This window comes from Xyrauchen texanus, chromosome 4 (genome assembly GCF_025860055.1).
Source record: "Xyrauchen texanus isolate HMW12.3.18 chromosome 4, RBS_HiC_50CHRs, whole genome shotgun sequence".
Classification (NCBI taxonomy): domain Eukaryota; kingdom Metazoa; phylum Chordata; class Actinopteri; order Cypriniformes; family Catostomidae; genus Xyrauchen; species Xyrauchen texanus.
In genome coordinates this window covers 22,247,613-22,319,246 of record NC_068279.1, presented here as the reverse complement: position 1 = coordinate 22,319,246, position 71,634 = coordinate 22,247,613, and the positions used below count along the sequence as shown (strand labels likewise).

Genomic DNA, 71,634 nt, shown 5'->3' with positions numbered 1-71,634 from the left:
TTTCCCTCCTTTATTAAAGTGGGCGGTGGAGTAGGAGGTACACTGTTCAGCGTTGTCCAGATATTTTCCCATTTTAAATTAAAAGTTTATCAGTATCACCAATCACATTAAATAAATAAAAAATTAGTGCTATTGAATTGAAAATGAACAATAAGGCAATAGTCATACAAATGTTTTGAGCTCAACTCCGTTTACATTTCCTAACAAATGTTTTCCGAAGTATGCAGTACTGATAGCTTTTTTGAAAGTTTGGATGAGAGGTGTAAACGTAGCATTATCAATGTGTTTTTAAGACAAGTAAACTTTTAACATCAAACATTTTACCTAATTATTACTTAACGTTCTATGCCATACAAGATTAAAAACGGTAATGCTTACCTGACTTTTTATTAGACTGGCAATGTATTTGAATGAACATAAGAGACAGAAATTCTCTAGATTCCATTTATTTTCAACATGCACTTCTCACTCACTGCTCGCTCTGAACACATGTTTTTTTCTCTATGCTAATTGTATATTGTAGAGCTGCTGTAATTTGTGTCAGGTATGAATATGTCATTATCTTCCCCTATAGTTACATGTTGTTTTGTGGTCCTGGATAATTATTTTGTTTTTGGTTGGAGTGTTTTTAGAAGGGGTCTCAATCCAAAGCCATTGTCACAAGTTGACTTTATTTTAAGCCCGAGGGGTACTGAAGCTGAAAGGAGCTTCTAAGTGACTCAATAGGGAGCTAGGAGTGCTACTCTATTAACCTGACCTCTAGAGGCCCAAGAAGAGTGACAAGTGAGTCATCTGCATCTCCATCACATCTGTTCCTCACACATTTTCAAAGAACATTATTCTATAACAAACATTCAAATTAAAGCATATATTCAGTACACTTTTTGTCATTTGTTTCAATAGTACAAATGTCTTTTAATACTGACTTTAAACTAAAACAGCATTAAACTAAAATGCAATAGGCAAATCATCCATCCATCCATCCATCCATCGTCAACCGCTTATCCTGTGTACAGGGTCGCGGGGGGCTGGAGCCTATCCCAGCTAACATTGGGCGAAAGGCGGGGGACACCCTGGACAGGTCGCCAGTTAGGCAAATCACTACATTTAAAAATAATAAATGAACTATAAATAATTGCTTTTTTTAAGTGCCTTAGGATTTTCCAGTCAGACACTGACATTTAATTTATTTAGTCTGGTTAGTATGGTTGTAATCAAATCTTAATGTAAATAAAGTGATCAAAGGTGCATCAAATTCTAAAGCTTTATATATAGTGGGTTTTTACTGACAGACGGTCTGCATAAGTACAGACATTTAAAAAAAATGGCACTCACAATAATGAAACACACACCTTTTGCCTTTCCAAAAGATACTTTGCTCATAACACTTAAATGATGTCATGTGGAAGACATGGGAGTGCAGATGATTTAGGCATACCTAATATGTCATTCAGTACCATGTTACAAAATATGCCATCACTGTACATTTTTAGTAGGGGAAGATGCTGATAATGACCAATATCTAGATTCTGCATGCCTTCATGAAAAGCTCACTGTTTATGTCACGCTTGGAAGATTGAAATGTCCTTTGCTAATCATTCATGTTGCACTACCTATTATGACCACAAGCTGGCAGTGTTGTTTTAATTGCACATTGTCACAAAGCACTTCATTTGAAACACTTTTTTTTTTTTTAATTAATGACAAATCAATCTGTTTTTATAGGAATGCTATGCTCCTGAGTGGAACCTGGAAGGGAGACGTAAATATTTATCCCGTAATTGTATCTCTTCATTCTTTCCTTACAATTATAAAATTCCAATTATTTCAATTCCATTTAATTTTTATTTTGTTGCCACTTCTTTCAGCGATTTTAGTATTTCCCAGACCTTTAGACCTCTAAGGTAATCAAATAACCCACCTCTGTTTGTTCCCAGGTCCCATTTAAAGTTAAAGGGTCATTGTAACTTCTCAGATGTGGCCCTATGCTTTTGGAACAATTTGCTTCTCCTTGTTAGATCCTCTACCACTACAAATGTTTTAAAATCTAATTTTAAGGGCTATTTTATATCTCCCTAGCATAATGTAAGTGCATCAATTTTACTCTTGTTATTCCTTTTTGTGTTGAAAAGATGTTAAACTGGTAAAACTGGTGTTTTTAAAAAAAAATGTGCTATTGAAACTATAATGAACTGACTTATTTTTATACAAATGATACTTCATTTTGTACTGTACGTGTGGGTTTATGTTTCTTAGCAGTAGTCTTCATTTACTGTATTTTCTTTGCATACTCCATTTGTGATGCCTTGTCTATTGCAGATATGTGACTGTGTGTGACGCCCTCCAGCACAACTGGACCAAGCAGACCAGCAGCTCAAGTTCCCCAGCTGTTCAAAAGACTTATCAAGAAGATAATGCAATTCAAAGAACATACACAGAGCGAATGCTAAACTCAACCAAACAGTAATGGCGTGCTTCACACAAACACAAACCTTTTGCCAGTTCTCTGTCAATTACCTGGCAGGCGACACCCTCCGTCCCTGGTGAGCATTTACACTCCCCATCTATCTACATCACTGTGTCACCATTCTGGCATGGCTGGCATTTACACACACTGTATTCAGCCACGTAGTTATCCAGGGCCCTTCAGAGTTTGTCCCGCTTGGGCTTTGTAGATCGGTTCTGGCTGCCAGCACAATGAAAACACATTTTCTTAAATTATAGACAATACAATGGCATATAAAGTGAAGGGACGTGCATTCTCACATCACTGTGAATGAGAGCAGGCAGAAGAGAGAGGATCTTTGTCCATTCCACATACTGAGTGTAATCTAGTATGCCTTCTTTAGTGATCTGAGACTTCATGGCTACTGCTGAGTCTGGATGGCCCCTGCTCACTGCAATCAGCATCTTATCGATAAGCCTATTCATGGTCTTGTCATCTGGTGGATAAGGTTGTGTTCATTTTATTTATATTTTCAAAATAGTAGTGGACAAATCAATTGTATATAAATATACTGTATACTTTTTATTCAAAATGAATGTTAAAAACTACATATACCGTTGTGGCAGCGGGGGCGTGGTCAAGCGCCCGTCCGGGAGAGAAAAGCGGTAAGGGCGCTCACACCTGGGCTAAATTATGTCTAACACCTGTCTCTAATTGCAGTAGAGCGAGGAGAGCGGATAAAAAGCCAGCAGCCGCAGAGCAGGGGGAGGAGAGATCGACAACGAACTCAGCGTTCGAATACAGAGACATTGTAAATACTGTGTGACTAGAAAGGCAAATTAAAAGGCTTACCGTGTCTCGGAGTCTTGCTTCCTGTCATCCTTACAGTAGCGTTACAACCGTATGTAGATGGGGAAAGTGTATATCTTACGTCCTGTGGCTGTCACCATTTCTAATAACATTTTTGCCTTGCCTTTAAAAGATCATGCAGTGTGACAAATACATTTTTAAAAAGTACAAATATTCCATGTAGTCTCTAAATTGTAAGGTCATAATCACTGCATGTACAGTATAATTATTATATATTTTTTAATAGTTTTAGATTAATTATAGCATGTTATACTGCAGGACACTTTTAAAACTATTTTTAAAAACACGTGTCCATTATATTTGAGAGCATTTGATAAATAATCCCATCACACACACAAAAACACACCTTGATTGAGAGATTGCAGCTAATTCAATACTTCTAAATTCAGTGCTATTGCAGTATTACTCCCCCAGACTGAAATTTGCTTGCTTATTTTCTGTTTGACCTCATCCTCATTCATTATGTAAAATGTTAATATTTTCCACCAGACCTTTCATTCTTGGTAAAGTGTGTTCCGTAGTCCTCCAAGAAAGCGAAATACTGTCCCTTCTCATATTTTAGTGGCAGTGTATCCAGATCATCCACAAACTTTGGAGATATCTCCAACCTTCTTCACTTTGCTTTTACTCTCATAAAAGTATTTAGCTGAAAGAGAATGTGTGCCAAGTAACAGAAGCAACACAGATGGTTGTAAAAACTGCCAGATTCAAGGTGAGAATAAGTCTTTATTATTTATGTTTAGATCCTACATGAAAAAATTAAAACATCTATATTTCAAGATCTGAATTTCAGTCTGTTCCCTGTGCATGCTTCCACATAGCCCAGACACATCTTCCACCTTTGTCTGATGATAAATAGACATTGGTTAGGGTCATTCTTCAGATAGTAGTCTTTGTCAGAATTTTTGTGCATCCATTAACCTATTCGCCTGTTTGTCCATTCGTTTGCCTTTCAAATGATTTTAGTGGATTCAAATGATTTCAGACAGACCCCTCATACTGTAACTAAGAACTCCAACATTCCAGGGTAATCTGTTATATTCCAGTGTTGATGGGTCTCTTAACCAGATACATTGGACATTATAGAATCTGTAATTTAAAGGATTTTTCGTGGGCCAGTTACCAGAATATTTATTCTGTATTTTTAGTAATATTTAGTCAACAATAAAATATCTTCAGAATATTTATAGAATTTTAAGTACATTATAAACAAATTACTTTAATTTCATTTTAATTGTAATCTACACTTTTTGTTCCAGTCTAAAGAGGAAATGTAGTGTTCTCATTATTTTATAGTTAACTTTCTATTTTTACAATTTTTGGCTACCACAATGGCCAATAAAAAACATCGCATGGAAAAAAGTCATTTCCCACACGTTTTCAGCTCTATTTTAAAGTGTTCACTCTATTTTCTTAGAAAGTCTATAGGTGCTGACACATATCCAGCTTGAATGGCTACTTCAGACTCCACTGAAGATGATTTACCACAAGGTGCCCTGATGATGTCACAATCCTCATCAAACGTATCGAACTCACTTTAGTCACAATCCCCGTTACACCTTAAATTTTTGTTTATACATACCCCTGATGTACAAACTTTTGTGATCTTTTTTGTCTCCTGTCCTACCTTTATATACAGAAACAATTATAAGTTAACCATCCATTGATTGATTTCACCAAAATGTGTAAAAGCTGCGGCTCTGTGGCATTTTCAAAATTACATTTTTTGTTTTGAGAGATCGTCCAGCCTGACACAACACCATTAGCTTGAGTTTGGTGCAGGACTGTCTGTTAGTTCAATTAATTGCAGAGAAAGCATGCATTCAGAAATCTGTTTAAAAATATTGTTAATTTGAGCAATTCCATTTGGCAGTGATAGTGTAGAATGAAGGAATACATTTTCATGCTATTAATTTGAAATATTATTCGTTAATACTTTCTTATTCGTTTTGCTTTTCTTTTTCCTTTTTATTTTCCTTTTCTTTCTCCAATTTAAAATCTAGTTAAAAAAAAAATGCCATTGGACTATTGACTCGTGGGAGCAAGCAATTAACTTTTGACTCAGTTATAAGACACACCCACTGTCTCACGTGCCACTTGAAGAGGATGTAAGATGGCCTGTCATTTGGATGATGGTACGAGCAGTTTACGGGTTATTATTGGATCTGCGAATCGCGTGCATAAGAAATGGATGTGAAGCATATCAGAAGTTAATGTTGGCTCATTCACTGTTGTTGTGAAATAAGGAAAAGGGCCCTATATAAGCATGCTCAGTGATACATGTGCAGGATGGGAGCTGGTAATCGTGATGCTGTCAACAGAACCAGCCTCTCGACCCACACCCCGAACTGAAACGCGTGCAGCAACCACCATTTGCCTCACCCTACTTCACTGCTTGAGGTACCGAGCCAATCAATCCTGTGCTAAAGCTATTGATTCTCTGCATTGACTGACCTTACAGCTATTCACCTGTTTCATTGCTGTATGATCACTCTCTCTGACCAAAGCCCATACACCGTAACTTCTGTGCACTGCACTGTGAGATCATCGACCATAAGCACTGGGACATGATGAAACTTTGCTAAACTGTTTCTGTTTATAAAACTTAATAAAGTGTTACCTATCATTTACACAACTAGAAGGTCTTTTTTTTTTCTTCCAGCAAAAGTAATGTTAAGTGACATGGTTTCATTTCACACAATTCTAGCAGTGAAGGGGTACAAATCTTGTTGGTTATTGCTTTTCCCCACTCTGAAAATGTCTGGCCTAAATCTTGAACATTTTACCTCAAACATTTTTGACATGTTATTTGCCATTAACAGGTTTGAGGAATGAGGAAGCGGGAGACTGTGAATCCAACTCAAAAGTACATTTATTCTTCACACAAAACACGTTTGCTTGACTGTGTAATGGTAAAGCTTCACACAAAAACACTCAAATGTTATATATAGTGGGACTGGCAATGGCCAATACACTCAAATCTTCAGCTGGGATCTCTCTACCTCACTCTGAGGTCTGGACCCTTTAATTTTCCACGTCTCTCACTGCGAACTAACCGTAATTACCAGCAATTCATCTCAGGTGAAAACCCTTACTGCTTCCTCTCTACCCAGACACACGCTCGACCATGCCCTCACCTCCATACACCCCACCCCAGGACTCAGGCTGGGGGAAATGTCCAACCTCCCATTCCCCAGTGACAGCCTGACGCAGAGCAGCTGTAGACAATCCAGGCCACGCTTCCCCAGTCAGCTGCAGACAATCCAGGCCACGCTTCCCCAGCCAGACCTTTGCACATTCCACCCAGATTTTCTTTCTCACAGGACCCATCCACACACAACCCCTTCAATAATGATCGAAAAGCCGGCCAATTAGTTCCCAAAATGAGCGTATGAGTGAAGCGAGGGCTGACCTCCACCTTCATATTATGCTTAAGTCCCCGGAAAATTACTGTGATGGTCACTATAGGATAATCATAATTATCCCCGTGTACACACCTCACCTTCACCTGATTATTTGCCTGCAATGCCCTGTTTTGAACCAAGCATTGATGAATGGAGGTTTGATTACAACCTGAATCTACCAAGGCTTGTTATGTACCCCACTTAATACTCATGGGTATTTGGTACGTCCCTACCCAATCGGAAGTGGTCTGTAGGGTGTCGGGGATCCAGATCAAGGCCCCCACATCCATTACCGGGCACTGCTCTTGAACATGACCTGGCTCTTTGCAACACCAGCAGACCGGCCTCCTGCCCACACTCGTGGCAGCGGACTCCTTCACCTGGGATGAAGAGAGGGGAGAGACTGAGTTTGTGGAAGCAGATAACCCCCATGACCGGGGAGCCAGTCTTGGGGGAATGTTCCCCTGTTTCTGGGGAAACAGAACAGCCCCCATATACGCTGCCAGATTGTCTTCAGCCAGCTGGATGGATTTGTTCAGCAACACTGGTCAGTGGCTCTGGACTCACTCAACCATCCCCTTTGGCAACCGGGAGACAAACTGCTCCAGCATCACCAGGTTGATGACATCCTCGGTGTCGCTGTCCTTCTTGGCCAGCACCCACCACCAGTAGGCATCACGGAGCTGCTGGGCAAAGGCAACTGGGAGGCCAAACTTGCTCAGTGTTAAGGAGCAGAAATGCTGGTGATGTTCTTCTGGTGGAGCCACCATTAACTTCTTATATGCTTCATGTTCATTTCCTGTGTGTGGGATTCGCAGATCCAATAATATCACGTAAATTGAAAGTACCGTCTTCCAGTGACAGGCCATCTTACATCCTCTTTGAGTAGCATGTGGGAGAACGGGTGTGTCTCATAACTGAGTCAACTGTCCAGTGGCATTTTCTTTTTACATGATTCTCAACTGGAAAATGAAAAGCCATTGGCAAATGGATGAGGAAAAGCAATTGCCAAATGCTTTTTAATATGCCATTTAATAGGTGCATTTAAAAAATACTTATTAATGTGCTGTTTTATTTCTAAATAAAAATAAATAAGTACATTTTAAAACATGAATTAAATAAACATATTTAAATGTGTCTATTTATTTGTCTATTTATAAACTGGTTTATTTGTTCACATTTTTATTTTCAAATGAATAGATTGATAATTTATTCCTTCATTCTTTTTTAAATGGCACTCCTGGGCTTCCATTACACTTCAGCTTTAACATTGAAAATTGCACACAACTCACAATACAACTAAAAGACCAGCTGTGCACAGACAAATACATAACTAAATACTAATCTGAAGTGCACTTCCACTGAGTACTTTTGCAGACAGGTGGATTGTCCATCTGACATTTGGTAGATGCAATACATCACCTATGATCTCCTGTAGGTTCTATAAACCTAACTGCTTTAAACTATCCAAAGACCTCAATACTTGTAGGGTGATGCTGCATCACACAGACACAATCATAAATTACAAAACATCATTTGAACTTTGTTACAGAATTTGAACTTTGCAATGAAGTTTAGAAGTCTGGCTTAATAATTTAACTGCCATGATGATCTACGCTTTCTGACTGAATTAAAGCTGACAAAACTCTAGAAGGACCATGTTTCTTATGAACACTTGTTCCCTCTGATCACCTTGCATGTTTGTCTGATTTTCTCAGTGACCTTACATCCTAACATGTCCCAACATATGTACATTTTAAGAAGATAAATCAATAATTACATCAAGGAAATTTTCCTTTCATAGTCATGCAGGAATAATGATTTATTCACAATGTAAAAGGAGTCAGAAAATGTAATTTTACCACCCAAAACAGTATTTCTCATCAATGTGGACTATGTTCTTCAAATTTCCCGCACTGAGAGAGAATGCTAATGTACATGTGCTAACTGATGATGACAATTCAAACTTACATTTGGAGGGAAATATTCACAGTGTTACAACTGTATTCAGTTACATCTTTCCTGGGGCACAGTATAAACATTTGAAGCAGTGAGACACATTCAAAGGTTGTAGGTAAAGTTGGTCATTCACTGGTCATTATCATTTATATGTCTCCTAGACCAAGGACTATTACTTTCATTTACACAGATGAGTGATATGTAAATTTTTACAGTTATATGTTTTCAAATAAAATACTTTAGGGTTATTTCTGAGGAGTTCTTAATGGGTGGCATTATTTAAAAGGCCAATTATCTTAAATATTCCAATAGACTATTTTAGAGTCTCTTTCAACAAGTATATATTTGCGTGCTTTAGTATCTCTTTGCTGTGAGATTTTGAGATCCAATATACATTTTCACCACAGTTTTTGCTGACCTATAGTGCAAGGTTCTCCAACATACACAATTTACATATCAGAAGTCCAAAAGTTGTATACATGATACAGGCTCTTGAGAATGTGTGTTGTTTGTGAATGTGTGTTGTTTCTACAATATTTATTAAGATAAAGCAAAATCTATTTTGTATTTTATTTTATATCCATAACCACATCCTTGGGGAGAACACAGTAACAAACAAAGTTACATAACTCAGTTTCTGACAGATGCACACCATTTTTTTTTAATGTTTTTTACAATCACACATAGATCACAAGGATATGTGTGTGAGAATTGCCTCTATTCAAATTCTTTCAAGTAAAATATTTGATGTAGCACAGCAATATGCATACACAGAGATACTGTATTCACACCCTATATATCTTTCCCATCAGCAACACACACCTCATCTTTGCCAAGTCAGCTGGCTTCTCCTCTTTAAACAGAAAAAAATCATCAAATTCAAACATGACACAGAACAATAGCTCTGAAGGTCTCTTTGTGCAAGGTTAAATCGGAATGTTGGTCTTGCAAAGTAGAGGTCCATGGACATAGATGCTGTCCTTTTTGCCAGAGATATGTGCTGAGAACACCATTTTTTAATGTTTCAGACACTTCCCCTCAGCCCACTCAGGAAGGTGGAGGGGACATGAACTGCACTGTGTGCCTCTACCAGGCATTTTCCTGTTTTTTTAAGACACTAGCACTGGTAGACTTCACTAACATACAGTGTTCTCTCGATTAGTCAAATATCAATGACAAAACTCTGAAAACTTTACTCACTTCACCTATACCTTTGGTAAAAGATTACTTATTGGACGTGTTTGTCTACTCTTGCACCTTTAAACTCAAAACTGCATTTAAACATCTAGATCAAAAGTCAGATCTGTCCAAATTTTGACACTTTATCAGCTTTATCTGTATTCTTAAACTATTATTACTCAAGCCTTTAAAATAAAGTTATCATTTTATATTAAGAATGTACAAATCTCTAGATGGTAAAAACATAGAAATGTAAACGTAATGTGCCAATAGCCTCTTGACAGAGCATATAACCTAATTTATTCCTGAGGCACATTTTGGGTTTTGATAGCTATCATAATTAGGTAGATAGATTTGACAAAACCTAAGGAAAAGCTGTCCCTTATTTCTCCATGCAGGAAACTGAGTAAGTGAAATCTGAGTAAGACATGTCCCATTTCCGAATACCAAACATTTATTTTGTATACAGTATAGTAATACCCTTAGACTGATTTTGTGTGCCAAAAAGCTTCATGTTCCAGCACAGCTGGAAAACAATCTGGTACAGGTATTGACTGATTAAGGTAAATGCACCAGTTTTTATTCAAACAAAATTTATTTAAAAAACAGTAAATCACAAATGGCATATTTAACATGGAAATGATTCTTGAATACCTCACCAATCAAGAGTGTGGAAACATGTTTTGTTTTTAAGAATATATACACCTTTAAAATAATATTTGTTCCCCTTTAAAAGTGCACAGAAGGTAGATTATGAAATAAATGAATTATGATTTTTAACACAAGACACTTAAAGCTGTAAGCTTATGTGGATGTCTATGTATTACCCTTGATTGATAATGAACCTTAAGTTTCACAAGCAATTTATTGACCCTTTTGTGAATGTCAGCAGGGTTAGCAAGGAAGGAAGGATGAACAAAAGGTTTCTTCACAAATGTTCCAGTGTAAGGAAAAAGCAATCTGCATAATGCACAAGTTTTGTAAATGTATGTAACCATTCTTATTATATTCTTAATTGACAAATGTTGTCAATAATACATTTATGCAGTTCTATCAACAATTAAACATATGCCTTTGGTGTCAGTTACTAAAATGAATTGTCCTTATTAACACAATGTCGATCTTGAATTACATCAGAACAGGTATTCTTACAGTTAGTTAGTTGTAAGGTAACAAGTAGAGGTTATAAAGGACGAGTTAAGGTGGGCTAAACGCGGTACCTGTGGGAGGCGCTGGAGTCTCAGTCAATTTGCTGGCATTCGGCGGCAGGAGCAACTTGAGGAGGCTGTGAACCGCCTGTCTGGAGCAAACTGGTGATTTGGGCTCAACACTCATTCAAACTGTCCATAGTGCTCATCTACTCAATTCTCAGTTTGCTAACAGTGTTCCAGGTATGGAGATCAAGAATGCATAATTGCGGTAAGTGAAGGAGTCCGTGTTAGCTCTGCGTCTCTGGACTGTTGTTTATAAAAAAAAAAAACATGTTGCCTGTAAGATCGCAATAACTTTATACAATACCTGTGATGGAAAAAAGAATGTGATGAATGGAGAAAAATAAATTAAACGTTATGAAACCGCATTTAAATGGCTTGTAAAAATGAAATGACTGCGAGCAGGTGTTGAAATTAATTTGATTTGGACCGCGTGTCCTGCTTAAAGAGCACGCATGTTTTGTTGTCGCGTGCAAATGTTAGTTTGTAAGGGCCAATTTTAGGCACTTTACAAGAGTTATTGGCCCAAGTAAAACGTTAAAAATTTATTTTAAACGTGCCATTAAAGGGAACATGGAATCCGATAAAGTATTTGTTACTGAATACTCCGTTATGGTGTGCTCCTTTATTGGACTGCTTATGCTTTTTTTTTGTTTGTTTGTTTGTTTTTAAAGGGACGTGTTAAATGTATGAGGAAGTGGTGAGAAATATAAGATTTAATGCACAATGTCAGAACAAGCAAACATTATAAATATGATGCCTTGCCATGAACATTGGTGTGTTTATATTATTTTATCATTTTTTATTATTATTCTTTATTGTTCCTGGTTTATTTAATCATACTAGTGTTCATACAGTATTAGAAATGTATTCAACCTTGTATTAAGCTTCTGTTAGGAAGATTACATTTTGTGCATTGATAATGTCGCTTTACTGGTCCTCTATGCTTGTATGACTGCTGATGTAGGATTATTGCCTCTGTTTATGAACACCCTCAACAGTTGCTGAGTCCTCTTGTTTTAATGAGACTTAACAGTTGTGACTTTGGGCTCCATTTAAGTTACTGAACAGCCAGGGCCATGAGACAAGTCCTCATACTTCTAGAATATAAACAAGCCATTACATTGGGTAGTAGTTAACAGAGTTAAAGCAGTTTAGTTTAACAGAAGATCCAAACTTTAGACATATTGACCTCAAAAGTGTTGAACTATCAGAACATTCAGGTAAATAAAACACTACATAGAATTCAACAATACATTTTGCTGTCATTTTAGCCATTTGTGGTCTTCCATACTCCTGGATCAATAATTTTGAAGAATGACTTCAGTTAACTTGAGACTTTATGATTTTGTAAACTTCTTATGAACCTTGTGTGCTTAATCATGCAGGTTGCTCTTGTCATCCTGGTTTTATGGTCCTTTTCACGATGTATGACCCTGGGCTCTGAGCAATAATGAGAATTATCTTTCAGCAATCCTGCCACTGTTTTCCGCTCTTGATAACAAGTCACTATAATCCAAACTCCACTGATAAGCTCTGTTTATATTTCTACTAGTAATGCATCTACTAGTCTTTTGCCTTTTTTTCACTTTGTCAGCTGTTGAGCATCATTTTTTTTTAAACATAACCTCATGCAGGGCTCCAGACTAACAGTTGTGAGCAGTAGCACTGGTGCCGCCAAGTTCTATAGATGGTCTCACCAGCACCTGAGAGGGACGATGGACACCAGTATTGCCTGTAGCACTACAGCGATATTCACACACTAAAAATTATTATAAATTACAAAATAAGCAGATGTTGCAACAATCAGATGGAACAGTCTGTTTATTGAACGCATCTAATTTTCTCACTAGCTGTGTATGGACCTACAATTCCTATGGCAAACATCAAGGGGATAAGTACATGATCACACACCCATAAACAGGGCAAAGTTACTTTATGACTCGCATCAAAATTTAGTCTATTATTAATTGACACACTCACGCAGTACTTTGTTTCATCAATCTCCCTGTGTCTTAATCGGCTCCCTGTGTTCAGAATCGGTATATTGTGAGCACTAATTCGGGCACTGGTAAGGGTTCTGATCCACTGAACATTGGGACACTTATGACTCAATCACCTGCAACACGTTAATGAGCTTGCACATAGAAGCACAGCCATCGCTGAATAAATGGACACTATTGTTCATTTCTGTTGAAGATATTCAAATGTACAGTGTTATTATAACAGATTAATGTCATAAAAAAATATATTGGACTGGATTTTAAAACTTAACAACTCAAATATTTAAAAGATTCACTTTCATATAATTATAAAAGTCATTACAAACATCTCTTTAGAGGAGAAAAGGCTTTTGACTTTATACTTTTACACTTGTGCTTGTCTTCTTAAGAGACTTCAGAAGACATGATGATGTTTCTGGTAATTTAACAAGGTTTTTCTGTGCATTGTGGGATTTATTTTTTTTAGGGAGCACTGGAACGATTTTGCAAATGAGACAGCCCTAAAAATGGCTGACTCTCTGATCAATGCCCTGACTACTGAACTAGGTAACTGATTGATGCGCACCCTGTGTGTGTTTGTCTATGACAGCGTTCCCGTTGAAGAGAGAACCTCAAACACAACATTCCGTAGGTCTGTGAACACTGTGAAAAATAAAGTTGTTTTTGAACCAGCTAGTGTCACCCCAGCTTTAATATATTATGATTTTTTTGGTGGGGCCTGGGTAGCTCAGCGAGTATAGTCAGTGACTACCATCCCTGGAGTTGTGAGTTCGTGACTCCAGCCAGGTCTCCTAAGCAACACAATTTTGCTATGGTTGCTTGGGAGGGTAGAGTCACATGGGGTAACCTCCTCGTGGTCACGATTAGGGGTTCTCGCACTCAATGGGACGCATGGAAAGTTTTGCGTGTCTCGCAGAGAGTAGCATGAGCTTCCAGGTGTTTGGAGTCTCTGCAGTTTCATTGACTGTCTCAGAAGTGGAGGCAACTGCGACGTGTGTGTGTGTGTATATGTATGTATAATATACAGGTATATGCGCGCAAATGCACGTCTCTGTGCTGATCTGTCCATTGAGCCTAGAGCCGCACTAACTGATCCAGGTAGAGCAGTTTCCTTTCGGGTTTGGAACGTTTGCCATTTGATGTTCCTCGTACTATAAAAACCACAGCACACAATCAGAGACTTGGTCAACTCTTGCCCGGGGGAGGGGGGGAGAGATCACTCAGTAGGGAGGGTGGGGGGGGGATTAGATAAATGTAGAACTGTTACTTTTGTTTGTATTGTCTGTGTATGTGTGTGGGTTGAAGTGTGTATGTAGTTTTTGGGTTGAGTGAGTGCGGAAATGAGGGTGTGTATAATGTATTCCTTGTACATGTATATGCCTTGTTATCTTGTCTTCTGTTTGTTGTACGAAACCAAATAAAAATTTGTTCACAAAAAAAAAAGAGACTTGGTCAACCTTGTAGTTGCACCAGTGCAACCTCTTGCAAAGTTTAATTGCACTGTTAGGAAAAATGGTCACAAAATGCTTAATATCATATAGGTCCCCCTCATGCTGCCAAAATGTCCACCTTCCATTGCTCCATGGACCAGTTCTGATGCTTTTGCTGGTGGACGGGTCAGCATGGGCTCTCTGACCAGTCTGCGGCTACACAGCACCATACACAGCAAGCTGCGATACACTGTGTTCTGACACCTTTATATCATGGCCAACTTTGTTTCAGCAATTTGTGCTACAGTAGCTCTTCTCTGGTATCAGACCAGACGGGCTAGCCTTCACTCCATGTGCCTTGAGTGCCCATGACCCTCATGAGCATGCTACTCATCCTATGACTGTCATATGACCTAATAGAACAATGGGTAAATTATCAAATTTTAATGCTGCAAAGTTTTGGCAAATTTCTTGCATCGGTATTATTTTTAGCTCCATTTTGGACACTTTGTGTGTTGTTTTTTTTTTGGGGGGCACCGGCCCTGTAATGATTGTGAACTTGTAAATGTGTTCTATTAGTTCATGTAAAATTAGCAACAGATAATCTTAGTACTTCCAAATGAAACCAGGAAAAAGCTTATCTGGCAAAAGATGAATGCTTGTAGGAGGATATTAAGAATCATGGGGTTGGAGCTGTGTTTTAGGGCTGATGAGCTGCTGGAATAAAATTAACAGATTTTATTTGCCCAACCTTTGATCTGCCCACCTTTGTTCTCTCTCTCTCTTGGTCTCTTCACTTCTTACTGAGAAATGCACAGCTAAACAACATCTATAGGCTGCTCATAAGGTATGTCTTTCAGACTATTTAACTAACTAAATAATAATCGTATCTTATTTGTCTTTCATCGAATAAGACACTGTTAGAATTTATCTGACTGGAAAAGTTTATCCATTTGTTGGCTGATCCTGAATGAGCAGTATTCTGTGTAACACCACTTGAGCTTAATTTTATGCTTTAGCTGGGCAGCCTTTTCTTTGGTCTCTGACATTAGATTAGTCTATGATAAAGATTGCTTAATGCATTTTATATTTCACACAACCACACACTGCAGAGTTTTGTTTCCTACATCCACACTTTTTAAATATAAAATGAGGATGTTTAGTATTTGTTTTATTTGATACATTTTGAATGCTGTGTGGAAATTTTAAAATGTGGGGAATGTGTAAAAATTGAAGTGAAAGACCCCTCTCTCTCTCTCTCTCTCTCTCGCCTTGCCTACAAAGCAGGAATTGTTTTTCTGCTGACGCTGTCAGTGACAAAGACAGAGGAAGCAGAGGAAACGAGTCCATGTCCCTAGTTGAAATAATCTGCAAAGTTTTACTTTCCTTGATTTGTGTAGTAGACCTTCTGAACAACTCATTGAGTTCATTGTACTTTTTAATAACTAGAGGCAATTGATAAATCTGTTTAATTCTTGTCGTCATTGCAGAATAGCCTAAATCCTGACAATGTGATCAGGAGGAACCTTATTAAAGGGTGTTTTGCCAAATAAATATGTGGACATGAAATGGTATTTAATTATCTTTCTTGTAGATTACATTAATCTTTTTCTAGGCAAAATAGTCAATTACAAGTTTGAAAACCATCAGCTTAGAATCAAGATGGACACTGCAGCAATTTTACAATATTTATGTATAATTTTCAATTCCAAGTTAATAGTTCGTTAAGGTATTTAGCACAAACACCTTTGTGGTCATTTTGACTAGTCAGTAATTATTTTGAGACTCATGATGATGCAAATTCTAACTCTCATTGGTGGGTCAATGTTACCATGGGCAACAGTCAAATATACAGTTTAGCAATCATTATACAAAAATATGTGACCCCTTCACGCAACAATTGACCAATCAGAATAAACCATTAAAAAGAGCTGCATGTGTAATAAATACTTGTGACTGAAAATCATGCCCAAAATGTAATTTATATTAGACTCCTTTCATTTACATTTTCTGAATAGCCAATCTCTTGTCTCTTCCTGTCCAGGCACGGTGCCGAGAATGTGTGGTTGCTGAATATCCTACCTGTTTGTGTCCCCTCGTCTGTTCCTGTTTGGCTTAGTTTTTCCCCTCTTTTGCGCTCATTCTCCTGTAACAAAGCACCCATAATGTCACAGCCATCTGATGCTGAGCCGGTCACAGTTGTACCTGCTGCCCCAGCAGAACCCACCACTGAACAAACATTCCCCACTACAACTGCCACAGCACCAACTGCACTTACGACAAAGGCTTCATTCTGGAGGGAGAGAAAAAAAGGTGGGCTGTCACTATTGATTATTTTGTTTATCAAAGTAATTTTGAGGATTAATTGAGCAATCTGTAAGCGAAGATTTAATAACTTTGCAGTGCAGTTGTGTTTGGCTAAAATATGTCCGTTTTAGCTTAAGTTTTGATTTGTTCTCATTTAAATAATTACAATGAAATGCAAATATATTGTGACCAAGTGAAACTACAGCTGACAGACAGTATTTTCAACTTCATCAGTTTGGCCTGTTTAGCACACATTGAGTCTGACAGCAGTGGACTGACTCACCTCCACCTTATTGTCACTTTGTTGAAAATGTTGCATTGTAATCAAGGTTTATTTATTTAAATTTGAGTAATTGTGTCAGCCCCTAATCTTTTATTTTCTGTATATCAGGTTGTCGATAGATAAAAAAAAAAAAAAAAATATATATATATATATGTATATATGTATATATATATATATATATATATATATATGTATGTATATGTATGTGACCCTTTCCCTCCACAGTATCCGAGAAGACCGATGAGTTTCTGCTGGCCAGGTTTCAGGGTGATGGAGTTAGGTATAAAGCCAAGCTTATTGGTGTGGATGATGTCCCAGAAGCCAAAGGGGATAAAATGTCTCAGGATTCCATGATGAAACTAAAGGTGAAAATCCCAAATGGCTAACTTCTGTGAATTTTGATTGTCTCAGTTAATCCTGTAGATATTTAGTCTGTGTTTTTATTTGATTGACCTTGAGAAGCCTGTTTTTTAGTCTTGCTGATGTTTAGCAGGTCTAAAATGGCTTCCTTTTGAACTGATAGCTGCTGAGGTTGGAAGACTACTTTACACTATTTATGGAAGGTTTACTTATGTTTACAGGGCATGGCAATTGCTGCTCGTTCTCAAGGCAAGCACAAGCAAAAAATCTGGGTGAACATTTCTCTAACAGGAATCAAAATTGTGGATGAGAAAACGGGGGTTCGTATTTTAAAGGATGCATTCATTCTTTCAGCTTTGGTGGTGTTAACTGATTAAGCAGCTGATTTTTGAAATGCATAACTAACATTTTTGTGTCTAACTTTGTGTTGACCAAATATATTTCTACCATGTTCTCCATCTCATGCATTCAACATGAAAAAAAGATAAGTAAATCGGTTATATACTAATAAATGTGATCTTTTAATATATCTTTCTCTGTCACTCAGGTTATAGAACATGAACATGCTGTGAATATGATCTCATTTATTGCTCGAGATGTCACTGATAACCGGGCATTTGGATATGTGTGCGGAGCAGAGGGACAGCACCAGTTCTTTGCAATTAAGACTACTCAGCAGGTAATAGTTTGTTTGTGTGACACAAATGACAAAGCTTGCTAATTAAAGTCGCTGCATGCAACGATTGTGTATTTCTAATTTAATCCATTATTTTATTTATGTATGAATTTAGTTTTTAGTATTTTATTTATATCCAAGGTGTAAGCAGAGTTCTTAGTTACACTTCTGCTCCAACCCCTTTGCTATAGGCTGAGCCTCTGGTCATTGATTTGAAGGACTTATTTCAGCTGATCTTCAACATTAAGAAGAAAGAGGAGGAGGCTGTACTGAAGGTGCTGGAGATGGTTTCAATGCTTTTTGACAAGTCAAATTTTCTGAACTGGTGTTTACAATTACATTTAGTAATTTAGTAGCGACTTCGAAATGAGGAACATGCAGTAACAAGCAACAATAACAAGAACATTGCCTTACATTTTTTTAAAAACCTTTTTAGCTTCAAAACATCCAAATAATCACTCCACCCCACTTAGGTGATGCAGATGGCGTAATCACATTTTTACACAGATCTAATTTGAATCACTTAGATATGTCAATCTTTAAAATGTGTTTATTTAGGCATTTAATTTGAATTAATGGAAGGCAAATATTTATTGTCATCTCTAAAGTTGATATCACTATAGGAGGAAGTCACCTGCTACTGATGATCCTAAGATTTGTTTTTTCATTCTTTATAAATGAGTGAAACGATTGATTGCTTCCTTTGCAGGGTGATCAAGGCTCTGTGATCAAGGTGTGTATAAGCATTGGCCTGTATTTAAAAAAATAAATTGCACTAGTATTGCCTTAATATTTATATTACATAATTTTCTATCATTAGAATGGCGATGATACTTTACTCACCCTGGATGGCAAAGAAAATGCTGTGAAAGTTTGTACAATATATCAAATTGGTTTATAAAATCTGATCACACACTGGAAACTGCAATCCTCAAAACATAGGTGTCATATTTGTCTGTTTCTCTTAGACTGTGGATCAGATGGACCTGTTTGGAGATATGTCCACCCCACCTGACATTCACTCTCCTACGGTAATGCTCACTATTCAATGTATCAATTTTCTTATGACTATCCACAGACTTTTGAAATGGACAGTATGCCTTGAGCTTGTTTAATTAATGTAATCTACAGGTATATATTTATTGGCCAAAGCTATCCCTTGGCCCTCATTTATCAATTAGGGTCTCAAGCATTTGTATATGATTTTAATATCTGCTTTTGACATTAACTTCACACTGTTTATTAAATTAAAGTCCTGTTGGCCAGAAGATGGCACCCAAGCCAAAGAAATGGGGGGGACAACCTATTACTAGTGTTTGAGACCCTTTTTTGGAAACATTTATCTGATACTGTAGATGCAGAACTTTGGACTTTATTTTTAAATTCTTTTATCAGAGAAATTATCAAGTGTTTTATCTTTCAGATTCTTTTAAGATTCTACCACTAACCTGTTATTTTTTTTTTCTTCATATCTCCAAATCTTTTGTATGTCCCCCTAAAATCAGCCTGACAGTGTTCTGCTGCTTGACTTTGCTGTTGTGATTGATGACAATCAAGTCACCCCTAAAGGAAATCCATTCATCTCGTACCCACCTACCCTCAGCAATACACAAGCTGACAGACCCTTTTCTTCCACATCTCTTTTCCCTACTCTTAGTCCAGATCCCTTTAGTGATGATCCATTTTATCCCTTCAGTGATCAATCTGATTCCATGTTTTCTTCCAATGAAGAGTCAGGTCTTTGTAATATCCTCTCGTATGGGCCAAACTCACAGCAAAGCCAGAGAGAGAACTCCTCCCCAAACAGTCAGCAATTAAATGGACAATCTTATACACCGTGGTCGCATTCACAAGTAAACAAGCTTCCTTTAAGCAATCTGAGTTCTGAAAGCAATACCCACTTTAGTCAGAATCCCTTTAACTCTGTGAGGAACCCACCCATCTTAAATGGGTTATACAAATCAGGTCCACCTGTTCTCCAAACTCCTCTCTTGTGTAATGGGTCAAACCAATCAGTGATATTGTATCAAACCTCACCCATCAATAATGGCAAAACACTGCCACCCAGTGCCCAAAATGGAGGGTTGATGGTCCTTTGCCCCCCACCTCAAAGCTTGAAGTCTGGATGCATGCGAAGGAGAGAGAAGGTGAACATTTGTAATGAGAAACTCCTTACAGAGTTCTCAGTGTTACTACACAGTTCAAGGCTGAGAGAGACTACAAGGACTGTGCTGTGCAGGATATACAAAATGATCAGTGTTACAGTGATTCAAAGCTGGCACAGCCATCCTTTTGGATTTATCAGTTTCAAGAATTTTAACAATGATTAACTTATGACCAGAATCCTCTTGTGAAGTTATTGGTATTAGAAGACAAGTACTCTAATGGATGGTTTAAAAACGATGGTTAAGAAAAGTCCTTGTAGTCAGTCTCTTATGTTTGTCAAGATAAGTACAGTTTGGTTTGGGGGAAGGTGTTTAGGTTTTCAGCACACACAAATCACATTATTACTTGTATTTAACTTGTGTTAAAGGGAAAGTTCACCCAAATGTAAAAATCTGTAATTTACACTCCCTCATGTTGTTCCAAAATTTGTATTCCTCAGTGCATAACATCTGCAGTGTTCCACAATGTTAGTATCAGTCAACATTCACTTCCATTGCATCTTTTGTTTTCAATACAAAGACAGTGAATGGTGTCTAAGGCTGTCAACCTGCCTATTCTCCTTTTTGTGTTCCAAGGAAGAAAGTCATATAATTTTGGAACAACATAAGGGTCTGTAAAATATGACCATTTTCATTTTGGGTGTACTCCCTTTAAGGGACATGGCATTGATGTCCTTTTGCTTTGAGTGTCTTCAAAATTGGTATTGTGCTTTTTCTGATTAATAACACCACCAAATGATGCCAACTGGCCTTGATCCTTTTTCTATCCTCTATATATCTAAACTAAAATGTTCATAATAAACATTAAATTAAACACAATTCTTTCCTGTTTGTATGGTGGTAGATAACTTCCACATGCTTGACTAAACCATTTCATTTTCATTGTCAGTTCATGGGCACTTAGACATAACAACTATATTAAAATTGCCCTAAGACACTGTCTGTTTCCCTGTGCCTCCTGTGAAGGGTAAGTATTAGTTCCACCATGTCAACCTGCCACCAAGAAGTTTTGAATGTATTGACCGGCAATTGGATATGACTGTAAAATTGTTTTTTTTTTTTTTTTTTGTCATTTATTATTACTACTTGGAATAATTTCTTGCATTTGAATTAGATGTTGCTCAAGTGGCAGTGTAGTAATGTGCCGATCACTCAGTGTTTTATAATAACATTGCCTCCACAGTCACCTGGAAATGACCTGTTTGGAGCTGACCTCTTTGCTCCAACCCAGAATGAGTCTGTGCCCTCAAACCAAAACTCCTCCATTCCAGTTGAACTATTCAACACTACACCAGCCTCCATGAATGCTCTTGGTAAAACTGATCTCATTTTAGTTTCATTTATTTTTGACATGCCATCACCTAGTTCTAGTGTTAAGCTACAGTATATTCTGGCAAATATTAATAGCTTTAACCATAAATCATGTTGTTCTCAGTTACTGATAGAGTAAGCTCAAGTTGGTTTTTAACAACTTTTTTTGTATTTAATTAAAGAGATAATTCTCATTTTCTCACCCTCATGATATCCCAGGTGTGTATGACTTTCTTCACAAGAAAAAATTAAGAAAAATAGAACAATATCTCAGCTCAGTGGGTCCTTAAAATGCAAGTGAATGGAGATCTCTCCTTTTTGAGGCTCCAAAAATCAGACCGTCAGCATAAATGTCATCCATATTAGACCAACTGTCAAATGATTATCTTCTAAAGCTATGTGATTGCTTTAGGTGTGAAAAAGATTATTAAGTACCTTTTTAAACTCTAAATCATGCATCAGATTGGCAGCGGTACACGCATGTGATTTAATCGCTTTGGCATTTGAAACGCACTAGAACTGAAGCATGTGCTTCCCAGCCGGAAGAGCAGCGCGGTTTACAATTGAGGAACACTGTACAGTAGCTTGATTGGTTTTGGTTTAGATCAGTTATTATCTGTTTCTTTACTTTCAATTGTGCATTTGTGTACTTATCCTGGATGTCTCCGAGTGGAGAATGTGAAAGTGCGTCAGTATCCTGGCAATGCGAAGACTCCTCACGAGAGGGTGTAGTTAAAAGGTACTTTTATTTATAATTTTTTCGCACCAGAAGTGATCATATCGCCTTGAAAGACATCCATTTACCACTGGAGCCTAATCGATGTTTATGCTGTTTTTTTTTTTTTGAGCTTCAAAAGATAAATCTCTGCTTTTAACATGCTGTTTTCTGCTTGGCTTCTTAAAGAAAGGAATATTGTTTGGATGGCATTGCGAACATTTAACTTTTTTATTTTATCTAGATCTGTTTCATGTAGTTGTATTAAATGTTATTTTGGTGTTCTATAGGTTCATTGTCTCTGGGCCCTGCTTCTGTAATTCAAACTCCTGGAACAGCCCCTTCTCCATGGGGTCAGACACACACAATGTTTTATCCTCAGGGTGGTGTTCCTCAAGTATCAGTTCCAGGGGCACTGCCAAAACCTTTTCCTCAACTGCCTGCCTTTGGAGGTCTGACTGCACCGGCATGGGTGCCGCAAGGAGCTTCACCTTATGGTCCACCAGCTGCCACACAAGCCTGGGGTCAACCAGGAACCCCAGCACCTGTTGGGGCCTGGCCCACCTCTGGTCCTATGGCCAGCACATTCCAACCAAACCAATTCAATCAAAGGATGACTCCTAGTGCAATGATGGGTGGGCAGCAGGGTGCTATGGTTCCCCCTCGTCCTCCACCACATCCCCCGGTGAAAGAAGAACCCCCAACAGTCAAAAGTGCCTTCACCACATTGGACCCCCTTGGGGAGAAGGAAACGAAAACTGGAAAAGACATGTTCAAAGACTTCCAGATGGTCAAGCCCCAGAAAGCTGATCAAGGAAATGACCCAAGCACCAATGGCTCCTTTGACCAGTACTTTTCCAGCAAGGTTGGCTTGGCTCAAGGGGTGGCTGACCATGATGACTTTGGCATTAACCAAATATCAGTTAGCTTAAATGGTATACATTTAATTTTACAATCTGTTACTTGTAGTTTAAGGCATACAGCGTAGAAACTTTGCAGTTTGATAATTTGCATCATTCATCTTTTTCCAGGGCCATCTAAACTTGCTCCTCAGCAGTCCTCCCCTCTGGGTCTGACCCTAATCCCAACAACAGGGCTTTTGGATTCTGCCTTTACACTTAATGCATCCGCTATATCTTCAAACCCAACTCTTGCAGCAGGCTCGAACATTTTTGATGAAGCTTTTGGAAATTACCCCTTTGGCGCACCACCCCTGAATACAGTATGTGCATTAGTTCTTTTGAATTATTTTATGATTGTTGGTTTAGATGTGGTGTTTTGGAATTTTTTTTTTTAATTTTATATGTGGGTTCCTTTGCTTGTTTTCTGTCACAGAGCACTCCAGCCACTCAGTCTGCTAACTCTGCAGATGCTTTTGGAGACCCTTTTGGGGGAAATCCATTTGCCTGAATACATTTGCCTTTGTAACTTCTCTTCTCTAGCACTTCTGGTGAGAAACCATGGACACACAAGCACGCACACTTTCTCATAGCTCTAATTTGGGACATAAGTGACAGTTATACTGTAGCTGTAGCTGTTTTGCTAAACATTATCACAAATATTAGGACTTTATTTTTCTTTTTTTATATTTAAATATAATATTATTTATGTTAATGTTCTTACATTTTCAGTGCATTTTGATTTTGGTCCAATAACCTGTTCAAACTTTTTTCAGTACACTCCCATTGCGCCAGTGCTGCTGAGCCAGAGGACCACACAAGCACTTTAGAGTTGCTATTTGCATTTCACTTCATGGAAAAACAATGTGCACATTTAAAACCTTTTTCTAATATTTTGTGCTCCACTGTCTTATCTGCTGTAACCTCTCTTTCTGTGCCTTTTATTACTGATCACAGATTAGCCCTTCTCTTCATACCCATTTCAAAGCAAAGCCATTCATCAAGTTGAGAATTGAAGTAGGGTTCTGTTTAAGAATGTAATTGAGAAGGAGGTAGAACAAAACAATGTGCAACAATGTACACTCTTTGTCTGTATATGAGTATTCTTGACATTTATGATAGTATAATGCTTCATCCATATGATTTGTCATTTAAAGAGTGAATTATGTTGTGGCTTATTTTGTGACATTGTTTTTCTTAATATACTCTGGAAACAAATAAATAAATAAAGGTCAGATCTGGATGACAATATGCTCTTAATTTGTCTGAATGGACTTTTGACAGTATGCAAATTTGTTTTCTCACAAACTTTAATAGTGTTAAGGCTCTTTAGAGAAGTTTCAGAGCTTTTCTTAGATGCTGAAAATGGCATAAAATGACATGAGGTTTTTTGGGGGGGGGCAAAAATCTTGACCGAAATAATCCAATACCATAATTTCATGTGAAATTGTTCTAGTTTTATTACATTTATAGTAACTATATGCTGACTGATGTATTACGATGATAATTTGAGCATTATGTTTTTTAGTAGAATCTGATTAACCTTTTGTATAGCTTTTATCTGCTCTATAGTTTACAGAACTGAGGAATTCTCTAGAGGTGATATAAAGGCTGTAAACACATTTTGCAACCAAGTTAGTTACCATGGTAAAAGAGAGAACCATTATGTAACCAGAGTATTGACACCACCAAAGAAATGACACTGTTGCTAGTGTCCTTATTGTAATTTGCCATTTATCCCTTTAGATCTATTAATACAGACAGGATGGCATCACTGTGTCAGACTGTAACACTGGGGTGAATGACTTTTTTGATGTTTCAGACTGGAAAACTGGAATGGAGTCTAAACAGACCAGCACAATATAAAAGCTAGGGAGTAGCATTTTTCTGTAGGTGTTGGCAAATCAGATTTACTTTTGCTGATTAGATACTTAAAAGTCTTACTTTTAACATTTATTTTGAATATGCCTTGTCGTTTGTTTCACCGGAATGGTTGCTGGGACCCTCTCCAGGGCAGAACAGAAAATAAAACTTTTTGATCAAAACACCAGCCTCCCTGTTTCCTTGAACCTGATGAAGATAGCTGGATAGATTCAGCCAGGAAACAATTGGATACATCCACCTGGCCAGGATCTATGTATGTGCCTCTGTAGCTCTGTGTATTGAGATTCCATGTACTTAATTTATTAGATCCAAAGGACAGGTTTACGATGCAGTGTGTGAACAAAAAAAAAAAGGGCAGCAAAACTGGAAAGTCTGTCTAAATGTTAATCCAATTTCTCTTGAGATTAGCATCAAAACCAAGGAGGGATATTTGGAGATAATGGGTAAATGTAGGTTTGACTTTATTTTACCAGAAGATGTAAAATGCTGATGCACTGCATATTTATGTTAACAAACAACAGCCTTTGCATTGACAACACCGATTTTCTAAAGATCTTAATGACATGCTCTTTGATAGCTCTGTTTTATTAAATAGGCATTTGTAAAGAAAAAAGGCAGGAAAATCATGGATCAGTCTCCAGAAGCTTTACAAGAAAATACAAGGCTTTATTTTTTTACCTTAACTTAATTTGTGTCATCGTTCTTACATTCTCTTAACTTCTCTTTTTAAATATGACAAGAAAATGTGTCAAATAACATGTTATCTCTCCAAACTGAACCTACAGTAGAAGGAAATATACTGATTTCAATGTAATGTATACTGTGCAACTGCATTTTATATTTAGAGCTCTGTTGAATGTAGGGCATTGCTCCATCATTACCCATGGTTGGTTTCATTTTTCTTGTGTAATTCATTAGGCTTCCAGTCGACTTCGACTTAAAACAGATCAGCTCCATGCTGTCTCCAGATGGTACTCTTTCAATAGAGGCCCCATTACCTGGCTCTAATCTCAGTCTTCCTGAAGAGATTGTCATCCCAATTCACATTATTATTTACCTGCAAAGTAACTCATAGTTATCATTTGTGTAAACATCATATATATACACTCACCTAAAGGATTATTAGGAACACCATACCAATACTGTGTTTGACCCCCTTTCGCCTTCAGAACTGCCTTAATTCTACGTGGCATTGATTCAACAAGGTGCTGAAAGCATTCTTTAGAAATGTTGGCCCATATTGATAGGATAGCATCTTGCAGTTGATGGAGATTTGTGGGATGCACATCCAGGGCATGAAGCTCCCGTTCCACCACATCCCAAAGATGCTCTATTGGGTTGAGATCTGGTGACTGTGGGGGCCATTTTATTACAGTGAACTCATTGTCATGTTCAAGAAACCAATTTGAAATGATTCGAGCTTTCTGACATGGTGCATTATCCTGCTGGAAGTAGCCATCAGAGGATGGGTACATGGTGGCCATAAAGGGATGGACATGGTCAGAAACAATACTCAGGTAGGCCGTGGCATTTAAACGATGCCCAATTGGCACTAAGGGGCCTAAAGTGTGCCAAGAAAACATCCCCCACACCATTACACCACCACCACCAGCCTGCACAGTGGTAACAAGGCATGATGGATCCATGTTCTCATTCTGTTTACGCCAAATTCTGACTCTACCATCTGAATGTCTCAACAGAAATCGAGACTCATCAGACCAGGCAACATTTTTCCAGTCTTCAACTGTCCAATTTTGGTGAGCTCTTGCAAATTGTAGCCTCTTTTTCCTATTTGTAGTAGAGATGAGTGGTACCCGGTGGGGTCTTCTGCTGTTGTAGTCCATCCGCCTCAAGGTTGTGCGTGTTGTGGCTTCACAAATGCTTTGCTGCATACCTCGGTTGTAACGAGTGGTTATTTCAGGCAAAGTTGCTCTTCTATCAGCTTGAATCAGTCGGCCCATTCTCCTCTGACCTCTAGCATCAACAAGGCATTTTCAGCCCACATGACTGCCGCATACTGGATGTTTTTCCCTTTTCACACCATTCTTTGTAAACCCTAGAAATGGTTGTGCGTGAAAATCCCAGTAACTGAGCAGATTGTGAAATACTCAGACCGGCCCGTCTGGCACCAACAACCATGCCACGCTCAAAATTGCTTAAATCACCTTTCTTTCCCATTCTGACATTCAGTTTGGAGTTCAGGAGATTGTCTTGACCAGGACCACACCCCTAAATGCATTGAAGCAACTGCCATGTGATTGGTTGATTAGATAATTGCATTTATGAGAAATTGAACAGGTGTTCCTAATAATCCTTTAGGTGAGTGTGTATATATATATATATATATATATATATATATATATATATTCAAAGAATTGCAAGTTTTTTCTAAACAACTTTCATAAAAAAATATGGCAAGATCAAAACCTTTTGGTTTTGAAGACTAACATTAGAACAATTTATAAATATTGTCTTTACAACAGGATATTCATTGTATCATAATCTGACATCATTACCAAATGAATAACATGACCAAAGACAGAAGTGTATATTCTGACTTCTGAGATTAGCTTTGTCTTACATTGGTTATATTTTGATAATTAAACAATACATAAATTGTGCTGTATGTTTTTTATCTCATGATGTTTTAAAATTCTTGGTAACACTAAGAATAACACCTTGGTAACGCCAATTCTTGGTAACAATAAGATTCTATTTGTTAACATTAGTTAATGCATTAGGTATCATGAACAAACAATTATCAATAAATGTTTAACAGCATTTATACATCTTAAAAATCCACGATCCCGGTTCCGGGATTTAAAATTACGTCAGTAATAATGTACTTCCAATTTTAAATGTATGCGGAGGAGTTATGAGCTCATATCTGGTACCATTTGAAAGCTTAGAATGTCTACTTTCTTGAGATATGCATCACTTTGGCATTTGTTTTACACTAAGTAACTTATTTACAATAAATTACATAGTTCCACCCATCAAAAGTCGTGTCATAATTATGTGCGTTTTTGAATACATATGTCTCATATCGCTCAAATATGACGCACATGTACAAACCATGTATCAAATGAAAGCTCTCATTGCCAGTAAGAAGTTCCAATAAGTCTTTTTATTGAGGTATAATCACATATCTAATACACTTCGAATGAATCATGAAGTATACAATCATACAAGTGAAATTATTGAATATTTGCCGTGCTACTCGCACTAGACAGCACAGTTAGCCACAAATGCTACATAATCTTTTACCTTAGGTTATTCTCTGCAAAATGAGCCGTTTTTCAGTGTTTTCTGTGGTTGTGTGCCCAAGTAATCCCTCGATATGTCACACGAGTGCAGAAACACCACAAAGTAATGTTATATGATATTCAACAATCCAGGAAAATATGTAAACATCCGATCCGGATAAAGCATATATTGCCGTAAAGCTTAGACCCTCCGCTTTCCGGCAATGTCTCTCAAGATCAAATAGACCAATCAGGGGCTGTGATATTGCATCCAGACTGTGAAGTGATCACTGGGTAGGTTACGTGCCCAAAACACACAGACGCGTCTCACCAGACACCTGAGCGCATATTTACCACTTTCAACAGTGTTTTATGTAATGACAAAGGGTTTTCTGTAAAATTACACTGGGATTTTGCATTTATAGCACTGTATATGGGTATGGGGAGACTTTAGATTTGGGTAGGCGGAAAGTACACCAAAAAAGGTAATATTCCTCCCTTCAAATAAATTGAAATAAATATTAAATAAAACATGATACAGACAAAATTCCTTTTTCAGGTATTTGCTGACATCTAGTGGAAACAGCCAAAACTGTCTGCTTGCTGCTAGGGTTTACAGGGCTTGAGTTATATACACTTTCAAAAATGAATTTATATAAAAAAAATCAAAAAGCGTCTCTTTTTTTAGGAGGGTTATTACTGTTCAGACAACATATATTTAATTTTTTTTTATTTTTAGCAGTGTAGATTTATATCTGTTATTTTTCAGTTGTGGCTGACTATCAAACTAGACAATAAAAGAAAGTTGAATGTTTTTATTTTGCTGTATTTATTCATTCCTCACACACAGAGGATTTAACCTGAACCAGGCTTAACTCCTGAACTCCTAGCATTACTCTCTCTCTCTCTCTCTCTCTCTCTCTCTCTCTCTCTCTCTCTCTCTCTCTCTCTCTCTCTCTCTCTCTCTCTCTCTCTCTCTCTCTCTGTGTGTGTGTGTGTGTGTGTGTGTGTGTGGCCTGCCAGTGAGCAATGGACATACGACAGTTCTTTAAAAGAAAAAAGACAGATTCAGGTGAGAGACTAGAGACAGTCCATAATGACCTCTTGTTTTTTGTTTTTTTTGTTCTTCTAAAGCTAACAGATAATGCAAAACAGCTATCTGTTGTTGTATCAAATTACTTATCTAGGCAATGGTCCCCTGCTTTTATTTTTTTATTTATTTCAAACCCACAATGGAGAATACAGCTTCTCTTGTGAAAGGAATTTGTGATTTAAAAAAGTTTCTAAGCCCAATAATAATAATAATAAAGACATTTAAAATGGCACGCCTCTGTGTGCCTTTTGATCATATCTTTAGAATCTGTAAATGGTCTCCATAAAATTTTTGTGACATGACAAACTGACCTCAACTCTCCTGCCAAACAATATATTTGTGTATGATTGTCAGTGCCAAGTCAGGGAGATGGAGAAGGGAGATTGTCAGGGAGATGGAGAAGGAGAAAGGGAAAGGGAAAGGGAGAGCATGCAGGAAGAACCAGGTGAGGAAACAACAACAATAAATTGACATATAGTGAATAGTGGCAAGCAAAACACTCATACTCCTATACTAACTTATTGGCATTAAGTAGCCTATATTACATTTACTTTTTGTAACATTATTTTACACCACATTTTTTCATAATAAAGGAGGAGGAAAACAACAGGGAGAGTACATAAGGGATGAGAGGGAATTGACTAGTGAAAGAAATGAAGAGACAGAGGGAGTGCAACATAGAGACCACCAAGCCAAAGCAGCAGAGACAGAAGAGAGCTGTTCAGACTTAGGGGATAAGGACACTGGTCCTAAACAGTTAAAGCTGTCTCAATACCTTCATACTCAGTTTGGCACACTAAAAAGAGCCTTTCAAGAACCATTTTTTGTAAATAATTTACAGAAGATGAATGACATTTTGTTGTCCAAGTACCTCAAGTGTTCAATGACAATAAAGTTGAATCTAATCTAACCAATCTGATGATAAAAAAGGAGGCAATGGTCAGGAAAACCAGCGAAGTGAAGAAGGTTTTGTGTTTGTTACAGGGGGCTGTCTGTGTGAACTCTCACAATTAAGCTGGTGCTCTGAAAAGGTCTCAAAAAAAAAGAAAACAAAACCTGGATTTTGGAGTTAGTTGAACCAATGTTAAAATGATAAAGTTATTTTTTGTTTTTGTGTGAAAAGAGGGTGGGTGGTGGCAGTGGGGCTCATTAGGTGCTCAGCACCCCTAAAGCTCTGACCCTAGAATCGCCCCTGATTTACTTTCTTTTTTTTTTTTTTTTTTTATAATTCCCTAATATTTGGAACCCTTAATACTACTCCGTCAGGCGTGAACTGCAGTGCTGCTCTCGCGCTTCATTAGTTTAATATGATTTCATTTTACGTTAAATGAGATCAAACGACTATTCGACAATGAACATTTTTCTCGTCATTTTTTTTTTTTTGATGATGTCGATAATGTCGACTAATCGTTTCAGCCCTAATGCAAATGATAATATGCTTTTAAACTCACCTGCTTTGGTTGCTTGAATTAATCCGGGTGTCTTGTCTTTAAGGTGCTTTATTAAGTTTGTGTTTCCTCCTTTCCTCAGAAAATTGTGAAAGCACCGTTTACAAATACGTTTTTGCTGATCTGTGATGTTTCCCTTTTCATCAGCCTCAAATAAAAAGAATTTCCAAACCTGGCTTTTTCCACTTTTCATTTCGACAAGATTAGGTTGAGACTCCACAGCAGCTTTGCTTGTCATCATCTTTTGCTTGTTGTGAGTGTTCAAAAGTTCCCGATTCTGCATGGGTACTCCGGTACCTTCAGAAATTCTGGTATCGTAAACATTTTTTTGTTTCAGTACTGACTTGGTACCGGAGTACTGGCATTTTTGACAACACTACTATGAACTAACATCAGTGATTGCCTTCTTAGCCATATCCTGTGCATTTTTTTCTTCCTGGACAATATCCACTTCACCCTTAATTTGGACATGGCCAGCCTCAAGCTTCTTCTTGGTGCTCAGAAGGCTTGTTCTGAACTAGAGGAAATAGTATGTGAAAATCTTACATCTGTACTTGATTGCAATTGTGTTAAGAGAAATTGTTTAATGATTACCTGAGTGCAGTAGTCCAACACACTTACTGGTGTCCACCATCTCTTGTTCAACCACTTTGCAGCCTCTCCCCGTCTGCTCCAGAGCAGCTCGCAACTCCTCAATCTCAGCCTGCATCAGAGTTCTCCTGTGCAAAAACAGACTCTCTGTAAATTCAAAGGCAATAATTAAGTAATTGTTTTATAAAAAGTCCAAAAAGAGCAAACCAAAATTTCACAAATCAAGATCTTACCAGTAAGCATGAACAGAAGATGTTTGGTATATGATTTTTGCCATCACTACTTCTGCATCATATACTGGCAGCCACTTGTAGGGGTTCACAGTATCATAACAGTCCAGAGTAGGTCTGAAATGAGCAGAGAAGTGGTCAGATTTCAGAGGCACAAAGTCAATTTGAATGCTGTTTTACTTTGCTTCTGAATCTACGCAAATCATCCATGCTTCATAATGCTCTTTGAGGTTATACAGCACAGTGGGTTCGTTGAGATGGGTCATCATGGCCATGTCCTCAGACTTGGGTGGATTCATTGGATGGACATCATCCTCCTTAGCAACTCTCTCCTATAAATGTCATCCAGCTTATATTAGATTTACAAGTGAAAATATGCAATGAGTAATGAATTGAGCATCAAGTTTATATGGAAAATTCACCTCCTTAGTGTCAAATGCATCAACGGTGACTTTGCCACCAAATCTGCTCTTGATTGTTCCTTTGACATACAGCTCTTTATCATCAACCACAAAGCAGGCAGTCTTGGCATTGAAGGGCTTGTTCTGAGCCTCAATTCTCTCCTTCTCAGGCTTATAGGTAAATGGCAGCCTTGCCATAAACGGCCATCTCCGCATCTGTACTCATGGTGGCAGCTTACTAAAAATGGAAACGAAACACTGTAGTAGTCAAATATACAATTCATACCCACATTCACTGAGAGTAACACGTTTTAAAGCTGTTAAAAAAAAAGCTGCAAATTTCACTAAATGGTCAAAAGAAATATGTGAAAACATTACTTCTGAGGTCTCTGATTAAATAAACACAAATTCACAGAAGAAAATCATTTAAAATGAGAATTTTAAATCCATGTTATCTCTTTTTTTTTTCTCCAGACAGTTCTGAATACCATGGATTTAGATTTTATACGTGTGTGAGAAAATGTCAGGAGTCAAACATGAAATCTGGTCACAGAAAAACATCAACCTCAGTAATCAAAAACATCTACACATTTGAAATTTGATAAACAGCCGCCATAAACATAGATTTGACAACAGACTGCTATTTCCATCCGCATATTTAATGCAACAATGTATTCCTTCTCTTTGAGACCAGATGAAACGTCTACTGCACTGTCAATAAACACAATTACACTGACAACATTTAGTCATATGATATATCTCTGCATGTAAATGTAATAATATATGTATATTTTACACACCAGACCAATTTAATTAAATTTATGCTGTATTATAACACATTTGATTTCAAGTTTATAATATCTTATCAAATCATTTATTCTGTATCGTGGCTGGAATGTTTTTTTCTTTTCTTTTCTACTTTTTTAAAATATTTTTTACATCTTAGTCAAAGAAAGTATCAATTGCAATGTGCTTGAGCATCTCACCACAAGCTGGAACCCCTCTAGTCTCCTCTAAGGCTGGTGGTGCTCTCCTACACACTTATATTAAGGTTAGCTTGCACACTTTGCACTTGCTATATATGAAATATATACATGCTATATATGGACAAGCGTTTTAATAAATGGTAAATATGACAGATATGATAGTCTTACAGTTTGACATTTGGGGATTAAAAAATACCTTATAAAGTAAACAACAGATTTTTACAGTTTCAGTTACAATGTTTATGAATTTTTTTACTGTAAATATATCAAACCTTTTTATTTATTTTTTACAGTACCTGTAAAATGTACTGGTTGTTCTGTAAAGTGGTTTACATTTTAACTGTAGTTTTTACATTATTATTCTGGCAAACACAGCTGCCAGATTGTTTTTGTAAAAACAACAGGATTTTCTTTACAGTGTAAAGGTACGCCATTAATTTGACAACGTGGCATTAATAATAGTTTAGTAAAGTTCAGTAAAGTCACCACTTTCAGATTAAATAACACATGCTAGATTAAGTCATAATCACTTTATAAAATGTATTAACATTTATAGTCTTTATTATCAAATTGACTACCAAGAAAAGCAATTACACATTACAAAACCTAGATGGGGTATATAGTTTTTAAATAGCATATCTTTATGAGAAAAAAAAAGGACACATTTAAGATCTCACTATTTTTATCACAAGCATGGGCAATTAATTTAACAGGCAAGCTGTAAAAAGTATTTCAATGATTGACATTCAATATACCATTACAGTGCACTTATAGTGCACATGACATGAGAGTTTATACCTTGTGCAAACTGATTCTTTTTATGATTGGGATGGGTAGACTTTATCACCTGACAAGGGGAAAGTTTCAGTGTTTCAGTCATTTGCCTTGTCAGGAACACAACAATGTTTCCATTTATATCACTCTCTCATGGTCATTTGTCTTAATTATACTGCTATTTGTAAAATATGTGAATCTTTGAATTATGTATTTAATTATTTCAACCTTGGTTTAAAATTAGAAAATGCTGTTGAATTAAATAATGCAGTTCTAGGTTTTAGTTGATGTAATTATTAGCCTAAACTTCATTACTTGTTAAACTGAATCATTTTCTTCTTTCAAGATGACTGTTAATCACAGTCAGTAAAGTATTGAGTCTAGCCTACATAAAATTCCAAAGAGATTTCCTTGGAATTTAAAGCTTCAGTAAAGAATCTAAAATGAATCATAAGACATGTTAATGTTGTGTCAGTATGAGCAACCGGACATACACAGAATCTATTTTTAGATCCACTCTTTCAATCTTTATGTCTCATATCACAATTATACAACCATCTAATATATAATATCCATAACATCCCATTTATTGTTTTTTTGTTTTTTTTTGGCATTGGTAATAAGGAAGAGGCAAATTACACTTAAGTGCAGCCAAGTATGTTCCTATGAGGAGACTTGATATTCTATTAATACAGCAATATATATTAGATTAGATTAGATTATTGCAAAGTAGATCACTGACTGAAATTGCTCAAGAATGATGGCTAATATCTATTCCGAATGCAGATGACTCTATGAAGATGACATAAACACTACCATTTTCTTAAAGGAACCTTTTAACCTTTATGGAGTTTTTGTTTCTCACCACAAATGTTAAATGTTACTTGATATTTAAGTAGATGCAATACACACACAATGGCCAGCATAATGCAATCTGCATGATGTAAATATAAAAGTTTTGATTTAATAACAAAAATGTCAGGTTTTTGTATCGTGATTGTGCACCTTGCTATAAAATCACACAAAGGCGAGTGAAATGATGGTATGTACAGGTTTATTTCATAAAGAAAAGAGAAGTAGTTCTACAAAACAATCATATTATATGACTTCAGTAGATGCTCCTTTTATGCTTTATGGATTCACTCTTCTTTGCCCTGGGAGAGAAGAAAGAGGTTTTCTTTGTTTACTGCACTTTACTGCAAAATACTGCACTTCATATACAGTGTTAATATCACAGATATGTAAATGTCATACAGTATATGTAACATAAGTAAAACGCTATTGCCATAAATCTACTGCTGCTGCTAAGAAGTATCATTGTAATTGGAGAATGTTTGTCAGATAATTGTATTTGTATAAAGAAGCTGAATTATTCATGCAAGAATTTATCTACTCAGTCTGACCTTTCCAGCATCACGGCTCTTGGCTCTGAGCTTGTTGACCTGAGACTCAGCAATGTCAGCACGCTCGTCAGCCTCTTCCAGCTCATGCTGCGCCTTCCTCAACTTAGACAAGTGAGTGTTGGCTTGCTCCTCCTAAATGTTTTTTGTGACATGTTTATTAACTTTGCAAATTTGTTAATATCACTGGTCATGTTTATAACTAAAGCAATGCAATTCATAATAGATTTTACATACCGCCTCCTCAGCCTGCCTCTTGTAGGCCTTGACCTTCATCTGCAGCTTATCAACCAGATCCTGGAGTCTGGTGACGTTCTTCTTATCCTCCTCAGTCTGTAACAATACAAATACTAGATTTATTCTTTATTCTTTACTACAAATAGGTATTTCCAGTATGTGCACTATTATGCAAAATCTTCTATAAGAAAGGACCTATGCAGGGTATGATCATACCTGGTAGGTGAGCTCCTTAACTCTCCTCTCATATTTGCGGACACCTTTAACAGCATCAGATCCACGTCTCTGTTCTGCCTCAACTTCAGTCTCAAGCTCACGGACCTAAATGGTACATAACATTAAAACTTATAGGTTTACATTGTCTAACATATAAAGTCAGTATTAGAGTATGACAGACACTTCAAATAAAAGCAAGCTTACTCTAGACTCCAGTTTCTGGAGTTGTTTCTTTCCTCCCTTCATGGCCAGATTCTCAGCCTCATCCAGACGGTGCTGTAGGTCCTTCACTGTGACCTCCAGGTTTTTCTTCATCCTCTCAAGGTGAGCACTGGTGTCCTGCTCCTTTTTGAGCTCTTCTGCCATCATTGCAGCCTAATTGGCATAAGCAAAGTCAGTGAGAATCTTTGCTACACTCCAAGAGGTCAATTTTGATTTTTAAAATGTTTTATAACTTAAAAACTAACATCAGTGATGGCCTTCTTAGCCTTCTCTTCTGCATTTCTTGCTTCCTGGACAATATCATCAACTTCACCCTGAATTTGGCCAAGGTCAGCCTCAAGCTTCTTCTTGGTGTTCAGAAGACTTGTGTTCTGAAACAGAAGTGAGATGTGATTATCTTTCGTCTACATTTGTGAGTTGTAATTGGGTCACAAAAGAGATCTTTTGTAATGATTACCTGAGAGTGCAGCAGTCCAACTCGCTCACTGGCGTCCACCAGCTCTTGTTCAGCCACTTTGCGGCCTCTCTCTGTCTGCTCCACAGCAGCTCTCAGCTCCTCAATCTCAGCCTGCATCAGAGTGTTTCTGCGCTCCACCATGGCCACCTGCTCTTTCATGTCTTCATGTCCTCTCAGGGCATCATCAAGGTGCAGTTGGGCATCCTAAAAATTTATTACAGGGGGTTTATCTATGCACCAATTTTTTTTTTATTGGCTAATTTTTCTGTAGAACTATTTTTTTATTTTCACTAACCAATGAATGCCATAATATGTGGTAAACGTGACATAATATGGCCAAACGCTATAGAATACCTAAAGGTTTTTAAGCCAAAATGCATCAGATTTGTTTTTGTTTATATATATATATATATATATATATATATATATATATATATATATATATATATGTATACGTCCCATTTTCAGGACACTGTATTTTAAAGATAATTTTTATAAAAATGCAAATAATTTTACAGATCTTTATTGTAAAGGGTTTAAAAAAACATGCTCTTTTTTTTAAGCTCATCTGCATGAACGTGACTTAGGAATGCTGCATGGAGGCAAGAGGACTGCAGATGTGGCCAGGGCAATAAATTGTAATGTAAATACTGTGAGATGCCTACGACAGCGCTACAGGGAGACATGAAAGACAAATGATCATCCTCGCAGTGGCATATCACGTGTAACAACACCTGCACTGCATCGATACATCCGAATATCACACCTTCGGGCAACAACAACTGCCTGAGTTACACCAGGAATGCACAATCCTTCCAACTGTGAATGTCCGCAATAGGCTGAGAGAGGCTGGACTGAGGGCTTGTAGGCTTTTTGTAAGGCAGGTCGTTACCAGACATCAACTGCAACAATGTCGCCTATGGGCACAAACCCACCTTCGCTGAATTAGACAGGACTGGCAAAAAGTGCTCTTCACTGACGAATCGCAGTTTTGTTTCACCAGGGGTGATGGTCGGACTTGTGTTTATCATCGAAGGAATGAGCGTTACACCAAGGCCTGTACTCTGGAGCAGGATCGATTTGGAGGTGGAGGGTCCATCATGGTCTGGGGCGGTGTGTCACAGCATCATTGGACTGAGCTTGTTGTCATTGCATGCAATCTCAACGCTGTGCATTAAAGGGAAGATATCCTCTTCCCTCATGTGGTACCCTTCCCGCAGGCTCATTCTGATATGACCCTCCAGCATGACAATGCCATCAGCTATACTGCTCATGCTGTGCGTGATTTCCTGCAAGACAGGAATGTCAGTGTTCTGCCATGGCCAGCGAAGAGCCCGGATCTCAGTCCCATTGATCACATTTGAGACCTGTTGGATCGAAGGGTGAGGGCTAGGACAATTCCCTCCAGAAATGTCCAGGATCTTGCAAGTGCCTTGACGGAAGTGTGGGGTAACATCTCACTGCAAGAACTGGCAAATCTGATGCAGTCCATCAAGAGGCGATGCACTGTAGTACTTAATGCAGCTGATGGCCACACCAGATACTGACTGTTGCTTTTGATTTTGACCCCCCCCCCCCCTTTTTTTTTCAGGGACACATTATCCAATTTCTGTTAGTCACATCTCTGACACACAGTCAGACTTTTAAATATTATGCCCCACATAAGTACTTTTTTTTTATTGTGTTATTCTATATAATTCAGCATTAGACAGTGTACACGTATTAATTAAACTCCAAAAGCTAGAGCAAAGTCACATACCTTGAGTTGTCCCTGAACATTCCTCAGTTGTTTCTGGGATTCACCAGCCTGGCGATTGGCATGGCTCAGCTGAATCTCCATCTCATTAAGATCTCCCTCCATCTTCTTCTTGATTCTCAGGGCATCATTCCTGCTCCTGACCTCAGAGTCCAGAGTGCTCTGCATGGACTCAATGACTCTCTGGCTGTTCCTCTTGATTTGCTCTATCTCCTCATCCTTCTCTGCAAGTTTTCTGTCAATCTCACCCTTGACCTGGTTTAGCTCAAGCTGGACACGAAGAATCTTGGACTCCTCATGCTCCAGGGTGCCCTGTGAAAAATATAATATTAAAAATTACCAACAGTAGATTAAACAATATCTTAGCACTAAAAAACATTTATTGCCAATGTAATATATTGTTTTAACAAGAATTTCAGTAAGAAATCCTAATTTTGAGATTCTCACTTCAGCCTCCTCCAGTGCAGTCTGAATCTCAGACTTCTCAGTCTCCACTGCCTTCTTGGACTTTTCCAGCTCATGAATGCTCTTACCAGTCTCACCTAACTGTTCTGTCAGATCTGAAATCTCCTCTACAGTTGAAAAAGGAAATATCATTATAAATATGATGTGAATTACAACAGAATGTATAACGGTAAAGATATTCATTTATTCATTAATCTACATCTTACGCTGCAGATTCTTGTTTTCTCTCTTGAGTGTCTCCAGCTGATCCAGAGTCTCCTCATAGGAGTTCTTCATCTTAAACAGCTCAGTGCTGAGTGAGCGAGACTCTTTCTGGGCACCTTCCAGCTCTGCCTGACCTTCCTCATACTTCTGCTTCCATTCTGCCAGAACCTTGAGTAGAGACATTTCAGGGTCAGGTTAAACTATTATTACTCAATTTAGCTTGTAAGAGAAATTATCATATTACAGAATTAGTCAAATTGTTAACCTTGTCAAAGTTCCTTTGCTTCTTGTCAAGGTTGGCAGCCAAAGCATTGGATCTTTCCACATCAATCATGAGGTCCTCCACTTCACCCTGGAGTCTCTGTTTGGTCTTCTCCAGAGAGGCACATTTAGAGTTCACTGCCTCAATTTGTTCCTCTGCCTCTTGCAGACGTTGAGCCAGCTTCTTCCTGTTTAGGAGCACACATTATCTTACACTCAGTGGACCATAATTGTTGTGAGAATAAAGAGTAATTCTGATCAAAGTGTACATACTTGGATTCCTCAAGTTCCTCTGTGCGCTGGATGGCATCAGTTTCATATTTGGTCCTCCACTGAGCAACCTCGCTGTTGGCCTTAGACATTCCCCGCTGCAGCTCAGCCTTTGCCTCCTGCTCTTCCTCAAACTGCTCACGGAGCAGGTCACAGTCATGACGGGCTGACTGCACAGCATGAGCCAGAGCATTCTTGGCCTAAAAAAGACAGTATATGTTCAATGCATTTTCAAAGTCACTGATTCCTCAGATTACTTTTCAGCACAAAATTATTTTTTACCTTCACTTCCTCCTCTATATGTCGCTTTAACTCCTCAATTTGCTGAGTGAAAGCTTGTTTGCCTCTGGTGAGCTGAGAAACTAGAGCCTCCTTCTCCTCCAGCTGACGACCAAATTCACCTGTTGAGATTTTGATTCACTGTCTCAGATCTAAGTCAGTCAATCTATATCAGTTATATATATAAAAACCTCTATGGACTTTATAAAGTTTTTTAATAATGTTTATGTTTGTTTCTTCTAATAAGTCTTTGTTAGAGAAAATAAATGAATAATTATCTTAGTACACTATATTCAATAATTCTCAACATATTATTAATATGTCAATAATTGTAATCTGTTACCATTTTCAGTTTGAAGTCTTGCTCTTTGAGCACTGATGTCATTTATCTGACGAACATTCTCATCATTCTTGGACTTTATTTCACTAAGTTGGTCTTCAAGTGTGCGGCACATCTTCTCAAGATTGCCCTGCAAATACAAATTCATTAGATATTTAAAACATCTTGCACAATCATTGTTGATATTTCTTTGGAAATACAATTCTCAACCTTTGCTTTGGCAACAGCCTCCATGTTGCTGGAGAGATCATCAATCTCCATTTTGAATTCACTCTTCTCCTTCTCAAGCTTCTGCTTGACGCGCTGGAGGTTGTCGATTTGTTCTCCCAGCTCAGCCACGCTGTCAGCCTGCTTCTTGCGGAGGGCAGCAGCAGTGGCTTCATGCTGGAGGGTGGACTCTTCAAGATCACGACGCAGCTTCTGGAATTCAGCCTCACGCTTCTTATTCATCTCGATCTGAGAAGCCGTTGCTCCTCCAGCCTCCTCCAGCCTCTCACTGATCTCTTCAAGTTCCCTGGATAGATCAGCTCTCTGCTTCTCCACCTTTGCACGAGCAGCACGCTCAGCCTCAATCTCTTCCTCCAGTTCCTCAATGCGAGCCTACAGAGGCAATTAGTGACACTTTATAGATCTTGATTTTACCATTTTTTACAATGTTACAAAAGAGTTAATTTAAATACCTGCAGCTCTTTTATCTTCTTCTGGAGTTGAGCTCCAAGTGATTGTTCATCTTCAATCTTGCTGAGAAGCTGGCTTGTTTCAAAGTCTTTCCTGTGTGTAAAAACAGAAATCAAATGAGTCAATTGAAATAAACTATAACTTCACTATAATTTGTGATAAATTAGAAAGAATTCTCACTTCTTTATTTTCTCCTCAGATTGCTGCTTGTCATTCTCCAGGTCCATGATAGATTCTTGGGCAAGTTTCAAGTCCCCTTCAAGCTTCCTCTTGGCTCTCTCCAGGTCCATGCGGAGCTTCTTCTCTTGTTCAAGGGAACCCTCAAGCTGTGCAAAATATTATTATTAATTTGAATAAAATGTGTTAATTTTTATCATCATTATTAGTTGATGGTTTACTTGTAATACACATTCCTGCATTTTTACCTTTATTTTACATACCACCACTTGAAGAAATTACTCTGTGACAAACCAAAATATTCAAAGTATTACCTAATCATATCTCTGTACCACAACTCACATCATCAACTTGCTGCTCAAGCTTTGTCTTAGCTTTGGTCAGGGTGTTGACTTTGTCCTCCTCTGCCTGGAGATCATCCAGAGTCTGCTGATGTGCTTCTTGAAGGGCTTTCTTCTCCTTTGTAAGTTTGGCAATGCTCTCATCCTGTGCTGCCATTTCCTCAGTCAGGTTCTTGACCTGTGTAATGTATGTTACTAAATAAATTTTGTTCAGCCATTTTCATATTCTTCAACATGGTATAAAGAGTCGAAATAAGACCAATTCAGACCTTATTTTCAGTGGCATGTTTCTCCTTTTCCACTTTAGCCAAGGTGAGCTCTAGGTCATCAATGTCTTTCTTCAGCTCAGAGCACTCATCCTCCAGTTTCCTCTTCTTGGCTGTGAGTTCTGCATTGATTTCTTCCTCATCCTCCAGCCTCTCAGTTGTCTCTTTGAGTTTAGATTCAAGCTGAATTTTGCTCTTGATCAGACCCTCACACCTCTCCTCAGCATCTGAGAGATTCTCAGATTCCTGAAAGGAAAATGAGATTTTATATATTATTGTTAAAATGATGTTTCATTTTTAAATGGAACCAAATTTCAGAAACATTCACCAAATCACACTCACAGAGGCTACTTGAAGCTGCAGATCATTCTTCTCTTGTAGCAGTGCTACCATCTTTTCCTCAAGCTCCTTCTTTTTGGCTTCTGCCTTGGCCAAAGCCTCTTTACATTTTGTATAGTCCTCTTTCATGGTTGCCAGTTCCTTTTCAGTCTCAGCACTCTTCAACAGAGGCTTAATCTTGTAGTAAACCTTCATCCATGGCCAGTGTTTGACATTCATGAATGAACGAATGTTGTATTGGATGGTGTAAATGGACTCCCTGTAAATAATTTGTCATGAATTACTCTTGTCACAGTTATTATTGTTGCCATCTTTATAAATGTTATAACTAACCTCCTCTGCATCATCTTTACAAACTCCCTCCTCATCAGGAAACCACGACAGAGAGCCTGAGTCATTGTGACCAGAGCAGCCAGTTTCTCATCACGCATCTCCTCAAGATTACCCAGAAGACCAGCTTTGAAGAATACCTGAATATGTGGGTGTAATAAAGAAGTTTGTTTCCAGTTTTATTGCCTAAAATCATAACTAATGAATATGGAATCTTTGAAGTGTAATGCAGAATATGAACCTTTGTGTGCCCAAATCTGTACTGGTCATGATCAACATCAATGGATCCCAAGAGTTTCTCACAGGCCTTCTTGTTGTCAATAAACTGTCCCTCAGGGATAACACTGGCATTCAGCACCTTGTATCTGTGGAAGAGTTGTCAAAATGCGTCATATGTTTTCATGAAGATAAGCCTCAGACCAGAAATTGTATTTTCATGTGGGCCCATTTACCTTTGTTTGAAGTCACCATAGAGGATTCTGCTGGGAAAGCCCTTTCTGCAGATTCTGATACCCTCCAGAACACCGTTACACCTCAGCTGGTGGATAACCAGGTGGTTCTCCATTAGACCTGTAGAACAATTTACATCTTCAGCTCAGTGCATGAACACTTTACATGACCATACTGATTTATTGTGATAATGTCACAATATCTCTAAGCCCTTCATTACATTACCTGGAGTCTTGGACTCATTGGGAATCAGACAGCGCACAAAATGTGGATGAGTACTCCTCAAGTTGGTCATAAGCTTGCCCAAATTCTCCTGTGGAGAATAAAAATTGTTTTTATATTCCAAATATAGCAATATTGTTTTCATATCAACTTCAACATCCTCTGTACATACCCTGAACTGGGAGGACACAGTTTGCATGGAGCCACCCTTCTTCTTTCCTCCCTTCTTGCCAGTTTCTTTACAAACATTGAAATAATTAGCCAAATTCCAGTTCAAATGAGCTAATTAAATCCTTCTGTCATTTAAATATGATTTTTTAATTATAATAAAATATATATAAATTCAATTACCCTCAACAACTGGTGGGTAGATAGTAGCCAGAAGTTTGACAGAAGACTTCTGGTACAGCTGCAAAACAGACTCATTCAGTGGATCCTTGTTCTTGTCCAACCAGCCAGCGATGTTGTAGTCCACAGTTCCAGCGTAGTGAAGCAGGGAGAAGTGAGCCTCAGCTTTGCCTTTGGCAGGCTTTGGCTTCTGGAAGGCTGCACACTTGCCAAGGTGCTGATCATACAGTTTGTTCTTGAAGGAAGTGTCTGTAGCCTTGGGGAACATGCACTCCTCTTCAAGGATGGAGAAGATACCCATGGGCTATTTGTAAATGAAGAAAGAGTATTACTTAAAGTTACACATTCTGACAACAGCAAATAAAAAAATTTAGAAGACAGTAAAACCTTTTCAATGAGCTCAATGCAAGCAGCCAAGTCCATGCCGAAGTCAATGAACTCCCAAATAATGCCCTCCTTCTTGTACTCCTCTTGTTCCAGCACAAACATGTGGTGGTTAAAGAACTGTTGTAGTTTCTCATTGGTGAAGTTGATGCACAGCTGCTCCATGCTGTTGAACTGGAAAGAGGGAGAGAGAGAGAAACATTCACTGAATACTGAATATGAATCAGTTAACTTGCAATAAAAGAGAACCAGAAAACAGAATCATTCTTACATCAAAGATCTCAAAGCCAGCAATATCCAGCACACCAATGAAGAACTGTCTGGCTTGTTTTGTGTCCAACATCTGGTTGATACGAACGACCATCCACAAGAACATCCTCTCATAGATAGACTTGGCCAAAGCACTAACAGAGTTGTACACCTGTGAGTAGAATACAGAAAATATTACTCAAACTTGCTCTGATTTTGCCAAAATATTTCTTTGCTGGCAAATCTTAGCTGGACATACTGCATACCTGTGGCACGGTTTGACCTTTGGTCACAAACTCATTTCCGACCTTCACTCTGGGATAGCACAAAGCCTTCAGCATATCAGCAGAGTTCAAGCCCAGAAGGTAAGCAATTTTGTCAGCATCTAATAAATAAATTGTTCTTCATTTATTTATTCATTCATTCTTCATTTATTTATATTTAAATTATATTTTTATATGCATGGCAAGACACTCTTAATAAATGCACCACATTCATTGGAACTGATTCCTTCCAATAATTCCCTTCCATACTCAGTTGTTCACACTATTTCAGTATCTCCTATTAAGGTATATCTTTAGCCCAAGCTAAAACAGAAGCTATGCGAAAGGTCTCAAGCACACATGATCAAATAAAAGCTCTTCCCACTCACCCTCAGTGCCATCAGGCTCAGCCTGCTCCTCACGCTGCTTCTGCTTGAACTTCAAGTTACCATGATGCAGCACAGCTCCAGTGAACTTGTAGATGCCCATCTTCTCCTCAGCAGTAAAGCCCAGAATGTCAATAGCAGTCTAAAAAGTATATATTAGTTTCAGTATATCCCGAAGAAATTAGGAGACATATATATTCAGTTGATTTTAAAACTCACATCAGTTGCAACCAGCTCTTCTTTATCATCAATGCTTGCCACTGTGATCTGACCCTGACTGCACATGTGGAAGTCATAGGGGTTGGTGGTGATGAGTGTCATTTCTGTAAAAATGCAGAGCATTTATGACAGAGTATTTTACAATATATTTTCCATTTGAAAACAGATTTGATTGAAATGTGTCCACCTACCAATCAGCTCAGGCTTATGGTTGGTCATCATCTGGTAGAATATGTGGTAGCCTCTCTCATCTGGAAGCTGGAATGTTACTCTAGACTTCTCCAGCAGATCTGGTCATGTAATTAAGTAAAAAGATCTGAACATATCACCAATATCAGAATGGAACATAGCATGTTTAATACACATCAACTTACATGTCTCAATATCAGCACTGGCCAGTTTGCCGCTTGTTCCAAAGTGAATTCTAATGAATTTACCCTGTGTTGTGTAAATAAATAAATAAAGATAAATAAATGCTTTTGTTACTGGACATTTCAATTTGTTGGTTTGTTTGAATATGTCCAAAGCCACAATGCCCATATTGTAAAAACGTAAAAACACAGCTGGTTATAATTGAATTTACATTTTGATGAGATCAAACTTACAAAACGAGAAGAGTTGTCATTTCTCACAGTCTTGGCATTACCATAAGCCTCTAGCAGAGGGTTGGCAGCAATGATCTGGTCCTCAAGAGATCCCTGTGTTGTGTGAAGGGTTGAACTCATTTCATGTCTCATATAAAACATCATTTGCAAATAGTTTGTGGTATTTTTAACATAGATATAAATATAATTGTGTATCTCATACCTGCATTTTGCTGGAACCTTGATCTTTCTTCTTGTCACCATGCACTGCAACTGTGGCAAAGTACTGGATGACACGTTTGGTGTTCACAGTCTTTCCAGCACCAGATTCTCCACTGTTTATGAGAGATGATTAGACAGAAGATGATCAGACATGTGCAAGTTCAATAGGAAGAAAATATAACTGTTCTCAACATCTCATAACAGTATGCACTTACGTAATCAGGACAGACTGGTTCTCTCTGTCTGTAAGTTCAAAGGTAATAATGTTTAAGTAATTGTTTAATAGAAACTAAAAACAAAATCCACAAAATCAGAATCACCTTGTATAAATCAAGATCTTACCAGTAAGCATGAACTGATAGGCATTGTCAGAGACAGAGAAGATGTGGGGTGGGGCCTCCATACGCTTTTTGCCTCTGTAGGCAGCAACTACTTCTGCATCATATACTGGGAGCCACTTGTAGGGGTTCACAGTAGCACAGAACAGCCCAGAGTAGGTCTGAAATGAGCAGAGAAGTGGTCAGATAACAGCAACACAGTCAAAGTCAGTTTGAATTCTGTTTTTCTTTGCTTCTTAACTTACGTAAATCATCCATGCTGCATAACGCTCTTTGAGGTTGTACAGCACAGAGGGTTCGTTGAGATGGGTCATCATGGCCATGTCCTCAATCTTGTCATACTTGGGTGGATTCATTGGGTTGACATCATCCTCTTTAACTGTTTTCTCCTATACATATCATCCAGCAGATATTATATTAATTAAGACTATTTAATTTATTTGTATGAGATGAGAATCTAGTTTTCATGAAAAGTGGAAAATTCACCTCCTTAGTGTCAAGCACAATAACGGTGACTTTGCCACCATCTTTGCTCTTGATTGTTCCTTTAACATACAACTCCTTGGAATCAGTCACATAGCAGGCAGTCTTGGCATCAAAGGGCTTGCTCTGAGCCTCAATTCTCTCCTTCTCAGGCTTACGTAGGTAAATGGCAGCCTTGCCATAAATGGCCATCTCTGCGTCCGTACTCATGGTGGCGACTTACTAAAGAGATAGGACAAGAGATAACTACAGTGTCCATTTAAAATTTCAAAAACATTGCATGTAAATAAAGACAAGACTTTCATGGAGTTGCAGAAATTATGTTCATGATCGAGGTATATTCATATGTTTTGGCCAACGCATACAGACACACATTATGGAGACGTGTAAAATCTCAGGACAAAATCCATTCTGTTTCTAGAACTTAATTTTAAATGCAAATTAAAGTAAATATCGTGAATACATTTCAAATGTTCACTTTTCTGTTTTTTGAAAGTATTTAAAGTAAACAGCATAAATATGCACTTTCTGCTTCTTGAACTGTTTAAAATCAACTTCAGTTTGAATGTACAATTTCTATTTTATTTTAACATTTTAAAGTAAATAAATACATCACAAATGATAAATTTTCCAAAAGTTTTTAAGTAAATACTTTACAAAAGTACACTTTTCTCTTTTTTTCGGTGTTTTAAAGTAAATTAATGATAAATGTACACTTGTCTGTTTTTCACTTTTTTATGTTTTAACAGCTTATTCGTAACTTGATACCGAAAATGCAACAAGCCATTTGTCTTCTTTAATTCTCACTCCAACAAATGTTTTTCTCTGATCTCATGCTCATATAATGACACTGAATCCTCAACTCACCGTTTGTTCTATGAGACCAGATGAAACTTCCACTAACCTTCAATGAAAAATAAACAAAATTACTGCAAGCACAAATGAATAATTGATTAGAATACAAACACAGGCAGCACAGGCTCTTACCACGAGCAGTAGCTTCCCAGGTCTCCTCTGCATCTCCTCTGGGCTCCACTCTTGGCTTTTATTGAAGTAGACTTGCATACTAAGCAGAATCCATACATGGGCAAGCCCATACATTCTGATATATGTGTAGGTTTCCCTAGCATGCACAGTCATAAACTGAAATGGCATGCTTTTTTGGTGTGAACGCAATGTCATTTTTTATTAGAATTACATATGAGCATTTTTATTAATTCAATTATGCTACTTTATTTTGTGTCAACCTATTTTATGGCTGGGTTATATATAAACCGCTTCACAGAAATGAACAGTCATCACTTTAATGGTTAAAAAAAATGTCTTTAGTCATTCTAATAACTAAGGTCACAACTTATGTCACATTTACATTTAGTCATTTAGCAGACGCATACACTTTTGTAGCCATATTTGTAGTCTTATCAAGTGCATAATTTCAGCTGGCAATTACCATATACATATGCCATAGTAGATGTCAAAAAATACTTTTCATTTGAAGTCTATTAATATCTTACTTGAACATATGACTGAAGCCACTGAGTCCTTTCTTTGGAGGAGGTAGTAAAAACTTTAATGGGCACACTGAAGTCATAAGTACTGGCAGATTCATTGCTGTTATGTATTAGGCATTAATGTAAATTCAGCCTTACTATGTTAAAGTAAAGTGACTCTTTTAAGTTCCATCCTTGAATGTTTTAGTTCAATCTTGTTTTATTCTAGAAAATATATTTTTTTATTCTGTTTTTTTTTGAATATGAACACATCTCACCTTCACTTCATTTCATGAAGTTTAATTTCCCCTGTAGCAGCCAAGTATGACAACGATAGGACTAATCACTATATCTATATCACTATATATAATCATTGATATGATAAATCTGTCAGAAAATCAGCATGCCAGACAGATATGGTAAAAAAGAATAGTGGAAGAATATAAAATATTGTGGAAAGTAAAGTTTGTAAAAATGATCATGATAGAGTACTATTTCTTGATAATGTTGAAAAGAAAGATGTGACTTTGGAAGATTTAAAGCTTGCAAAAAAAAAAAAAAATTCTCAGGACAGGCGAGTAACATGTCAGAATGTGTAAACACAATAATATTTTAAAGAGAAAGCCCCAGTGATGAAAGTCTTTAAATGCATATTCCCCATTTGGTTAAAATACTTTTGCTACTATTTTTGCAAATGTTCGGTCTATGTTGCTGAAATAGCTGAATGTATTTACTTCCCATATATGGACCTTTGCATTGCAGTTGTGCATTTGATCAACAGATTTATATTGCACATGGTTTAAACTGTACACATTATCAACAACCACAATGAAAGTCTCAGTCACAGGGAGACTACAATGAGTTTCATGGGGTTGGTGTTTGAGATTTAGAGCCATATATTCATCCTTAGGTGGTGAAAGGCTGCTAGCCATATTACTTAAAACATATCCAACATATATTTTGAATCCCAGTATCTGCATTGATTCTGCACCTGTAGTGACCCTCGTGCAGTGACAGACATTTGTAGAATTATAAGAGTAATGGAGCCTGAGATTTTGAGAAGATTAAGGCAGATTAAGGCAGATGTGCAGGTCTCTGAGAGGAATCATAAATGAAAGCCAATTGCCATCTGTTATGATGACAAATGAATGTATCTTATATTAAGTTTAAAGATGGACATTCTTTTCCATGCTGAAAACAGGCCAGGCTTTGCATCCATTCATTTCAGCACTATTGTTCCACAAAGAGTGTTTCAAAAAGTAAGCATCATAGAAACCGTGAAGAGAAACTGAACATAACATTACAGTGTTATGTTCAGTCTGGAAACCCTTCTGGAAACCCTTCTTTCCAGACGTAACAAACAGCCCATTTTTTGGTGCCAGTCACAACAAATACCTTAAGAAAACTGTGATTATTCCCTTAAAATTATAACTAAAAATTGTTTTTTAACTTGAGGGGTTTTTGCAACTGGGCCTAGGCCTACTTCATGTCAGAGACATTGATTGCTAAGACACCTGAGAGATAAGTGTCTGTTTTATGCCACTACCAAGCATCAGAGGAAAACAACATCCCTGTTTTACTGGCAACAGTTCTCATCTTCCTTGGTGTCTGTTTAATAATGTCTTAATGACACAGAAATAAGTATAATCATCTCTCTATATTGCTCAAGTCTTCCTAAACCCTCAGTTCACAGAATATTTGGTCCTATGGTCTTAAATTGCATCAATTCAAGTCAAACTTTAACATGGACTTGATTTCTTGATCCATATAACTGCTGGAACGGCATCTAATCATTTAACTTTCAGATTATTTTAAATTTATATGTATTATTTTTAATGTGTGACATCGTAATTTATCACATGTCATTGAGTCTTCTGTGACCCTCTGTTTAATGTAGGAACTTGAATTAATGCTCGTTTTCTGAATGATTCACAAATGGTATATGCCCTCCTTTACATGATCCTGTTGGCAAGCTTCCCTCATCTTCCTCAATATTCTTTTCCTTTAAAAATGTAAATCCAGTGAGCATACATTTATTAGCACACTATTGAATGCATATTTGAGATTTAATACCAGAATATTTCAATCTTATTCCAGCCAGGAAGACACAAATAGTCCTGTCAGTGCCTTCTGTTCTGAAGAGAGAGATTATATCAGTCTTAACATTTGTTATCAGCTGTTTGCCTCTGACATATGTAAGTGATATTTACTAAAGGTTATATCTTTTTTTACACCCCAGTGTTTTTATTTCAATAAACTAATGTTGAATGTCAGTTTCTCATAACTATAGGGGGACTTTTGTAATGAGTTTTATTGGGGAAGGATTAATGAGCAAGAAAGAGTGATGATTAAACTCACCTAAGCATTATATAAGACACCAAAGAGTTGGAGTTGTTTTTTCTCAAGGTCTTTTCTCTTTTTAGTAGTTATTTTAAGGGAAAAGTATATTTGTCTTACATGCGTGTCACAGACCATTGTCATGGGCCAATAATCGACTCTACGAATTGAGGATTTGTTGTTGTTTGGAGCTTCTGCTGAATTATTGTTTTATCATTTAGGCAGATGCTATTTGCATTCTGGTGCAAATAATGGTATATTCTATTTACACCCCAGTACAATAGTGGCAGATATTATGTGCACCCTGACCCTAGTGCAAATAATGGTACTAATTGATACCTGGTGCAAACAGTGTCAGATACAATATGTACCCATATTTAAATACTAGCATACGTTACATGGGCATCACTGCAGTGTGTCTATTGTTTATGTAGAGTCCCACATACACACTACATTAACCCGTACCCCTAAACCCAACCTTAGACAACAAAAATAACCTTGGCTTTACTAAAGTAACATGGTTTCACCATGTATTTTTTTGTAAATGTACAGTATTCACAAAATTAACTCTGGTTACTATATTACCACATTACTGTAATAACACCATGGTTAATTGCATTAAAAGTATGGTTTCTGCCAAAAAACATTATTGCAAAAATATTAGTAATACAGTGATGCAATCTATACACAGTTCATGCCGAGTCCGATCGACAGAACTCGTCTTTGGATCATACCATTCTCTGCACTCCTCAATATTCACTGTGAACAACACAGTGAAAATCAACATTTATATACAATTTTTATCTATTATTTTAAGTAGTATTTAAGTAAATATTAAGAGTACAAACAGGAAATTGGATGGGGAAAAGAGTGGGACAAAAACAGATCCCTTCTATTAAGGGAGACTACAAGCATAGCCTAAAATAGCATAAAACATTTGCTCCCATAGACATTCTATGGTGGTACACTGGTGAGGAGACAAGAGACTGTTCTTTTTGAATGGATGTCTGCTATTAAACTGAATAAACTGCTATTAAGAGGAAACAGCTCATACTTTAATGCTAATTTTGAATGGGGAAAAAAAATTGCATTGAATTGATGGGGAAAATGTGCTATGCAGGAAAACCACAAACTACTCAAAATTCATAGGCTCAAAGTTTCAAAGGAGAACATTGAAATCCAGAGTATACAAGAGTACATACATTTCATTAATCTTGCTGGCTTTGTTAAGCTAGCATCGTTGTAGTTCAACTCTGATGAAGCTTTCCTGTCTATGATAGTAAAAATAATCAAGTAAATTGATTTACTTTTTGAAACTTAAAATTGAAACTTTCAACTTTACAAAAAATTATGCTGTAACTTAAAATAAAGCTGTGATATCTGTAATGTATTAATGTCCTCATGGTGTTATTGAAATAAACAACATGATTGTCGATTATGCCTTATAAATACAATTGTCTTCATAAGATGTTGAAAAGATGAAAAATAACCTTTGGGGAAACTAAGCTCACCGGGGGAGCTAGATCTATGCTGATAATTCATGCACATTTTGCTCATAATGCATTTAACCTGTGATTAAAATTGCAATAAACAAACCCTGGCTGCCTTAACATATGTGTACAAGGCACTAAATGTAAAAGTAAATGGTGATGTGACAATGAAAGTTAACTTTTCTAGCACAGAGTGGGATGGTGAAGTTTTCATCAGTAAATATGTGTAAGCTTTATAATAATAAACACAACATTAATATTGAGAGTTTGATTGTGTGCTCTCAAAGAAACCTCAAAGATGTGCTGAAAGTTAAGCTGTACCAGTGTTGCATGGGCGTAGTGCAGACTTTCAGAAGATAGTCAGCTGTTGTGAGAAATTCCTTTTAGGTTCAAAGGGAAGTGAAAAAACTTTCACTAAACAGGTGCAGACTCAATGAGGTGCTCTAAAGAACAACATGCTCCTATTTGTATATTAATGAGAAACTGTACTCTGTGGATGTTTATTATTATTATTATTATTATTATTATTATTATGAAATAAGAGGGAAGATGATAAAGATAATAAAGTTTTAGTTAAATATTATAGTAGCTAAAGCAACAAACAGCAAGTCCATGTCTTGACATGGATGAAGTTTGACTGTGGAATGTAATCCTCAAATTAGGAATACTCAGGGGAACTTAGACTTGCATGTAATGTTAGAAAATGAGGTAATACTACTTGAAGTTGTAATCTGCAAGTGTACCAAGACATTGCCTTGTAGAGTTTTAGCTTTAAGGGTGAATATAATGATTTATCTAGTTCCTTTACATTTAGTCTTCAGCTGTTCCAACAACTTACCCAGGCAGTTTTATGAGCCAAGGCAAGGGGTAAATGCTAGAAACAGGGGGCAAATTACCAGTTCATGTCCTGCTCCAACAAAACAACGTGCTTGGAAAAAACTTACAAACAGAGGTACACTCACATTTATATTTCTTATTCCTGATACCTTGTGTTTACCTGTGGATTTATAAGATTCAATAAAATAAAAATATTTTTTTTAACATTAAATAAAGCAAAAATACTTCTTTGATCCATGAAATTTGACTTGGCACAGGTATTACGCCGGCCGCCCTTCCTGATACAATTCCCAGTTGCTGGGGACTCTCACTCAGATCTATGTGGCAATTTAGAGTCTCCATTTCACTTAACCTGAATGTTTTTGGACTTGTGGGGGAAACCGGAGCACCCGGAGGAAACCCACGTGAACATGGGGAGAACATGCAAACTCCACACAGAAAGGCCCAGTTGAGCCAAGACAAAGTAAAAATACAAATTTCAGTAAATTATTGAATTATTTAGCTTATACAGCTTACTGTATAAAATAATGTTGACTTCATTCAGTGCCAAGTACACATAATGTATTGTTCTATCAGGAAGACTTGCAGACTTGAGTGAAATTTAAGATGACATTTATTTGATGAATATAAAACAGAAAAGTAATATCTCTTTGGCGTAGGCCCCGTCTGGCGGTCCGAAGAAGTTGTACTCGGAACCGTCATATCCTACCACCGAGATAGGAGGCAGGGACTCAACTGGTGGTGATGGGGTGGTGGAGGTTGCCGTGTTAGCACACTGAAACAGCAATGTGGTAGATTGTGAGCAGACATATAAAGCAACGGCTTACATGTGATTGGCTGGGAATTACCCAGCTAATGGTGCGATGATGTACCGCCGCTAGTTTTCCCGCTAGAACTACGCTGCACTTACATTTCCTGCAATTATTGATTTAGTGACATTTAAAACAGAAAAAGGAAGAACCGCTAAAGGGCACACACACTTGGCAAAGATTCAGCTTTTCATGCCCCCCAGCTGATTTCACTGGGCACTGCAGTCTTAAATCACATCCTCTACTGATTTTCTGTCTGCGACAGAGACAGTGGCAGGGACAGATCACATATGACGTCTGTCAGTCAGATAGATATGAAAATTGCTTGTATACGTTGAGATCTGTTCATAGTTGTAAAGTTGAAAATAATGATGAAAGGTTAAAGCATCCGTCAAATATAGTTTGGAAGTGTTAGAGTAGGTTAAGCAGCAAAAGTTAAAGGTAGCAATACGAAATTAAATACACATATGTATGAATATGTGTGAATCTTGAAAAGTTAGAAGAGGTTTTGCATGCATTAAATTAATAAACACATGCACTTACAGTAAATTTTTGGGGCGAACAGGGCTAGTTGTCACAAGGGCTATATGTCAGAAACTGGGCTATATGTTTATGAGTCAAATGCTTATTTTGTTCTTACAGTGATTATGTTGGTTTTGAATACTTAGACAAAGTCCCTTTCAAGATAAGTCATTCCACTCTGCGACCATCTTGGGGATACTCCCAGGCAGCTATTTTCCATGGATACAAGGGACATAACAGTACAACTTCCATCTACTTGAATGGGGAAAAATCTCCAAAAAGGTTGGTCAAGATTACAATCAAATAACTTTTTTTAAATGACATATTTACATAAATTGAACTTTTTAGCTCAGATCATGCAAATAAAATAAATTTAAAAAAAGAATTACAGGCTGGTCTAGCTTAGGGCTTATGGAGCCAGAAATATGACAAAACAATTTGAATTAGAATTGTGTAAATTTGAATTATAGGCTTTTGAGTTTTAAAAAGTCTATAAAAAGTTGCGCGGCTTTACTCAATCGTGTGCGAGCATCAATAGCGCGGATTAGGCTAATGGCATTGAAATGCCTTCATAATGATGACCATAATGATGAATACAATTATAAAACAGTAAAAAAGCTTATACATTTTTACATTGTTATTATTAACAATAATCAACATTACCCAAAATCAAACTTTTTTATGCTGCTTGTTTAAACGTATGTTGCAGCTTTGAAGATTTATTACAAGAACACAAGAAATGTTATTCTGACAGTCAAACTAAAAATAAATGGCATAATGATTAAACATCAATAGGGATGTGCACTCTCCATGTGAGAATGTCAGTCATCCTGCATGTGTTTGTAACGTTTGTTGGAGTTCGGTGTGTAAATTAGCCATTAAATTCCTTAAAATAAGCCTAAAATTTGCATGAAATTAATTGTATAATGTAGTCATGCCTGCTAAATCACACACATCTGAATGATCATTCGTGATGTTCGTGTCTTGAGCTCAAAACGCACTTACAAACACCAACAAGTGTTTGAAATAACATCCGACCTAAATTGCAGACACCATTTGTTGCCTTTGGCAACTATTAGCAAGTGTGTGCAGTGTGTGTATTATGATAATTATAGACATAGATTTATATATCTGTATAATTAGTTATTTACTTTTTGCTGATATATGAAAATGGTGTGTGTCTGTTTAACCTGCACAGAAGCATCAGACAATACAGAAGAAAGGACACGATCCCCTTCTCTCTATTGAGAGATGCACAGTGTGCTGCAAAAAAATACCACTGTGCCTGTAAATTGGTGTTTAACCATTTGAATGATTCATGTAGTAGGTCATGTTCGAGTTGCAGTTCATTACGAAGGTATGTGTGTGAATTATTGTAAGTTTCTTTACAGTTCAATTATTGTTTGTGTGTAAATCATGTTTGAAAGTTATAAACCCTTTAGTTTTTTGCATGTTTTTGCCTCTCTCATTTCTCCCTAGAGTTTAAAAGTAAGAACATATAATTCCATTTAACATTTCCTTGCATTGTGAAACATACTTCTGCACACAAGGATACTTCATGTATTAAGTAAATAATTCAAATATATCCAAACTATTTGTGTTTTCTGTTAATCGTGCCATATTTTATCAGAAAATGTTGCGTAAATGAAGACATAATGAAGTACGTCTAAAATATTAAAAACAAACTTCCAAAGGGCTTCATAAACTTTTAATTCAATCACTATATGTAATTTGCCAAAATGTAGATTGCTCAACAAATTATTAATATTCCCTAGCTCCACAGTTATAGGTTAATTATCTGATAAACATTTATTTTATTCATGTGTATTGCTCTTTTTTTCCCCTTCTCTTTTTTGTCCTATTGTATAAGACAATCTAAAAATTGGCAAATTACATATATGGTAATTCAATTTGTTATGTAATTCATAAATGACATCGTTGTTAAATTAATAAACAAGTAAAACTATAGAAAATCTCTTTAGACCAGGGGATGTAAAAACCTCTATGGGGCACTGCACTGTATAAAACATTGTAAACAAGATTATTTATCAAAGTTATTCTTTCTACATTTTAGATTTTGTCATCATAAAGTGCAGTCTAGACTGCAGACAAGCAGCACATTTTCACTGCTGCTACTGCACGTCAACATTAATCAGAAGGGATGCTCTGATTAAACATATGACAAGTTGCAAAAATACAGCATCTTGACAGCCTCTACCCACAGCAGCAGCACCATCTCCATCTCCAGCATCAGCACCATCTGCAGCATCAGCACCATCTGCAGCACCACCTCCTTTTCCAGCAGCAGCACCACCTTTAACACCAGCAGCACCACCTCCATCCCCAGCAGCACCACCGTCAGTAGTAGGATTATGCGTCTGGCAGCAAGTCAGGGTGACTTGCACACACTGTGGCATTCAAATCAATAAAAGGAACTTGCTGGTTCACATTAACAGAAAACACAGGCAAAGGGTAACTGAATTTCAGCTAAACAGCACCTGTCATGCCAATGCATTGATGCCAAAAATGGCATCTTTGCTGTTGATAAATCATTCTTTAAGCCTTGCTCTCCTATGTTCAGAAATAAACATATATTGCAATCCAAAACCTAATCTGAACTTGATGAATGCAAGACAAATGCTGAATTTGCAGTCAGGAGTGGAATTCTTCCTTATGAGTGCATGCATCTAAAGTCTTTGCTCTTCTGCCCTTGAATGGACACCGCATTCATCGGTGGAGGTTCTGTCAGAAATGGTTACTGCGATGATATTTGGGGACACAAGGAAGCAAAGTTGCTTAAAAGATATCACACCACAGCAGACTGGGCAGCAGCATAGCAGCATATGTTTCTAAAAATAATGCCTGGCACTGCCCATGTGCCAAAGCAAGACAGACATGTTTCCATAAAACGTCTAGGTTACGTATGTAACCTCCGTTCCCTGATGGAGGGAACGAGACGTTGTGTCAGAGAAGCGACACTAGGGGTCTCTCTTGAGCACCGATATTCACCTCTGAACTATGAAAAAAGGCCAATGAGAGTTGGCAACCAGTATTTGCATGTCCGCCCCGGACATACGGGTATTTAAGCGGCGCAAATCACGGGAGTTCATTCAGGATTTTTCTGAGGAGCCGGAAATGGTCCGGCCACAACAGTGGCTTGGCTCAGCGACGTGGCAGGGGAGACACAATGTCTCGTTCCCTCCATCAGGGAACGGAGGTTACATACGTAACCTAGACGTTCCCCTTCTGTCGCTCTCTCCATGTTGTGTCAGAGAAGCGACACTAGTGATCCACTTATAAAAGCGCCACGCGCTGAGCCGTGTACGTGAACTGCTGATACAGGAGCGAGCAGGTATTCTTACATGCAGGATGACCAACTGTATCAGGCTGCACGTACCCTTCCCCGATGCCCCATTTAAGCCATCAGGATTCCTTATCGTTACCCTGGAGGGGGGAACAAGGTGCTGGCCGCCAACCTGGGAACGGGCCAAGCCTGGCCGGGCCTCTTTTCTCTCTATGTTTCTCGCATAGAGCAACTTAGGCCGGGGCCCTTACACGCGTTGAGGGAAGGGGGTCTTAGCCCTTATTCAGGGCGGAGAAGACCCTGCGGAGGCCACGCCTACCCGAGAGGGAGGCAAGTTTAAGTGGCAAAACCATCAGAGGCCTGACTTAGGGCCTATGTGGAAAAGTCGGTGCTGGTGGTGGATCCAGCCTATAGAGGGGAACATACAGCACGGCAGCCGAGGCAGCCATGACTGCCTAAGGGAAACACGGAGTCAGCTCGCCAGTGGGGACAGAACCTTGGTGTTACACACAGGGGAGTCGAAGGAGGCCTTACCTGTGGAGCACCTATACCAGTACAGGGTAGCTTACGGTACCCGCAGTGGCTTGGGTCAGCGAGTTCCTCCGCTGAACTGCGACCCACAAGGGCTAGGGAGGAATCGACCAGTGTCCCAAACCTGAGATCTCCTGGGAATGAAGGCACTGTTTCCCCTGGTTAGGGGAAGGAGCTAGGTGCAAGCGATTCACCTGGTCAGATCGTGGGCGTGCCACCCGAGTTCTCACGGGCTCCGTACCTGAGAGAACACGGGACGATACTGACTAAACTTCGGAGATTGTAGAATCTCGCAAAAGTGTTAGGTGTTGCCCAGCCCGCTGCTCTACAAATGTCTGCTAGGGCAGTGCCCCTAGCCAGTGCCCATGAGTACGCAACACTCCTGGTGGAGTGAGCTCGGACCCGCAAGGGGGGGGGGCACGGCCTGGGTGTGATAAGCCAGGGAAATGGCGTCGACAACCCAGTGGGCGAGTCTCTGCTTGGAGACAGAATTCCCTTTCTGCTGTCCCCCAAAGCAGACGAAGAGCTGCTCAGAGCATCTAGTGCTCTGTTTGCGGTCCAGATAAATACGTAAAGCACGTACTGGACACAGCAGTGAAAGGGCTGGGTCTGCCTCCTCCCGGGGCAGCGCTTGCAGGTTCACTACCTGATCCCTGAAGAGCGTGGTAGGAACCTTGGGCACATAGCCCGGTCGCGGTCTTAGGATCACGAAAGTATCTCCCGGACTGAAATCCAGGCAAGCGTCGCTAACAGAGAACACATGCAGGTCCCCGACCCTCTTGATGGAAGCGAGCGCGATCAGCAGGGCAGTCTTGAGAGAGAGGGCCCTGAGTCCAGCTGAGTCAAGTGGCTCGAAGGGGGGTCTCTGGAGGCCCATAAGGACGACCGAGAGATCCCAGGAGGGGAACAGGTTAGGCCGGGAGGGAGTTATCCTCCGGGCACCTTTTAGGAACCTGACGATTAAGTCGTGCTTACCAAGAGACTTGCCGTCTACTGTGTCGTGGTGGGCCATGATAGCGGCGACATACACCTTGAGGGTGGAAGGGGACAGCCTCCTCTCCAGCCTCTCCTGAAGAAACACGAGCACTGACCTAACTGCACACTTCTGCGGGTTTTCGGCTCGGGAAGAACACCAGTCCGCGAACAGACGCCACTTTAGAGCGTAGAGATGCCTGGTCGAGGGGGCTCTGGCTTGATTGATTGTATCTATGACGGTCGGTGGTAGGCCGGCTAGATCTTCCGCATCCCGTCCAAGGGCCAGATGTGGAGATTCGAGAGGGTGCCCCGTCCCTGAGAAAGAAGGTCCTTCCTCAGGGGAATCCGCCAGGGAGGGGCTGTCGTGAGGAGTGTGAGGTCCGAAAACCAAGTCCGGGTAGGCCAGTAGCGGGCTACCAGAGTGACTTGCTCCTCGTCCTCCCTGACCTTGCATAGCACCTGTGCAAGAAGGCTCACTGGGGGAAATGCGTACTTTCGCAGCCCCATGGGCCAGCTGTGTGCCAGCGCATCTGCCCCGAGGGGTGCCTCTGTCCGGGCATACCAGAGCGGGCAGTGGGAGGTTTCTTGGGAGGCAAACAGGTCTACCTGGGCCTTGCCGAACCAGTCCCAAATCAGCTGGACCGACTGGGGGTGGAGTCTCCACTCTCCGCCGGGCAAGCTTTGTCTTGCCAGCGCGTCCGCCATCACATTGAGGTTGCCGGGGATGTGATTGGTGCGCAGTGACTCCAGTCGCTGCTGACTCCATAGGAGGAGACGACGGGCGAGCTGTGACATGTGGAGGGAGCGTACTCCGCCTTGGCGGTTTATGTAGGCTACGACCGTGGTGCTGTCTGTCCTGACTAAGAGGTGTTTGTGCCGAATCAACGGAAGACACTTCTGCAGGGCCAGAAAAACAGCCAGCAGCTCTAGGCAGTTGATGTGCCAGCGCAGCGGGCCTCGGTCCCACCGACCTGTGGCTGCGCGCCCGTAGCACACGGCGCCCCAACCCAATTTGAGGCGTCGGTCGTGACCAGAACAGCGTCGGGACACCTGCTGCAAGGGTACTCCAGCCCTTAGAAAGCAAAGGTCTGTCCAGGGTTTGAAGGTCTGGCGGCAGGCAGAGGTAACTTTACGTTGTGCGTGCCGCGGCGCCATGCTCGATCTCGGGACTCGAGTCGGAGCCAGTGCTGAAGTGGTCTCATATGCATCAATCCCAGCGGCGCGCCGCGGAGGATGCCATATGCCCCAGGAGCTGTTGGAAGCGTTTTAAGCGGGACCACGGCGCCTGGCTTGAAGGAAGCGAGGCATTTCAGCACTGACTGAGCACGCTCGTTGGAGAGACGTGCTGTCATTTAGACTGAGTCTAACTCCAGACCGAGAAAAGAGATGCTCTGGACCGGGGAGAGCTTGCTCTTTTCCCAGTTGACCTGAAGCCCAAACAGCTGAGGTGCCTGAGCACCTGGTCTCTGTGTGCGCATAGTAACTCTCGAGAGTGAGCCAGTATGAGCCAGTCGTCGAGGTAATTGAGTATGCGTATGCCGGCTACTCAGAGCAGGGCAAGAGCTGCCTCTGCGACTTTCGTGAAGACGCGAGGGGACAGAGACAGGCCGAAGGGGAGGACTTTGTACTGATACGCCTGACCGTCGAGCGCGAACCGTAAGAAGGGTCGATGTCGAGGGCAAATTGAGACGTGGAAGTACGCGTCCTTCAGGTCTACCGCTGCGAACCAATCTAGATGCGGACGCCAGATAGAATTTGTTTCTGGGTGAGCATTTTGAGCGGGAGTTTGGACAAGGTCCGATTGAAAACTTCGCAGGTCCAAGATCAGTCGTAAACCGCCGCCTTTCTTGGGTACAACAAAGTAAGGGCTGTAGAAACCCTTCTTCGTTTCGGTTGGAGGGACAGGCTCTATCAGCGTCCTTTAATAGAAGGGAGGCGATTTCTTCGCGCAGGGAATGGGCATGTTGGCCGTGTACTGCGGAAAAATGTACGTCCACGAAGGGGCGGAGACCTGGCAAACTGAATTGCGTAACCGAGTCGAATGGTCTGGTGCAGCCAGCGTGGCGGGTTGGGCAGTGAAAGCCACGCCTCTAAACTCCGTGCTAGGGGCACCAAAGGGGCGGGTTTTTGGGCGTACCGGCGGGGCTTCGCAGCGGTCGCGGAACAGGTAGCGTGGCGTCGGGAGGCAACTTGGCGTCCGAGGCTCTGGTGCTGAGAATAAACTCAAAGCACTTACCTTGCTCAGCGCACCCGGCAGGGGCGGGTTCAGTGACTGAGGAGGAGGTCTGATGCTGGCGTCCTCTGGACTCATCTGAACCGGCCGGCCGGGGAACAGTCGTGGGGCTGAAGGCGGGGAGACCGCGTCCATGGAGCCGGGACTGTTGAGGCCTGAAAGCAGAGTGCCGTGAGAATGGCATTTGCGGGCCATATGTCCCAGAGACAAAGGAAATAGCTCTTTTATTGAGAATTTGGGTACCGCAGCCCCCGTTAAGGGGTGCGGCAAATGAAAAAACAAAGGATTCTCCTCCCGGCCCTCCACCGGGGGACGGAGCGGTCTTACCACCTCCAGAGCTAACTTCTTGGACTCTGGGTGCGATGTCTCAGGAGCGCCTGGGAGCCTTCCGGGTCCTCGAGGGGGTCCGTGAGACAGGGGGCGTGCGCGGTTTGCTCGACGCTGGGGCTGAGAGCTGGGCCCGGGTTGAGGCGGAGCAGGAGCTTGTCTTCTGGCCGCGGGAGGACGCCCTCGGGGCATGGGGCATGGCGGCAGGCTTGCGGCGAGGCATGATGTGAGAGATGGCCTCTGTCTGCTTCTTTACCGTGGAGAACTGCTGAGCAGACGGGGCATGGGCCGTGGCGGCAGGCTTGCGGCGAGGCATGATGTGAGAGATGGCCTCCGTCTGCTTCTTTACCGTGGAGAACTGCTGGGCAAAGTCCTCGACGGTGTCGCCGAAGAGGCCAAACTGGGAGACAGGGGCGTTGAGGAAGCGAGTCTTGTCGGCTTCACGCATCTCGACCATGTTCAGCCACAGTTGACGTTCCTGGACCACTAGCATGGCCATCGCCTGTCCGAGCGCTTGCGCTGTGACCTTCGTCGCTCTCAGGGTGAAGTCAGTTGCTGAGCGCAGTTCCTGCAGCGTGTCGGGATCAGGGCCACCCCCGTGCATGTTGCGAAGTGCCTTGGCTTGGTGGACCTGCAGGAGAGCCATGGCATGCAGGGCGGAAGCGGCGCGTCGGTGGCGCTGTAGGCCTTCGCTGTCAGCGAGGAGGTTGCTCTACAGGTCGGGAAGGAGTACGGGGCATAGATGGATCGCAACCGGCCTATCCACCTGGGGAATCGCCGCGTACCCGTGGCGCGCTCCTCCGTCGAGGGTGGCGAGGGCGGACGAGCCTGTGGCGGTGTGACGAGTGGAGAGGGGTGCTCTCCACGTCAGCTCGTCATGCACTTCCAGAAAAAACGGAACCGGGGGGGCGAGGCTGTGAGCGGCGCGCAGACCCCAGGAACCAGTCATCCAGCCGTGATGGCTGTGGGGAGGATGGAGGGTTCCAATCCAAGCCCACGCTGTTGGCTGCCCGGGAAAGCATGTTGGACATCTGTGCGTCAGCCTCAGCCTGGGCGTGCAAGCCCGGCGGCAGCCCAGGGAGTCCTCTGCATCAGATGCCGTGCCCTCCGATGTTGCGGCGAGCTCATCAGCTTCCATCGCAAGAGGGTCGGCTGACTGGCTGTGAGGCGAGTCGCCGCCGCCTCGAGCACGGACGGGAATCAACGGCGTGCTGGAGCGCGGGTGGTCCGAGGGCGTACCGGCGGAGCTGCACCCGCAGCCATCCCCAAATCGCCTCCATTGCCAGCCGCATCGTCCTCAATCCCGTGGGAAGAAGGAGCAATACGGGGGGCGGCTGGAGTGGCTTGCTCACGGTTGTAAGCAAGCCGCGACCGCAACGTTGTCATGGTCATGTTCTCGCAGTGAGAACATGAACCATCCACAAACGCAGCCTCGGTGTGATCGCTACCCAGACACACGAGACAGCGCCTGTGGCCGTCGGAAGCGGAGAGCACTCTACCGCATCCAGAAACAACACAGGGGCGGAAGGGCATCTTTATAAAGACACGTCCTTAAAAGGACGTTCAACGCCGCTGTGTTTTGCTCTTTTAGAGGAAATTACTCTTTTAAATAAAATCACTCTACAAAGGGACAAAAACAAATGTGAATTCTTACCCACTGACTTCTTTCGGAAATTTTAGAAGCCTCATTTGCTTCATTTTTGCTGTCTTTCCTGCTAACTGCTGTTAACTCGCCACTAAGTAACGTAAGTTGATGTCAGCTCCTCCCCTACCTGCTGCATATTCAACAGAGAGGAAGAAACAGAGTCGCCCATAGGCTACCGACAGCAAAGAAACTTATTCTATAGGCTAGATTATGCCTATGTCTATTTTTACAGGCTATATGCAGTATGTGCAAAGCCAAAGCACAATGAAATAAGGCAACTTGTGATTTCGGGGGTTTACATAGGCTATTGTCCAGTTTCATATTTGTCAGTCAAATTTTCAAAATTCATTCGGGGCTACACTCAAAACATTCGGGGCTGAAGCCCCGGCAAAATCGGCTGCCGCCGCCTCTGAAACATTGTAAAGAAAGGTCAGGCAATATCAGCTATACCAGCATCTCCAGTTCCATGCAAGTCTTATGGTTACTTTGACCTAATATTTGCGTATCAACAATAATAAAAAAAAATCCTCATTAAGTTAAGGTCGATCAGACGAAGGTCTTGCATTAACGTTAACAGCCATTATGTGGGGAAATGAGTGGCGCTTCACTAGATCCATAGAGGTGGAGCTAGACTAGGTCAAGAGAGGAGGAGCTTACGTGTAGCTCCTCCTCGCTGGACGTCTAGAGAGGAGGAGCTTGCTCTGCTGCGAGCACCACTTGTACTAAGTTGCTATTGCCCCCGTTACGCAGGTCACCGTGTTCCGGATCTCAGATTGATTCCATCTTGACTGCAAGACATCATGACGATGTTTACGCCATCTCATCGTCTCTAGTGAGCAGCGTGACAAAACAACAGTGCCGGTTACATCATATCTGATCTTTCTGCGCTGTATTCATGAATATTTTCTCTAGCACTGAAACACCCTGCACTGATTCCCTGTCCCAGGCCGCATCCTCTTTTCGCCACATGTGAGTAAACATGAGGTGCGTGTTTCCAGAGCGCCTTTAGACCATAAAGTTTTTTCTTTCTAAGTTTAGTTTATTATTTATTAATCAGCATGTTCCAAGCCTTTAATAATAAACAAATAGATTTCTGTTCTAATTTTGTGAAATTATTCAGATGTCATAAACCTTGACAAGGATGAAAGACAAAACAATTAATAGTTTGTAGCCTAGTCTTTCTCACTTGAATGAAAATAGAGAAATGGTCCATTCAGACCTTTACATTTTCAAAAGTTTCTCTTTGGAGATACCTCTGAACCCCCATACAGTATCATTCCTCAGTCTCAAGGGCTTCTATGCCCCCATACATGGATATCTGTATGTAAAGAAATATGAAAATAATTTTAATGTAAAATATATATATATATATACTGTCATTATGATTCAAAATGAACAGATCATCTTATAACATTCATATCCAACTGCAATCAATTGATAAACTCGATAAAATATTGTAATATTTTCATAGAAGATCCCTGAGACACCCCTGCATTGGCTGTGTCTGGGCCCCAATACAGTTTTGTAAAGACTATTTAGACTTTTTAGGATTTCGTTTTCTCTTCTTTTTTTGGAAATTCAAAAGAATTTGCAATGTGCAAATGTGGTTGCCACAAGCCCTCAGTCCAGCCTCTCTGAGCCTATTGCAGACAGTCTGAGCACTGATGGAGGGATTAAGCATTCCTGCTGTAACTCAGGCAGTTGTTGTTTCCGCCATCCTGTACCTGTCCCGCATGTGTGATATTTGGATGTACCAATCCTATACAGGTGTTGTTACACATGGTCTGCCACTGCGAGGAAGATCCGCTGTCCTTCCTGTCTCCCTGTAATGCTGTCTTAGGTGTCTCGCAGTACGGGCATTGCAATTTATTGCCCTCGCCAAATCTGCAGTCTTCATGCCTCCGTGCAGCATGCCTAAGGCAAGTTCATGCAGATGAGCAGGGAACCTGTGCATCTTTATTTTAGTGTTTTTCAGAGTCAGTAGAAAGGTCTCTTTAGTGTCCTAAGTCAAACTAGCCGCACCTATATTTCGCGGTGCGCGTATACACTGGTTATTGCGGTATGGCCGTCAGAACTAAAACAGGTTAAATTCCTGCGAAGGCAATTTCGCATGCATTCATTTATTCTGTCTGTCTGTCTGTCAGAAAGAAAGAAAGAAAGAAAGACAGAACGAAAGAAAGATTTTAGCACACCTCACAACCTGTCACTGCATGATATATTGAATTCCAAAATAAGAACCACCCAAAACTTGTATATTACCTTTTTTGTCCATACATTCAGAAAATCATACAAAATAAAAGTCCTATCTTCCACTGACCAATTTCACCTCAGGTGGGGAGGACACCATCTCAAGGTGTGAACTACAATGTTTCAGGACATTCTGATGTTGTATTCCAAAATAAGAGCCCCCCCAAAACTCATATATTACCTTTTTTGTCCATACATTCAGAAAATCATAAAAATAAAAGTCCTAGCTTCCACAGACCAATTTCACCTCAGGTGGGGAGGACACCTTCTCAAGGTGTGAACTACAATGTTTCTGGACATTCTGATGTTGTATTGCAAAATAAGAGCCCCCCAAATCTTAAATATTAGATGTTTTGTTTACACATTCAGAAAATAATAAAAATAAAAGTCCTAGCTTCCACAGACCAATTTCACCTCAGGTGGGGAGGACACCTTCTCAAGGTGTGAACTACAATGTTTCAGGACATTCTGATGTTGTCTTCCAAAATAAGAGCCCCCCAAATCTTAAATATTAGATGTTTTGTTTACGCATTCAGAAAATCATAAAAATAAAAGTCCTAGCTTCCACAGACCAATTTCACCTCAGGTGGGGAGGACACCTTCTCAAGGTTTGAACTACAATGTTTCAGGACATTCTGATGTTGTATTACAAAATAAGAGCCCCCCCCAAAACTCATATATTACCTTTTTTGTCCATACATTCAGAAAATCATAAAAATAAAAGTCCTAGCTTCCACAGACCAATTTCACCTCAGATAGGGAGGACACCTTCTCAAGGTGTCAACTACAATGTTTCAGGACATTCTGATGTTGTCTTCCAAAATAAGAGCCCCCCAAATCTCAAATATTAGATGTTTTGTTTACACATTCAGAAAATCATAAAAATAAAAGTCCTAGCTTCCACAGACCAATTTCACTTCAGATAGGGAGGACACCTTCTCAAGGTGTCAACTACAATGTTTCAGGACATTCTGATGTTGAATTACAAAATAAGAGCCCCCCAAACTCGAATATTAGATGTTTTGTTTACACATTCAGAAAATCATAAAAATAAAAGTCCTAGCTTCCACAGACCAATTTCACCTCAGATGGAGAGGACACCTTCTCAAGGTGTAAACTACAATGTTTCAGGACATTCTGATTTTGTCTTCCAAAATAAGAGCCCCCCAAAACTCGAATATTAGATGTTTTGTTTACACATTCAGAAAATCATAAACATAAAAGTCCTAGCTTCCACAGACCAATTTCACCTCAGGTGGGGAGGACACCTTCTCAAGGTGTGAACTACAATGTTTCAGGACATTCTGATGTTGTATTCCAAAATAAGAGCCCCCCAAAACTTAAATATTAGATGTTTTGTTTACACATTCAGAAAATAATAAAAATAAAAGTCATAGCTTCCACAGACCAATTTCACCTCAGGTGGGGAGGACACCTTCTCAAGGTGTCAACTACAATGTTTCAGGACATTCTGATGTTGTCTTCCAAAATAAGAGCCCCCCAAATCTTAAATATTAGATGTTTTGTTTACACATTCAGAAAATCATAAAAATAAAAGTCATAGCTTCCACAGACCAATTTCACCTCAGGTGGGGAGGACACCTTCTCAAGGTGTGAACTACAATGTTTCAGGACATTCTGATGTTGTCTTCCAAAATAAGAGCCCCCCAAAATCGAATATTAGATGTTTTGTTTACACATTCAGAAAATCATAAAAATAAAAGTCCTAGCTTCCACAGACCAATTTCACCTCAGATGGGGAGGACACCTACTCAAGGTGTGAACTACAATGTTTCAGGACATTCTGATGTTGAATTACAAAATAAGAGCCCCCAAACTCGAATATTAGATGTTTTGTTTACACATTCAGAAAATCATAAAAATAAAAGTCCTAGCTTCCACAGACCAATTTCACCTCAGGTGGGGAGGACACCTTCTCAAGGTGTGAACTACAATTTTTCAGGACATTCTGATGTTGTATTCCAAAATAAGAGCCCCCAAAACTCATATATTACCTGTTTTGTCCATACATTCAGAAAATCATAAAAATAAAAGTCCTAGCTTCCACAGACCAATTTCACCTCAGATGGGGAGGACACCTTCTCAAGGTGTCAACTACAATGTTTCAGGACATTCTGATGTTGTCTTCCAAAATAAGAGCCCCCCAAAATCGAATATTAGATGTTTTGTTTACACATTCAGAAAATCATAAAAATAAAAGTCCTAGCTTCCACAGACCAATTTCACCTCAGATGGGGAGGACACCTTCTCAAGGTGTGAACTACAATGTTTCAGGACATTCTGATGTTAAATTACAAAATAAGAGCCCCCCAAACTTGAATATTAGATGTTTTGTTTACACATTCAGAAAATCATAAAAATAAAAGTCCTAGCTTCCACATACCAATTTCACCTCAGATGGAGAGGACACCTTCTCAAGGTGTAAACTACAATGTTTCAGGACATTCTGATGTTGTATTCTAAAATAAGAGCCCCCCAAAACTCGAATATTAGATGTTTTGTTTACGCATTCAGAAAATCATAAAAATAAAAGTCCTAGCTTCCACAGACCAATTTCACCTCAGGTGGGGAGGACACCTTCTCAAGGTGTCAACTACAATGTTTCAGGACATTCTGAAGTTGTCTTCCAGAATAAGAGCCCTCCCAAAACTCATATATTACCTGTTTTGTCCATACATTCAGAAAATCATAAAAATAAAAGTCCTAGCTTCCACAGACCAATTTCACCTCAGATTGGGAGGACACCTTCTCAAGGTGTGAACTACAATGTTTCAGGACATTCTGATGTTGAATTCCAAAATAAGAGCCCCCAAACTCGAATATTAGATGTTTTGTGTACACATTCAGAAAATCATAAAAATAAAAGTCCTAGCTTCCACAGAACAGTTTCACCTCAGGTGGGGAGGACATCTTCTCAAGGTGTCAACTACAATGTTTCAGGACATTCTGATGTTTTCTTCCAAAATAAGAGCCCCCAAAACTCAAATATTAGATGTTTTGTTTACACATTCAGAAAATCATAAAAATAAAAGTCCTAGCTTCCACAGACCAATTTCACCTCAGGTGGGGAGGACACCTTCTCAAGGTGTCAACTACAATGTTTCAGGACATTCTGATGTTAAATTACAAAATAAGAGCCCCCAAACTCGAATATTAGATGTTTTGTTTACACATTCAGAAAATCATAAAAATAAAAGTCCTAGCTTCCACATACCAATTTCACCTCAGATGGAGAGGACACCTTCTCAAGGTGTAAAGTACAATGTTTCAGGACATTCTGATGTTGTATTCTAAAATAAGAGCCCCCAAAACTCGAATATTAGATGTTTTGTGTACACATTCAGAAAATCATAAAAATAAAAGTCCTAGCTTCCACAGACCAATTTCACCTCAGTTGGGGAGGACACCTTCTCAAGGTGTGAACTACAATGATTCAGGACATTCTGAAGTTGTCTTCCAAAATAAGAGCCCTCCCAAAACTCATATATTACCTGTTTTGTCCATACATTCAGAAAATCATAAAAATAAAAGTCCTAGCTTCCACAGACCAATTTCACCTCAGATGGGGAGGACACCTTCTCAAGATGTGAACAACAATGTTTCAGGACATTCTGATTTTGTCTTCCAAAATAAGAGCCCCCCCAAAACTCGAATATTAGATGTTTTGTTTACACATTCAGAAAATCATAAACATAAAAGTCCTAGCTTCCACAGACCAATTTCACCTCAGGTGGGGAGGACACCTTCTCAAGGTGTGAACTACAATGTTTCAGGACATTCTGATGTTGTATTACAAAATAAGAGCCCCCCAAAACTTAAATATTAGATGTTTTGTTTACACATTCAGAAAATAATAAAAATAAAAGTCATAGCTTCCACAGACCAATTTCACCTCAGGTGGGGAGGACACCTTCTCAAGGTGTGAACTACAATGTTTCAGGACATTCTGATGTTGTCTTCTAAAATAAGAGCCCCCCAAATTTTAAATATTAGATGTTTTGTGTACACATTCAGAAAATCATAAAAATAAAAGTCCTAGCTTCCACAGACCAATTTCACCTCAGGTGGGGAGGACACCTTCTCAAGGTGTGAACTACAATTTTTCAGGACATTCTGATGTTGTATTCCAAAATAAGAGCCCCCCAAACTCATATATTACCTGTTTTGTCCATACATTCAGAAAATCATAAAAATAAAAGTCCTAGCTTCCACAGACCAATTTCACCTCAGATGGGGAGGACACCTTCTCAAGGTGTCAACTACAATGTTTCAGGACATTCTGATGTTGTCTTCCAAAATAAGAGCCCCCCAAACTCGAATATTAGATGTTTTGTTTACACATTCAGAAAATCATAAAAATAAAAGTCCTAGCTTCCACAGACCAATTTCACCTCAGATGGGGAGGACACCTTCTCAAGGTGTGAACTACAATGTTTCAGGACATTCTGATGTTAAATTACAAAATAAGAGCCCCCCAAACTTGAATATTAGAAGTTTTGTTTACACATTCAGAAAATCATAAAAATAAAAGTCCTAGCTTCCACATACCAATTTCACCTCAGATGGAGAGGACACCTTCTCAAGGTGTAAACTACAATGATTCAGGACATTCTGATGTTGTATTCTAAAATAAGAGCCCCCCAAATCTCGAATATTAGATGTTTTGTTTACGCATTCAGAAAATCATAAAAATAAAAGTCCTAGCTTCCACAGACCAATTTCACCTCAGGTGGGGAGGACACCTTCTCAAGGTGTCAACTACAATGTTTCAGGACATTCTGAAGTTGTCTTCCAGAATAAGAGCCCTCCCAAAACTCATATATTACCTGTTTTGTCCATACATTCAGAAAATCATAAAAATAAAAGTCCTAGCTTCCACAGACCAATTTCACCTCAGATTGGGAGGACACCTTCTCAAGGTGTGAACTACAATGTTTCAGGACATTCTGATGTTGAATTCCAAAATAAGAGCCCCCAAACTCGAATATTAGATGTTTTGTGTACACATTCAGAAAATCATAAAAATAAAAGTCCTAGCTTCCACAGAACAGTTTCACCTCAGGTGGGGAGGACATCTTCTCAAGGTGTCAACTACAATGTTTCAGGACATTCTGATGTTTTCTTCCAAAATAAGAGCCCCCAAAACTCAAATATTAGATGTTTTGTTTACACATTCAGAAAATCATAAAAATAAAAGTCCTAGCTTCCACAGACCAATTTCACCTCAGGTGGGGAGGACACCTTCTCAAGGTGTCAACTACAATGTTTCAGGACATTCTGATGTTAAATTACAAAATAAGAGCCCCCCAAACTCGAATATTAGATGTTTTGTTTACACATTCAGAAAATCATAAAAATAAAAGTCCTAGCTTCCACGTACCAATTTCACCTCAGATGGAGAGGACACCTTCTCAAGGTGTAAACTACAATGTTTCAGGACATTCTGATGTTGTATTCTAAAATAAGAGCCCCCCAAATCTCGAATATTAGATGTTTTGTGTACACATTCAGAAAATCATAAAAATAAAAGTCCTAGCTTCCACAGACCAATTTCACCTCAGGTGGGGAGGACACCTTCTCAAGGTGTGAACTACAATTTTTCAGGACATTCTGATGTTGTATTCCAAAATAAGAGCCCCCCAAAACTCATATATTACCTGTTTTGTCCATACATTCAGAAAATCATAAAAATAAAAGTCCTAGCTTCCACAGACCAATTTCACCTCAGATGGGGAGGACACCTTCTCAAGGTGTCAACTACAATGTTTCAGGACATTCTGATGTTGTCTTCCAAAATAAGAGCCCCCCAAAATCGAATATTAGATGTTTTGTTTACACATTCAGAAAATCATAAAAATAAAAGTCCTAGCTTCCACAGACCAATTTCACCTCAGATGGGGAGGACACCTTCTCAAGGTGTGAACTACAATGTTTCAGGACATTCTGATGTTAAATTACAAAATAAGAGCCCCCCAAAACTCATATATTACCTGTTTTGTCCATACATTCAGAAAATCATAAAAATAAAAGTCCTAGCTTCCACAGACCAATTTCACCTCAGATGGGGAGGACACCTTCTCAAGGTGTCAACTACAATGTTTCAGGACATTCTGATGTTGTCTTCCAAAATAAGAGCACCCCAAAATCGAATATTAGATGTTTTGTTTACACATTCAGAAAATCATAAAAATAAAAGTCCTAGCTTCCACAGACCAATTTCACCTCAGATGGGGAGGACACCTTCTCAAGGTGTGAACTACAATGTTTCAGGACATTCTGATGTTAAATTACAAAATAAGAGCCCCCAAACTTGAATATTAGAAGTTTTGTTTACACATTCAGAAAATCATAAAAATAAAAGTCCTAGCTTCCACATACCAATTTCACCTCAGATGGAGAGGACACCTTCTCAAGGTGTAAACTACAATGATTCAGGACATTCTGATGTTGTATTCTAAAATAAGAGCCCCCAAATCTCGAATATTAGATGTTTTGTTTACACATTCAGAAAATCATAAAAATAAAAGTCCTAGCTTCCACAGACCAATTTCACCTCAGGTGGGGAGGACACCTTCTCAAGGTGTCAACTACAATGTTTCAGGACATTCTG

General features: G+C 39.3%; 3 protein-coding genes and 1 long non-coding RNA gene across 6 annotated transcripts; 3 read left to right on the top strand and 1 right to left on the bottom strand.

Annotated features, from left to right (window-relative positions):
* Nucleotides 1-11,109: 11,109 nt before the first annotated feature.
* LOC127634360 (disabled homolog 2-like) lies at nt 11,110-24,584 on the top strand. Of its 2 annotated transcripts, none has more exons than XM_052113900.1 (14): nt 11,110-11,277; nt 16,547-16,815; nt 17,318-17,457; nt 17,674-17,772; nt 18,000-18,131; nt 18,320-18,403; nt 18,838-18,861; nt 18,949-18,999; nt 19,097-19,159; nt 21,477-21,606; nt 22,610-23,254; nt 23,351-23,541; nt 23,655-23,769; nt 23,995-24,584. In XM_052113900.1, the coding sequence occupies exons 2-13, from the start codon at nt 16,668-16,670 to the stop codon at nt 23,727-23,729; spliced, it is 1,782 nt and encodes a 593-aa protein (XP_051969860.1). In that variant the 5' UTR covers nt 11,110-11,277; nt 16,547-16,667; the 3' UTR covers nt 23,730-23,769; nt 23,995-24,584. The 2 variants fall into 2 exon arrangements, with proteins under 2 accessions (XP_051969860.1, XP_051969852.1); XM_052113892.1 differs by lacking the exon at nt 11,110-11,277 and adding an exon at nt 15,210-15,349.
* A 399-nt stretch (nt 24,585-24,983) lies between these two features.
* LOC127641052 (heat shock protein beta-1-like) lies at nt 24,984-26,177 on the top strand. Its single transcript, XM_052123814.1, has 5 exons — nt 24,984-25,004; nt 25,270-25,367; nt 25,409-25,551; nt 25,698-25,764; nt 26,021-26,177. Exons 1-5 carry the CDS (start codon nt 24,984-24,986, stop codon nt 26,175-26,177), a joined length of 486 nt encoding a protein of 161 aa, XP_051979774.1.
* Nucleotides 26,178-34,911: 8,734 nt separating this feature from the next.
* LOC127640092 (myosin heavy chain, fast skeletal muscle-like) lies at nt 34,912-47,208 on the bottom strand. Its single transcript, XM_052122490.1, has 40 exons — nt 47,124-47,208; nt 46,260-46,478; nt 46,019-46,162; nt 45,778-45,934; nt 45,651-45,678; nt 45,437-45,548; nt 45,235-45,327; nt 45,004-45,067; nt 44,821-44,919; nt 44,630-44,733; nt 44,414-44,552; nt 44,028-44,146; nt 43,784-43,933; nt 43,516-43,686; nt 43,132-43,432; nt 42,953-43,017; nt 42,784-42,871; nt 42,561-42,678; nt 42,350-42,473; nt 42,112-42,248; nt 41,782-42,037; nt 41,443-41,685; nt 41,175-41,351; nt 40,836-40,981; nt 40,658-40,748; nt 40,188-40,577; nt 39,981-40,107; nt 39,641-39,759; nt 39,362-39,558; nt 39,093-39,276; nt 38,830-38,995; nt 38,606-38,730; nt 38,162-38,470; nt 36,403-36,606; nt 36,191-36,316; nt 35,928-36,098; nt 35,724-35,828; nt 35,508-35,603; nt 35,274-35,405; nt 34,912-35,024 (listed from the first exon to the last, which is right to left on the bottom strand). Exons 2-40 carry the CDS (start codon nt 46,464-46,466, stop codon nt 35,010-35,012), a joined length of 5,799 nt encoding a protein of 1,932 aa, XP_051978450.1. The 5' UTR covers nt 46,467-46,478; nt 47,124-47,208; the 3' UTR covers nt 34,912-35,009.
* Nucleotides 47,209-65,241: 18,033 nt separating this feature from the next.
* LOC127640100 (uncharacterized) lies at nt 65,242-66,098 on the top strand. Of its 2 annotated transcripts, none has more exons than XR_007970057.1 (2): nt 65,242-65,277; nt 65,948-66,098. It is a non-coding gene; the product is annotated as an uncharacterized LOC127640100 (long non-coding RNA). The 2 variants fall into 2 exon arrangements; XR_007970056.1 differs by lacking the exon at nt 65,242-65,277 and adding an exon at nt 65,409-65,444.
* Nucleotides 66,099-71,634: the final 5,536 nt, after the last annotated feature.

What these genes read in the sequence shown, in the direction of transcription:
- LOC127634360 (XM_052113900.1), top strand. Translation starts at nt 16,668, where the DNA reads ATGTCACAGCCATCTGATGCTGAGCCGGTCACAGTTGTACCTGCTGCC. An exon ending in GCAAAGAAAATGCTGTGAAA is followed by an intron (nt 19,000 to 19,096) that starts GTTTGTACAATA and finishes TGTTTCTCTTAG; the next exon opens with ACTGTGGATCAGATGGACCT. An exon ending in AGCCTCCATGAATGCTCTTG is followed by an intron (nt 21,607 to 22,609) that starts GTAAAACTGATC and finishes GGTGTTCTATAG; the next exon opens with GTTCATTGTCTCTGGGCCCT.
- LOC127640092 (XM_052122490.1), bottom strand. Translation starts at nt 46,466, where the DNA reads ATGAGTACGGACGCAGAGATGGCCATTTATGGCAAGGCTGCCATTTAC. An exon ending in TCTGAGGAGAAAATAAAGAA is followed by an intron (nt 40,749 to 40,835) that starts GTGAGAATTCTT and finishes TTTTACACACAG; the next exon opens with GAAAGACTTTGAAACAAGCC. An exon ending in AGAAAACAAGAATCTGCAGC is followed by an intron (nt 38,731 to 38,829) that starts GTAAGATGTAGA and finishes TTTCAACTGTAG; the next exon opens with AGGAGATTTCAGATCTGACA.
- LOC127641052 (XM_052123814.1), top strand. Translation starts at nt 24,984, where the DNA reads ATGGCATCACTGTGTCAGACT. An exon ending in TGGCATCACTGTGTCAGACT is followed by an intron (nt 25,005 to 25,269) that starts GTAACACTGGGG and finishes TCAAAACACCAG; the next exon opens with CCTCCCTGTTTCCTTGAACC. An exon ending in TTTGGAGATAATGGGTAAAT is followed by an intron (nt 25,552 to 25,697) that starts GTAGGTTTGACT and finishes TTTATTAAATAG; the next exon opens with GCATTTGTAAAGAAAAAAGG.